Raw genomic sequence first — 72089 nt, 5'->3', positions numbered from 1 at the left:
CCAAGCACACACCAAGTGGGCCCGAAAGTGGATTTTTCTGTCATTTACTCAATTCTGTAAACCCTAGGTTACTAGTTCACTATTAATAGGATCTTTTGACATTGTATCAGTACCTCATGACACTTTACACGTTTCTCATTGTATCTTCTACGGCATGAGTCTTTGAACCCCATGGTTGGGGGTGGAGAGCTCTGCTGTGTCTTGATGGATTAATGCAATTACTACTGTTTTTCATTCAATCATGCTTGCTTCTATTCTAAGATATCACTTGTTCCTAAACCTGATGAATGTGATGATCCGTGACACTCATCATCATTCTCAACTATGAACGTGTGTCTGACAACCACCTCCGTTATACCTTAGATTGAGTAGATATCTCTTGGATTCTTTAATCGGAATCTTCGTGGTATAAGCTAGAATTGATGGCGGCATTCAAGAGAATCCGGAAGGTCTAAACCTTGTCTGTGGTATTCTGAGTAGGATTCAATGATTGAATGACTGTGATGAGCTTCAAACTCGCGATTGTGGGGCGTTAGTGACAGACGCAAAAGAATCACTGGATTCTATTCCGACATGATCGAGAACCGACAGCTGGATAGCCGTGCCGTGACAGGGTGCGTTGAACATTTCCACTGAGAGGATGGGAGGTAGCCATTGACAACGGTGAAACCCTACATACAGCTTGCCATGGAAGGAGCCTTGCGTGTTTGAAGAAGAAGACAGTAGGAAAGCAGAGGTTCAGAAGACAGAGCATCTCCAAAACCTCAACCTATTCTCCATTACTGCAAAACAAGTACTTATTTCATGTTCTTTTGCTTTTCACAATCAATCCTAATAATTTTTGATATCCTGACTAAGAGTTACAAGATAACCATAGCTTGCTTCAAGCCGACAATCTCCGTGGGATCGACCCTTACTCACGTAAGGTATTACTTGGACGACCCAGTGCACTTGCTGGTTAGTTGTGCGGGATCGCAAAAGTGTGATTACAATTTCATGCACCAACCACCTTGCTTTTTGTTTAGATTCCTATGGAGATGCTTCTACTGATTGGGTGTTTTATGGAAGGGAAGGAGGTCTCTTTCCCTAGGCTTATCAGACAGTGCATGTGGCGGGCGCATATTCGTGGCCTACTCCCATTTCCTACATTGGTCACGAGTATGGCAGCCCTAGCTGAGGTCCCATGGCTGGACGATGATGTGCGACCACCGCCCCCTGATGCTGATGACAGGGAGGTTACTATTCCCTGGGGTGGTTGGGTGCACGAGAGGCCACTTGCTAGACGCCGTTCTCGGGCTAGAGCTGTCGTGGGGACACCTTCACCATCAGCCCCTACAGCTGCCCCATCATCCTCCACAGCTGCAGCTCCTTCATCATCTACAGATCCACCACCAGTACCTGAGCCTACTTATCTCCTGGTCCAGCGTCTTTTCCGGTTCTTGGAGCGAGAGAGACGCCATGTTAGACGCCGATTAGACCGGATGGATCAGGCACTGATTTCTTTGGGTGCTAAGCTACCTCCGCTCCCCGATTCTCCAGCCTCCGATGAGCAGGATCTTCAGGAGGAGGCTGCGGAGGCACCAGTTCAGCCGGATACCCATGACACTACAGTACCACCAGAGACTCAGGAGGAGCCGGTCCCACAGCCCGAGCCAGAGCCTATCGTTGTACCTCCCACTGATCCTCCGGTTTAGCATCGAGGACGATGCTTGGTTTTAAGTGTGGGGAGGGCACCGGTAGCATTATTTGGGAACCGGTGAACTTTTCGGCCTAGTGATCTTATTTTGCACATTTTGTATATATTTTGATGCATTTCTAGTTGCTTTGGATACTTTTATTGCTTATTTTGGATTTTAGATATTTTGATGCTTTTGGATATTTTTAGATATTTTGGATGATAGATTCCACACTTTTAGTTGGATTTTTCTTTATACATTTTGTTTATCTTTGTTTTTAGTTTGTGGTTGTGATTAGAAATCATACTTTGGATTGCAAATATTTAGTCACCCTTTTTGCATGATATATTGGTTTTAAGTGAAAAAGGGAAGGGTGAACTAAGAAAATTTTTGAACTTTTCAATCACAACAATGCTTAGTCAAACATTAAGATTTTTCAAGAAAAAGTTTAAATATAGAGCATTGACCCAATTGATTGAAAGAAAATTTTTGGTACAACTTGCTTGAATTTCATACCTTGTGAAGCATGTATTGAACTAAGAACACAAGCAAGTGAGTTTTGAGCCTATTGATGTGGTTACATTTTATAACCACTTATTTTCCATTCTTGTGTGAAATTGTTCTCTTTCTATGATTGTAATCCTTGATTTGCTTGATTCTATATGTCCATTTAATTCTTGTATTTATGCATTTGTATGATTGAGGCCATTACTTCCTTAGCCACTTGCCCAAATAGCCAACCTTTTACTCTCCATTGTTAGCCAACTTTGAGCCTATGCTTAACCAACTTGTTCTCAATTTAACACATTACAAGCCCAAGGCGGAAAACTAATAAAAGTCCTTATTTGGATCTTTGATTAGCCTAGGCTAGTGAGAGTGTTTATTATTCAAAGTTGGTGAGGTTTGGGAACATTGGATGGGATAAAAGGGGTAGTACACTTTTATGTTTAGGAATTGGGCACATATTCATGTATAAATTGAATGTAGAAACCTTATGCATTGATGTTCTTGTATTTAGTTTGAAAGAAAAAAAAAAAGAGGAAAATATATAAAGAAAAAAATGATGAAAAGAAAAGAAAAAAAATGGAAAAATGATGATGGAAAAGAAAAAAAAATAATAATAATAACACAATAAAGAAGGGACAAAATGCCCCAAATTGAAGTCAATAAAAAGGAATCAATGCATAGGTGTTGTGAAATTAAAAAGGAATACATGAGTATGTGAAAAAGTGAAGAATGGATAGTTAGAGTAGTTTGAACTTGTATAGGTCATTATATAGGTTAGGTGGGAAAGTCTATGTTAATCAAAGATCCAATCCAAGTCCACTTAACCATAAATGATCCTACCTTGACCCTAACCCCATTACAATCTAAATGAAAGACCTCATGATGAATGTATGCATGCATTGAATAAGTGTTGATTGTTAGAAGAAAATCAAATTTTGGAAAACATGATTAGAAGAGAATTGAGTGAATTAACCCTTAAACACTTGAGTGAATAGAGCGGATACACATCCGGTGAGGGTTCAAAAGTTCAATCACATGTGTTCACCCATATTATCTATATTCTTGCAAGTTTGCACTCCTTTTGATAATTCAATACAATTGTAGCCTAGCTCTTGAGCTCAAACATGCTCTCTTGGGAATTGATTTGTTTGAACTAAGCATTTCCATTTGCATAGATAATTGCATTTAGATAGGACTCACGTAGTTTAGTTGCATTCAATGTCATGACCCTTAATTCCTTCTTATTTTAGCATGAGGACATGCTAAGGCTTAAGTGTGGGGAGGTTGACAAACCCCAATTTGACGGTTTGTTTTGTATTGAATTTAGAGCATATTGATAGCCTTTTGTCACATTTAGCCTAGGAATTAGCATGATTTTGTTATCCCTCCCTTATTTGTGCTTAAGTGTAAAAACATGCTTTTTAAGCCTTATTTTGATGAATTCTATTTCCTCTTTGATTCCACAAGATGCCTTGATGTGTTTGTTAGTAATCTCAGGATGAAATAGGCTAGGCATGGATCAAAGGAAGCGAGGAAGGAAGCATACAAGTGGAGAGAAGCATAAAAGTCAAAGAAGCAAAGTCAGCCATGCACGCGCACGCGCACAAGGCGCTCGCGCGCACATTGCGAAACAGGCCAGGGACGCGCACGCGTACCGTGCGCGCACGCGTCGATGATCGCACATGACCTCATTAAGGCAGCACGTGCCTGGCGATTTTAGGAAGGTTTCAGCAACCAACTTTGGCGCCAAAAATGCATATAAGAGCCAAGGATTGAAGGGGATTGATAGACATTCATACATTCATCCATAGAAAAAAAAGGGAGATCATTAGATAGATAGTTTTTAGTTAGAGTTAGTTTCTAGAGAGAGAAGCTCTCTCTTCTCTCTAGAATTAGGATTAGGTTTAAGTTTAGTTCTTAGATTTAGATTTAGATTCATCTTCTTCTACTTCTATCTTCTCAATTCCTTGTTGTTACATTCATTCCTCTTCCATTCTTTTATTGCAATTTCCTTTATGTTGATCTTATATTTTGTTGTAGATCTAGTATTGTTCCTTCTACTTTCTTCCAATTCAATAAAAGGTAATTCATAATAAATGTGTTTTTTTTATTGTTGTTGATAATTTCTTTCAATAAATGTTGTTAGACTCTATTCTTGTTGTCAAATTGATTTGCTTTTCTTTTGTGCCTTCCAAGTGTTTGATGAAATGCTTGGTTGGATTTTAGTGTAGGTTTTGTTCCTCTTGGCCTAGGTAGAGTAATTAGTGACTCTTGAGTTATCTAATTCCTTTGTTGATTGATAATTGGAGAGATTGCTAATTAATTTGAATGCCTCTAAAGCTAGTCATTCCTTTAGGAGTTGATTAGGACTTGAGGAATCAAATTGATTCATCCACTTGACTTTCCTCCATAGTTAGAGGTTAACTAAGTGGGAGCAATGGACAATTTGTTATCACAATTGAAGAGGATAACTAGGATAGGACTTCTAGTTCTCATATCTTGCCAAGAGCTTTGTTAGTTGTTAGTTTGTTTCCTTTACCATTTATAATTCCTGTCTATAATCTCAAAAACCCCAAAATAACTCACAACCAATAACAAGACACTTTATTGTAAATCCTAGGGAGAACGACCCGAGGTCCAATACTTCGGTTTATAAATTTAGGGGTTTGTTTTAGTGACAAACAACTTTTTGTATGAAAGGATTATTGTGCCTCCAAGAAGAGAAAACACTCTACCCCCTCTATTCCTTCCATCTACAAGCATTATGCTAAGAACCCATTGAATGATGAGGAAAAAGAAAACCAGCAGTTACCTTCTACCAATCCAGACAAATTCCCCAACCTATACTGTGAGCTCCGGTCTTCTAGATATCGAACCACAAAGCTAAACATTGAGAAGAAGTTACTTCTACCTAATGATGTGAGACGGTCCATTACCGGTCGGATCCTCGAGTTGGGTATTGACTTTGTTGACCGGGATTTGGGGGATATCAATGTATCTTGGGTGAAGGAATTCTACTGTAACTTCTTCCGTCCGACATTGGATTCGGTTCAGGTGAGGGGTAGGGAGATTATGATTACTGAGACTGCGATTGAGGAGGCGCTACAGTGCCGCCATGTCCCGGATGAGCTGTGTGCCCATCAGCAGGCTGAGTTGGCCATACACAGCATGACCTTTGATTATGAGGCACTCAGGAGTGTTATTGGGTTACCAGATGCCACATGGGTTATGGATGCCAACAACACCAAGCCGAAAGGGATGCTCTTTACTCATCTGACTCGTGAGGCCAAGACTTGGCAGATGATATTCGCTTGCTATGTCCTTCCCACCACCCACTTCTCTGAGATTCCTATGGAGATGCTTCTACTGATTGGGTGTGTTATGGAGGGGAAGGAGGTCTCTTTCCCTAGGCTTATCAGACAGTGCATGTGGCGGGCGCATATTCGTGGCCTACTCCCATTTCCTACATTGGTCACGAGTATGGCAGCCCTAGCTGAGGTCCCATGGCTGGACGATGATGTGCGACCACCGCCCCCTGATGCTGATGATAGGGAGGTTACTATTCCCTGGGGTGGTTGGGTGCACGAGAGGCCACTTGCTAGACGCTGTTCTCGGGCTAGAGCAGTCGTGGGGACACCTTCACCATCAGCCCCTACAGCTGCCCCATCATCCTCCACAGCTGCAGCTCCTTCATCATCTACAGATCCACCACCAGTACCTGAGCCTACTTATCTCCTGGTCCAGCGTCTTTTCCGGTTCTTGGAGCGAGAGAGACGCCATGTTAGACGCCGATTAGACCGGATGGATCAGGCACTGATTTCTTTGGGTGCTGAGCTACCTCCGCTCCCCGATTCTCCAGCCTCCGATGAGCAGGATCATCAGGAGGAGGCTGCGGAGGCACCAGTTCAGCCGGATACCCATGACACTACAGCACCACCAGAGACTCAGGAGGAGCCGGTCCCACAGCCCGAGCCAGAGCCTATCGTTGTACCTCCCACTGATCCTCCGGTTTAGCATCGAGGACGATGCTTGGTTTTAAGTGTGGGGAGGGCACCGTATTTGGGAACCGGTGAACTTTTCGGCCTAGTGATCTTATTTTGCACATTTTGTATATATTTTGATGCATTTCTAGTTGCTTTGGATACTTTTATTGCTTATTTTGGATTTTAGATATTTTGATGCTTTTGGATATTTTTAGATATTTTGGATGATAGATTCCACACTTTTAGTTGGATTTTTCTTTATACATTTTGTTTATCTTTGTTTTTAGTTTGTGGTTGTGATTAGAAATCATACTTTGGATTGCAAATATTTAGTCACCCTTTTTGCATGATATATTGGTTTTAAGTGAAAAAGGGAAGGGTGAACTAAGAAAATTTTTGAACTTTTCAATCACAACAATGCTTAGTCAAACATTAAGATTTTTCAAGAAAAAGTTTAAATATAGAGCATTGACCCAATTGATTGAAAGAAAATTTTTGGTACAACTTGCTTGAATTTCATACCTTGTGAAGCATGTATTGAACTAAGAACACAAGCAAGTGAGTTTTGAGCCTATTGATGTGGTTACATTTTATAACCACTTATTTTCCATTCTTGTGTGAAATTGTTCTCTTTCTATGATTGTAATCCTTGATTTGCTTGATTCTATATGTCCATTTAATTCTTGTATTTATGCATTTGTATGATTGAGGCCATTACTTCCTTAGCCACTTGCCCAAATAGCCAACCTTTTACTCTCCATTGTTAGCCAACTTTGAGCCTATGCTTAACCAACTTGTTCTCAATTTAGCACATTACAAGCCCAAGGCGGAAAACCAATAAAAGTCCTTATTTGGATCTTTGATTAGCCTAGGCTAGTGAGAGTGTTTATTATTCAAAGTTGGTGAGGCTTGGGAACATTGGATGGGATAAAAGGGGTAGTACACTTTTATGTTTAGGAATTGGGCACATATTCATGTATAAATTGAATGTAGAAACCTTATGCATTGATGTTCTTGTATTTAGTTTGAAAGAAAAAAAAAAGAGGAAAATATATAAAGAAAAAAATGATGAAAAGAAAAGAAAAAAAATGGAAAAATGATGATGGAAAAGAAAAAAAAATAATAATAATAACACAATAAAGAAGGGACAAAATGCCCCAAAGTGAAGTCAATAAAAAGGAATCAATGCATAGGTGTTGTGAAATTAAAAAGGAATACATGAGTATGTGAAAAAGTGAAGAATGGATAGTTAGAGTAGTTTGAACTTGTATAGGTCATTATATAGGTTAGGTGGGAAAGTCTATGTTAATCAAAGATCCAATCCAAGTCCACTTAACCATAAATGATCCTACCTTGACCCTAACCCCATTACAACCTAAATGAAAGACCTCATGATGAATGTATGCATGCATTGAATAAGTGTTGATTGTTAGAAGAAAATCAAATTTTGGAAAACATGATTAGAAGAGAATTGAGTGAATTAACCCTTAAACACTTGAGTGAATAGAGCGGATACACATCCGGTGAGGGTTCAAAAGTTCAATCACATGTGTTCACCCATATTATCTATATTCTTGCAAGTTTGCACTCCTTTTGATAATTCAATACAATTGTAGCCTAGCTCTTGAGCTCAAACATGCTCTCTTGGGAATTGATTTGTTTGAACTAAGCATTTCCATTTGCTTAGATAATTGCATTTAGATAGGACTCACGTAGTTTAGTTGCATTCAATGTCATGACCCTTAATTCCTTCTTATTTTAGCATGAGGACATGCTAAGGCTTAAGTGTGGGGAGGTTGACAAACCCCAATTTGATGGTTTGTTTTGTATTGAATTTAGAGCATATTGATAGCCTTTTGTCACATTTAGCCTAGGAATTAGCATGATTTTGTTATCCCTCCCTTATTTGTGCTTAAGTGTAAAAACATGCTTTTTAAGCCTTATTTTGATGAATTCTATTTCCTCTTTGATTCCACAAGATGCCTTGATGTGTTTGTTAGTAATCTCAGGATGAAATAGGCTAGGCATGGATCAAAGGAAGCGAGGAAGGAAGCATACAAGTGGAGAGAAGCATAAAAGTCAAAGAAGCAAAGTCAGCCATGCACGCGCACGCGCACAAGGCGCTCGCGCGCACATTGCGAAACAGGCCAGGGACGCGCACGCGTACCGTGCGCGCACGCGTCGATGATCGCACATGACCTCATTAAGGCAGCACGTGCCTGGCGATTTTAGGAAGGTTTCAACAACCAACTTTGGCGCCAAAAATGCATATAAGAGCCAAGGATTGAAGGGGATTGATAGACATTCATACATTCATCCATAGAAAAAAAAAGGGAGATCATTAGATAGATAGTTTTTAGTTAGAGTTAGTTTCTAGAGAGAGAAGCTCTCTCTTCTCTCTAGAATTAGGATTAGGTTTAAGTTTAGTTCTTAGATTTAGATTTAGATTCATCTTCTTCTACTTCTATCTTCTCAATTCCTTGTTGTTACATTCATTCCTCTTCCATTCTTTTATTGCAATTTCCTTTATGTTGATCTTATATTTTGTTGTAGATCTAGTATTGTTCCTTCTACTTTCTTCCAATTCAATAAAAGATAATTCATAATAAATGTGTTTTTTGATTGTTGTTGATAATTTCTTTCAATAAATGTTGTTAGACTCTATTCTTGTTGTCAAATTGATTTGCTTTTCTTTTGTGCCTTCCAAGTGTTTGATGAAATGCTTGATTGGATTTTAGTGTAGGTTTTGTTCCTCTTGGCCTAGGTAGAGTAATTAGTGACTCTTGAGTTATCTAATTCCTTTGTTGATTGATAATTGGAGAGATTGCTAATTGATTTGAATGCCTCTAAAGCTAGTCATTCCTTTAGGAGTTGATTAGGACTTGAGGAATCAAATTGATTCATCCACTTGACTTTCCTCCATAGTTAGAGGTTAACTAAGTGGGAGCAATGGACAATTTGTTATCACAATTGAAGAGGATAACTAGGATAGGACTTCTAGTTCTCATATCTTGCCAAGAGCTTTGTTAGTTGTTAGTTTGTTTCCTTTACCATTTATAATTCTTGTCTATAATCTCAAAAACCCCAAAATAACTCACAACCAATAACAAGACACTTTATTGTAAATCCTAGGGAGAACGACCCGAGGTTTAAATACTTCGGTTTATAGATTTTAGGGGTTTGTACTTGTGACAAACGAATTTTTGTATGAAAAGATTAGCGATTGGTTTAGAGACTATACTTGCAACGAGAATTCATTTGTGAAATTCTAAACCATCAAAAATCCGATCGTCAGTCCTACCAGTACCAAGTGACATGGATGGCTACCAAGAGGTCTTACGGCAGTAGGAGAAGTTTGGATTTGATTGGAACTCGATCCTACAAGTCATTGCTGAACCAGGAGCATCTTGGACCCATGGTCGGCTCTGAATGCGACCCAAGTGCATTGATGCACGTTCCCTCACTGTGGAAGCTAGGGCTTGGGCTCAGATCCTATCTCACTATGTCCTACCTAGCACCCACAAATCATCCTTCACGGCGGATCTCGCCTTGCTTGTTTGGCGTGTCCTCACTGGGAGACCGGTGAACATTCCGCTTCTTGTCAAGCAAGCGATGGGTCAAATCTACGACTGGGGCAATTTGCCATTTTCAGTTTTGGTATCTAATGTAGTTGCTGCTGCGGGCATCCCTTGGGAAGCCACGGACACGGAATCTATAATTCTGGCTAAGGGCGATGTGGTTCCAACCAGAAAATACTTACATCTTCCTATGAACAACCCAAGCCTTGACATAGCCACACCACCTATTGTTCCTCCCATCTCATCACCACCACTGCAGCAAAGATCCACCCATCAAGGGATAGAAGATCTACACCGGAAGATTGATAGATATGAGGGGCGCAACCAACGCCGATACACTTACATGAAGAAGCTTCTGCGTTGTGTTACCCCTAGCATGGAGGAACCCGAAATATCCACATCCACCTCTAACCCAAGTGATGGGTGCTCTGATGAAGAAGACAGTGACGGTTCTGGTTCCGACCATCCCTTGCGCATTCTTAGTAGCACGGAGAACTGTGCTAAATTCTAAGTGTGGGGAGGTCGTTCGACCAATCTACATGGGTAACACTCTCTTCCCTTCAATACCCATGGATTTATTTCTTGCTCAGTAGTTAGTACATTGCATGTGTAGTTAGTCTTGCGTGTAAATATTCCTTGCATGATAGTTAGTCTCTATAGAGTTGCTTGGTCAAATAATAACTTATTTTCCAAGAAATCGTGTTTTGGGGTATCCTACCCTACCAAAAAATTTTTATGTTGAACTTGCTTCAAGAATGTATTTTGGAACATAGTGATTGAGTTAAGAACACAAGCATGTTAGTTTTGAGCCTATTGTATGGTTACATCTTTTAACCATTAATTCCCATTCTTGTGTGCATTATTCTCTCTCTATGATTGCAATCCTTGCTTTGCCTGATTCTATATGTCCATTACTTTGTGTATGAAAGAATTTACATGATTGAGGCCATCATTTCAATAGTCACTCTTCCCAAATAGCCTTAACCCTTTTATCTACCATTGCTAACCAAATTTGAGCCTATGATAAACCCTCTTTATTCCTAAAAAGATCACATCAACAACCCTAAGTGAAAAACCATGAATGTCCCTAAATTTGGATCCTTGATTAGCTTAGGAGAATTAGGATGTGTATCATTCGATTGGGAGGGTATACTTGGGAACTTGGGTAGATATAGAGGTGTATTGCAATTGAAAACTCTGGGATTTGGAAACATACTCATGTATTAAATGATTGAACTACATGCATTGAAACTTTTGTACATGAACCCCAAGGAAAAAGGGACAAAAAAAAATGAAAGGCAATGAAAGGGGACAAAAATGCCCTAAGACAAGTAGTAAAAACAATGCATATGGGATATGAATTGAAAGGAATGCATGAGTGTGCAAAAAGTGGAACTCAAGGGTAGCTAGGTAATGTATTATAGTTGTATAGGTTGTTTTATGTGTCTAGTGGGATTCTAAGTTAATCAAGGACTCAAATTTTAAGCTCACTTGACCATATGCATCCTTACCCTCACCCTAGCCACGTTACAACCCATAAATAAGACCTCATGATACTTGTAAGCATGCATTAAGTAATTATTGATTGTTAGATGAAAGACAAATCTTGGAAAGCATGATTAGGAGAGGATTGAGTGATGAACCCTATACACTTGAGCGCATAGAGCGGATACACATCCGGTGAGGGTTCGATGCTCAACTCTTTGTTCCCGACTTTCACAAGCGTTCGTTTAGCAAGTCATATGCACTTCATAGTGATATCCAGTGTGGTAGGATTCATGAATTACATATCATTTTCACCCCATATACTCACATGTGTTCTTGGAAGATGGATTTACCCTTGACCAAGTAGATAGACGATTTTACATTAGTCGCATGCATTCGCCTAGATAGTTTGCATTTCATAAACCCTTTCTCACCATGATCTTTGGTCCTTTTATTTTAAGCATGAGGACATGCTTGGTTTAAGTGTGGGGAGATTTGATAAACCCTGATTTTGTGATTTATCTTGTGCTTATTTTGGGAGTTTTTATCAATATTTCTCACACTTATTCACAAGAAATGCATGATTTTATGTTCACTTCCCAATGTTGCTCCATTGTGGAAAACATGCTTATTTTGCCTTAGAATTGCTATATTTTGATTCTCTTTATTGCCATTCGATGCCGTGACGTATTTGTTGAGTGATTTCAGAATTAGTAGGGTAACAATGGCCTAGAAGAGAGAAGGAAAGCATGCACCAGAGGAAGGAACATGAAGATTTGGATTTTGGGAACTGCAGCATCGGCGCGCACGCGCACGTCATGCGCACGCGTGGATGAGGACAACTGGAAGCGGCGTGCAAGTATGGATGCATCCGCGCAGGCCAGAGAATTTCCACCAACGTGAACGCGAAGCTGGCGCTGATGAGGGGATAATTTATACGCTTTTGGCATTGTTTTTAGGTAGTTTTTAGTAAGTTTAAGCTACTTTTAGGGATGTTTTCATTAGTTTTTATGTTAAATTCACATTTCTGGACTTTACTATGAGTTTGTGTGTTTTTCTGTGATTTCAGGTAATTTCTGGCTGAAATTGAGGGACTTGAGCAAAACTCTGATAGGAGGCTGACAAAGGACTGCTGATGCTGTTGGAATCTGACCTCCCTGCACTCAAAATGGATTTTCTGGAGCTACAGAACTCCAAATAGCGCGCTCTCAACGGCGTTGGAAAGTAGACATCCAGAGCTTTCCAGCAATATATAATAGTCCATACTTTATTCGGAAATTGACGACGTAACTTGGCGTTGAACGCCAAGTACATGCTGCTGTCTGGAGTTAAACGCCAGAAAAACGTCATGATCCGGAGTTGAACGCCCAAAACACGTCATAACTTGGAGTTCAACTCCAAGAAAAGCCTCAGCTCGTGGATAGATCAAGCTCAGCCCAAGCATACACCAAGTGGGCCCCGGAAGTGGATTTATGCATTAATTACTTACTCATGTAAACCCTAGTAGCTAGTTTATTATAAATAGGACTTTTTACTAGTGTATTAGACATCTGGGGACGATTAGTTCTCAGATCATGGGGGCTGGCCATTTGGCCATGCCTGAACCTTTCACTTATGTAATTTCAACGGTGGAGTTTTTGCACACCATAGATTAAGCGTGTGGAGCTCTGCTGTACCTCAAGTTTCAATACAATTACTATTACTTTTTATTCAATTCTTTCTTATTCTTATTCCAAGATATACGTTGCATAACACTTTGATGAATGTGATGATCCGTGACACTCATCATCATTCTCACCTATGAACGCGCGTGATTGACAACCACTTCCGTTCTACCTTAGGCCGGGCGCATATCTCTTAGATTCCCCAACAGAATCTTCGTGGTATAAGCTAGATAGATGGCGGCATTCATGAGGATCCGGAAGGTCTAACCTTGTCTGTGGTATTCCGAGTAGGATCCTGGGAATCCGAAAAGTCTAACCTTGTCTGTGGTATTCCGAGTAGGATTCCGGTATTGAATGACTGTGACGAGCTTCAAACTCCTGAAGGCTGGGCGTGATGACAAACGCAAAAGAATCAATGGATTCTACTCCAACCTGATTGAGAACCGACAGATGATTAGCCGTGCTGTGACAGAGCATTTGGACCATTTTCACTGAGAGGATGGGATGTAGCTATCAACCAAGGGTGATGCCTCCAGACGATTAGCCGTGCAGTGACAGCGCATAGGACCATTTTCCCGAGAGGATTGAAAGTAGCCATTGATGATGGTGATGCCCTACATACAGCTTGCCATGGAAAGGAGTAAGAAGGATTGAAGGAAGAGTGAGTTGTGAAGTAGAGTTTCAAGAGGAGCATAGCATCTCCATACGCCTATCTGAAATTTCCACTATTGATTTACATAAGTATTTTTATCCCTTTTATTTTCTTTTTATTATTAATTTTTGAAACCATAAACCAATTTAATCTGCCTAACTGAGATTTACAAGGTGACCATAGCTTGCTTCATACCAACAATCTCTGTGGGATCGACCCTTACTCACGTAAGGTATTACTTGGATGACCCAGTACACTTGCTGGTTAAGTTGAACGAAGTTGTGTCCACACATAGCAGAGAGCCATAAGAATAATTCCATATAAAATAAAGAATACAATATTGTGAGTATTACAATTTCGTCCACCAAGTTTTTGGCGCCGTTGCTAGGGATTGTTCGAGTATGGACAACTGACGGTTCATCATGTGGCTCAGATTAGGTAATTTTCTTTTCAAAAATCTTTTTCAAAATTTTTCTTTTATTTTTCGTTTTTCCTCACATTATTTTCGAAAAAATTAATAATAAAAAAATTAGAAAATCATAAAAACTAAAAATATTTTGTGTTTCTTGTTTGAGTCTTGAGTCAATTTTTAAGTTTGGTGTCAATTGCATGCTTTTAAAAAATTTTTCTTGCATTTTTTTCGAAAAATCCATGCATTCATAGTGTTCTTCATGATCTTCAAGTTGTTCTTGACAAGTCTTCTTGTTTGATCTTGATGATTTCTTGTTTTGTATTGTTTGTTGTTTTTCATGTGCATCTTGGCATTCATATTTTCCATGCATTAAAAATTTCTAAGTTTGGTGTCTTGCATGTTTTCCTTGCATCAAAAATTTTTCAAAATTATGTTCTTGATGTTCATCATGATCTTCAAAGTGTTCTTGGTGTTCATCTTGACATTCATAGCATTCTTGCATGCATTCATTGTTTTGATCCAAAATTTTCATGTTTTGGGTCATGTTTGTGTTTTTCTCTCTCATAATTAAAATATTCAAAAATCAAAAAAATATCTTTTCCTTATTTTTCTCATAATTTTCGAAAATTGAATTGACTTAGTCAAAAATTTTCAAAATTAGTTATTTCTTACAAGTCAAGTCAAATTTTCAATTTTAAAAATCTTATCTTTTTAAAATCTTTTTCAAAAATCATACCTTTTTCATTTTTTTTATCATTTTCGAAAATTTTAAAAATTATATTTTCAAAATCTTTTTCTTATCTTTATATGATATTTTCAAAAATTAACTAATAATTAATGTGATTGATTCAAAAATTTGAAGTTTGTTACTTTCTTGTTAAGAAAGGTGCAATCTTTAAAGTTCTAGAATCTTATCTTGTAGTTTCTTGTTAGTGAAGTAAGTAATTTCAAATTTTTAAATTAAATCTTTTTATCTTTTATCTTATCTTTTTCAAAAAAATTTTATCTTTTTCAAAATTTGATTTTAAAATATCTTATCTAACTTCATATCTTCTTATCTTTTTAAATTTTGATTTCAAATCTTTTTCAACTAACTATTTGACTTTTTGTTTGTTTCTTATCTTTTTCAAAACCACCTAACTACTTTTCCTTCTCTAATTTTCGAAAATATCTCACCCCTTTTTCAAAAATTCTTTTTAATTAACTAATTGTTTCATGTTTTAATTTTAATTACAATTTATCTCTAATTTTCGAAAATTACTAACCGCTTTTTCAAAATTATTTTCGAAATTTCTCTTTTCTTTTCTTCTTCTATTTAATTATTTAATTACTAACGCTTCTCTTCACCTCTCTCCATCTAATTATCCGAATCCCCTCTTCTACATTCTTCTCCCCTTTCTTCTTCTACTAACATAAAGGAATCTCTATACTGTGACATAGAGGATTCCTCTTTCTTTTCTTGTTTTCTTCTCTTTCATATGAGCAGGAACAGGGAAAAAGGCACTCTTGTTGAAATTGATCCAGAACCTGAAAGGACTCTGAAGAAGAAATTAAGAGAAGCTAAATTAAATTATTCTAAAGGTAACCTTTCAGAAATTTTCGAACAAAAGAAGGAGATGGCAGCCGAAAATAATAATAATGCAAGGAGAATGCTTGGTGACTTCACAAAACCAACGTCCAAGTTTGATGGAAGAAGCATCTCCATTCCTGCCATTGGAGCCAACAACTTTGAGCTGAAACCTCAGCTAGTTGCCTTAATGCAACAAAACTGCAAGTTTTACGGACTTCCATCTGAAGATCCTTATCAGTTTCTAACTGAGTTCTTGCAGATCTGTGAGATTGTAAAGACGAATGGAGTTGATCCTGAAGTCTACAGACTCATGCTTTTCCCTTTTGCTGTAAGAGACAGAGCTAGAATATGGTTGGATTCACAACCTAAGGATAGCCTGGACTCCTGGGATAAGCTGGTCACAGCCTTCTTGAATAAATTCTTTCCTCCTCAAAAGCTGAGCAAGCTGAGAGTGGATGTTCAAACCTTCAAACAAAAAGATGGTGAATCCCTCTATGAAGCTTGGGAAAGATACAAGCAGCTGACCAAAAGATGTCCAGCTGACATGTTTTCAGAATGGACCATATTAGATATATTCTATTATGGTCTATCTGAATTTTCAAAAATGTCATTGGACCATTCTGCAGGTGGATCTATTCACCTAAAGAAAACGCCTGAAGAGGCTCAAGAACTCATTGATATGGTTGCAAACAACCAATTCATGTACACTTCTGAGAGGAATTCTGTGAATAATGGGATACCTCAAAAGAAAAGAGTTCTTGAAATTGATACTCTGAATGCCATATTGGCTCAGAACAAAGTGTTGACTCAACAGGTCAACATGATCTCTCAAAATCTGAATGGATGGCAACATGCATCCAATAGTACTAGAGAGGCAGCTTCTGAAGAAGCTTATGATTCTGAGAACCCTGCCATGGCAGAGGTTAATTACATGGGTGAACCTTATGGAAACACCTATAACTCATCATGGAGAAATCATCCAAATTTCTCATGGAAGGATCAACAAAAGCCTCAACAAGGCTTTAACAATGGTGGACGCAATAGGCTGAGCAATAGCAAGCCATATCCATCATCTTCTCAGCAACAGACAGAGAATTCTGAACAAAATACCTCTAATTTAGCCAATCTAGTCTCTGATCTGTCAAAGGCCACTTTCAGTTTCATGAGTGAAACAAGATCCTCCATTAGAAATCTGGAGGCACAAGTGGGCCAGCTGAGTAAGAAAGTCATTGAAACTCCTCCCAGTATTCTCCCAAGCAATACAGAAGAGAATCCAAAAGGAGAGTGCAAAGCCATTGACATAGTCAATATGGCCGAATGCACAAGGTGGGAGGAGGACGAAAATCCTAGTGAGGAAGACCTCCTGGGACGTCCCTCAAGCAAGAAGGAGTTTTCTATTAAGGATCCAAAGGAATCTGAGGCTCATACAGAGACCATAGAGATTCCATTAAATCTCCTTCTGCCATTCATGAGCTCTGAAGACTATTCATCCTCTGAAGAGGATGAAGATGTGACTGGAGAGGAAGTTGCTCAATATTTAGGAGCTATCATGAAGCTGAATGCCAAGTTGTTTGGTAATGAGACTTGGGAAAGTGAACCTCCCTTGCTCATTAGTGAACTGGATACCTGGATTCAGCAAATTCTACCTCAAAAGAAATAAGATCCTGGCAAGTTCTTAATACCTTGTACCATAGGCACCATGATCTTTGAAAAAGCTCTGTGTGATCTAGGGTCAGGGATAAATCTTATGCCACTCTCTGTAATGGAGAAGCTGGGGATCATTGAGGTACAACCTGCCTTGTTCTCATTATAATTGGCAGACAAGTCATTGAGACAAGCTTATGGAATAGTAGAGGACGTGTTAGTAAAGGTTGAAGGCCTTTACATCCCTGCTGATTTCATAATCTTAGACACTAGGAAGGAAGAGGATGAATGCATCATCCTTGGAAGACCTTTCCTAGCCACAGCAGGAGATGTGATAGATGTCAACAGAGGTGAATTAGTCCTTCAATTGAATGGGGACTACCTTGTGTTTAAGGCACATGGCCATCCCTCTGTGACAAAAGAGAGTAAGCATGAAGAGCTTCTCTCAGTTCAGAGTCAAGAAGAGCCCACACAGTCAAACTCTAAGTTTGGTGTTGTGAGGCCACAACCAAACTCTAAGTTTGGTGTTAAGACCCCATATCCAAACTCTAAGTTTGGTGTTGGGACTATACAACATTGACCTGATCACCTTGTGGCTCATGAGAGCCACTGTCAAGCTATTGACATTAAAGAAGCGCTTGTTGGGAGGCAACCCAATTTTATTTATCTAATTTTTATTTTGTTGTTATTTTATGTTTTATTAGGTACATGATCATGAGGAGTCACAAAAAAATCATAAAAATTAAAAACAGAATCAAAAACAGCAAAAGAAAAAAAATCACACCCTGGAGGAAGCACAGGCTGGCGTTAAACGCCAATAAGATGCATCTGGCCGGCGTTCAACGCCAGAACAGAGCACCATTCTGGCATTGAACGCCAGAAACAAGCAACATTCTGGCGCTGAACGCCAGGAATGTGCCTAGAGAAGAAAAGCTGGCGCTGAACGCCAGTAACAAGCATGAAACTGGCGTTCAACGCCAGGAACATGATTTACATGGGCGTTGAACGCCCAGAAGGTGCACCACTCGGCGTTTAAACGCCAGAATGGTGTGCAAAGGCATTTTACATGCCTATTTGGTGCAGGGATGGAATTTCTTGACACCTTAGGATCTGTGGACCCCACAGGATCACCTTAGGATCTGTGAACCTCACAGGATCCCCACCTACCTCGCCCTCTCTCTCTCCATTCATGGTCATCCCTTCTATTTTTCATTCACCACTCACTTCTATCCACTCTTCCCCATAAACCCCACCCACCTTCAAAATTCAAAACTCTTTCCCACCCAAACCCACCCATATAGCCGAATACACACATTCCTCCATCTCCTCCATATCTTCTTCTTCATCATCTTTTCTTTCTTCTCTTGCTCAAGGGCGAGCAATTTTCTAAGTTTGGTGTGGTAAAAGCATAGCTTTTTGCTTTTCCATAACCATTAATGGCACCTAAGGCCAGAGACATCCAAAAAAAAAAGGAAGAAGAGAAAAAAAAAGGGAAGACAAAAGCTTCCACCTCTGAGTCATGGGAGATGGAAAGACTCATGTAAAGGGTTTATAGCTCAGTGGTAGAACATGTGGCTGCAAATCAAGAGATCCCTGAGATACCTCAGGGGATAAATTGTCCTCCACACAAATATTGGAAGCAACTAAGGGTAGGAACACCAAAATTACTAGGAATCATTCAACAGAAGCAAGGAAGAGACATAGAGGAGCTCAAAGAGCACCATTGGACCTTCAAGAAGGCGCCACCCTCACTCAGGTGGATTCATTCCTTGTTCTTATTTCTTTCTGCTTTTCGGTTTTTATGCTGTGTTTATCTATGTTTTGTGTCTCTACTTCATGATCATTAGTAGTTAGTAACTATGTCTTAAAGTTATGAATAATTCCATGAATCCTTCACCTCTCTTAAATGAAAAATGTTTTAATTCAAAAGAACAAGAAGTACATGAATTTCGAATTTATCCTTGAATTTAATTTAATTATATTGATGTGGTGACAATACTTTTTGTTTTCTGAATGAATGCTTGAACAGTGCATATTTTTGATCTTGTTGTTTATGAATGTTAAAATTGTTGCTCTTGAAAGAATGATGAACAAAGAAAAATGTTATTGATGATCTGAAAAATCATGAAATTGATTCTTGAAGCAAGAAAAAGCAGTGAAAAAGAAAGCTTGAGAAAAAAAATGGCGAAAAAAAATAGAAAGAAAAAGAAAAAGCAAGCAGAAAAAGCCAATAGCCCTTAAAACCAAAAGGCAAGGGTAGAAAGGATCCAAGGCTTTGAGCATCAATGGATAGGAGGGCCCAAGGAAATAAAATCCAGGCCTAAGCGGCTAAACCAAGCTGTCCCTAACCATGTGCTTGTGTCATGAAGGTCCAAGTGAAAAACTTGAGACTGAGTGGTTAAAGTCGTGATCCAAAGCAAAAAAGAGTGTGCTTAAGAGCTCTGGACACCACTAACTGGGGACTCTAGCAAAGCTGAGTCACAATCTGAAAAGGTTCACCCAGTTATTTGTCTGTGGCATTTATGTATCCGGTGGTAATACTGGAAAACAAAGTGCTTAGGGCCACGGCCAAGACTCATTAGTAGCTGTGTTCAAGAATCAACATGCTTAACTAGGAAACTCAATAACACTATCCAAAATTCTAAGTTCCTAAAGAAGCCAATCATTCAGAACTTCAAAGGAAAAAGTGAGATGCCAAAACTGTTCAGAAGCAAAAAGCTACAAGTCCCGCTCATCTAATTATAATTAATATTCATTGATATTCTGGAATTTATAGTATATTCTCTTCTTTTTATCCTAATTGATTTTCAGTTGCTTGGGGACAAGCAACAATTTAAGTTTGGTGTTGTGATGAGCGGATAATTTATACGCTTTTTGGCATTGTTTTTAGGTATTAGTAAGTTTAAGCTACTTTTAGGAATGTTTTCATTAGTTTTTATGTTAAATTCACATTTCTGGACTTTACTATGAGTTTGTGTGTTTTTCTGTGATTTCAGGTAATTTCTGGCTGAAATTGAGGGACTTGAGCAAAACTCTGATAGGAGGCTGACAAAGGACTGCTGATGCTGTTGTAATCTGACCTCCCTGCACTCAAAATGGATTTTCTGGAGCTATAGAACTCCAAATAGCGCGCTCTCAACGGCGTTGGAAAGTAGACATCCAGAGCTTTCCAGCAATATATAATAGTTCATACTTTATTTGGAAATTGACGACGTAACTTGGCGTTGAACGCCAAGTACATGCTGCTGTCTGGAGTTAAACGCCAGAAAAACGTCATGATCCGGAGTTGAACGCCCAAAACACGTCATAAATAGGACTTTTTACTAATGTATTAGACATCTGGGGACGATTAGTTCTCAGATCATGGGGGCTGGCCATTCGGCCATGCCTGAACCTTTCACTTATGTAATTTCAACGGTGGAGTTTCTGCCCACCATAGATTAAGGGTGTGGAGCTCTGCTGTACCTCAAGTTTCAATACAATTACTATTACTTTTTATTCAATTCTCTCTTATTCTTATTCCAAGATATACGTTGCACAACACTTTGATGAATGTGATGATCCGTGACACTCATCATCATTCTCACCTATGAACGCGCGTGATTGACAACCACTTCCGTTCTACCTTAGGCCGGGCGCATATCTCTTAGATTCTCCAACAGAATCTTCGTGGTATAAGCTAGATAGATGGCGGCATTCATGAGGATCCGGAAGGTCTAACCTTGTCTGTGGTATTCCGAGTAGGATCCTGGGAATCCGGAAAGTCTAACCTTGTCTATGGTATTCCGAGTAGGATTCCGGTATTGAATGACTGTGACGAGCTTCAAACTCCTGAAGGCTGGTGATGAGCGGATAATTTGTACGCTTTTTGGCATTGTTTTTAGTATGTTTTCAGTAGGATTTAGTTAGTTTTTAGTATATTTTTATTAGTTTTTAGTTAAAATTCACTTTTCTGGACTTTACTATGAGTTTGTGTATTTTTCTGTGATTTCAGGTATTTTCTGGCTGAAATTGAGGGACCTGAGCAAAAATCTGATTCAGAGACTGAAAAGGACTGCAGATGCTGTTGGATTCTGACCTCCCTGCACTCGAAGTGGATTTTCTGGAGCTACAGAAGCCCATATGGCGCGCTCTCAACGGCGTTGGAAAGTAGACATTCTGGGCTTTCCAGCAATATATGATAGTCCATACTTTGCCCAAGATTTGATGGCCCAAACCGGCGTTCAAAGTCACCTTCAGAATTCCCAGCGTTAAACGCCGGAACTGGCACCAAAGTGGGAGTCAAACGCCCAAACTGGCACAAAAGCTGGCGTTTAACTCCAAGAAGAGTCTCTACACGAAAATGCTTCAATGCTCAGCCCAAGCACACACCAAGTGGGCCCGAAAGTGGATTTTTATGTCATTTACTCATTTCTGTAAACCATAGGCTACTAGTTCTTTATAAATAAGACCTTTTGCTATTGTATTTTCATCTTTGGACATCTAGTTCTTAGATCAGATCTTGGTTTTTCTGGTTCCCTCTCTGGGACCGAAGCCAATGATCACTATTGTTCTTATGTATTTTCAACGGTGGAGTTTCTACACACCATAGATTAAGGTGTGGAGCTCTGCTGTACCTCGAGTATTAATGCAATTACTATTGTTCTTCTATTCAATTCTGCTTGTTCTTATTCCAAGATATTCATTCGTACTCAAGAACATGATGAATGTGATGACAAACGCAAAAGAATCAATGGATTCTACTCCAACCTGATTGAGAACCGACAGATGATTAGCCGTGCTGTGACAGAGCATTTGGACCATTTTCACTGAGAGGATGGGATGTAGCTATCAACCAAGGGTGATGCCTCCAGACGATTAGCCGTGCAGTGACAGCGCATAGGACCATTTTCCCGAGAGGATTGAAAGTAGCCATTGATGATGGTGATGCCCTACATACAGCTTGCCATGGAAAGGAGTAAGAAGGATTGAAGGAAGAGTGAGTTGTGAAGTAGAGTTTCAAGAGGAGCATAGCATCTCCATACGCCTATCTGAAATTTCCACTATTGATTTACATAAGTATTTCTATCCCTTTTATTTTCTTTTTATTATTAATTTTCGAAACCATAAACCAATTTAATCTGCCTAACTGAGATTTACAAGGTGACCATAGCTTGCTTCATACCAACAATCTCTGTGGGATCGACCCTTACTCACGTAAGGTATTACTTGGATGACCCAGTACACTTGCTGGTTAAGTTGAACGAAGTTGTGTCCACACATAGCAGAGAGCCACAAGAATAATTCCATATAAAATAAAGAATACAATATTGTGAGTATTACAATTTCGTCCACCAGGCGCGCACGCATGGATTACAAAAGCAATCGGCGTGGGCGCACGCATGGCGCGCACGCGTGGGAAGCTGCACGTGACCTCATTAAAAGAAATCGTGCCTGGCGATTTCTGAGGCTCAACAGGCCCAATTTTAGGCTGTTTCTGCATGGAAAAGACCCAAGGATGCTAGGGAAAAAAGGGGGACCAATCATTTTACATTAAGAGACAATTTTCTAGTTTTTAGGTTTTTGTTCTTCTAGAGGAAGAAACCCTTGTTCTTCTCTAGATTTAGCTTTAATTTGATCCTTCCTTGTTGAATCTGAATTGGATTTTGTTAATTACTATCTTTGATTGCTTAATTTGAATTCCTTAGTATATTCCCACTTAGATCTTGTGTTAGTTTATGGATTTTGTCAATTGTCACTTTATACCCATTTCATGAATATTGTGAATCTTGACTTGTTGATGTTATATTGATAATTTTTATGCTTCATTGTGTTGTTTAAGCTCTTATAAGTTGATAATTGTTAGTGGGTATTTGTTGATTTCAATTCAATTGCAATTTGAACATGTCTTTTATTAATGCTTACCAAGTGTTTGATGAATTGTTTACCTTGAGTATGGAGTAGTCCTTTTTACTCTTGGCTTAGGCCAAGCAAATTGGGTAAACTTGAGTCGTTGGGTCTAATGGAATTGATGATTTGAGAGTCCTTAGTAGTCAATTTGATATCCATTAACACTAGCCTACTACTAGGTTAATTAGTAGTGAGGTTAGGCCTTATGGGTTGATGTTGACCAAACCATTTGACGTACTTCAAGTGTGGAAGTAGACTTAATGAGTTCGGCTCCTCATAATTGTCAAGATATGGTTATTATACAAGGATAGCGACCCCAATTCCCGTTCCTAACCAAGAGTTGCTTTTATTATTCATATTTGAAAATTAATTTCTCAATTGTCTTGCTTAGTTGTATTCAACATTGCTTAGAATGCGTGAAATTGTTTACACCTTGCTTGTTGTTTGAATTAGTTCCTTGCACTTTAGATTGCTTAATTGCTAAGATTCTCAATTTACTTTCTTGTTAATGAATCACAACCCCGGACTTCTAACCAATGTTGAACACATGTTTGCCCATTCTTCCTGAGACGACCCGAGGTTTGAATACTTCGGTTATTTTATTGGGGTTGAACTTGTGACAACCAATTCCATTCTAAATTTGATCCGCGAGGATTGTTGTTAGGGGAGCTATACTTGCAACGCAATTTCATTTAGAAAATCTCTTCCGACACGGTTCCCGTGCGTCCATCAAACCGCTACAAATTTCCGAATATAAGGACGAAACAGTTTGTTCATAGTAGCCTGAAATGTGAAGGGAGCATTGGTTAACCCAAAGGGTATAACGATGAACTCATAATGTTCCAAGTGCGTCCGAAAGGCTGTTTTCGAAATGTCACTTTCACGCATTCTAATTTGATGATAGCCAGAACGGAGGTCAATCTTGGAAAAGTACTCGGCACCACCTAATTTATCAAGGATCTCATCAATATTTGGGATCGGAAACTTATCCTTAATGGTAATCGCATTCAATGCGCGGTAGTCCACGCAAAAACGCCAGCTCCCATCCTTCTTGCGTACGAGTAATACTGGGCTGGAGAAAGCACTGTGACTTTCTCTAATGACCCCTGCTTGTAGTATTTCCTCCACCAATTTCTCAGTCTCTTCCTTCTGATAGTGTGGGTAACGATAGGGGCATACATTTACCAGGTCTGCTCCTTGTTGGAGGTGGATTCGGTGCTCAATTTCTCTGGGTGGAGGTAATTCGGTGGGTTCTTTGAACACCTCGTGGTACTTTTCCAATACTTACTACACTTGTTGATCTTGCTATTCTGGTGTGGCTACAAGTTCATTCGGTTCCAGCACTCTTAAATGAAGGAAGGAAGCGATGACATCGGCAGTGACCATCTTATTAAGAATTCTACCTCCAATTGCCCCTGGCTGGAACAACTGCTCCCCTTGCAGCTTTATAGTTTGTCCCCTACCACGAATTCCATTGTTAAATTCAAGTAATTCATTGTTACATCACCTAATTGCATTAGCCATTGTGCACCCAAAACAATATTAGCTCCTTTGATATCAAGAATGAAGGTTTCTAACCGGAATCCAAATCCTTGCATATGCAGCGGCACCTGATTGCATTTGGAAACACAACCAATACACTCGCCATTACCAACATACACATTCAACTGCGGTACTTGAGTGATTGGTAAGCCCACTTTCCTTGCTGTCGCTGACTTCATGAAATTATGGGTGCTTCCCCCATCCACTAATACCATTACTGGGTTCCCTTCACAGGTTCCAGCAATTCTGATAGTTTCTGGGTGGTACACCCCCACCATGGCATTGAAGCTTATCTCCACCACGCCTTCCTCTGGACTAGGTGTTCCCAAGCTGGCCGAGTCTCCTTCTGGATTAGTCATTTTGGTCTGCCACCCCTGAAGTAACTCATCCATTTCTTCGCCTCCCACAAGTAGTAGAAAGGATGATTTGCACTTATGTCCCACCGAATACTATTCATCACAATAATAGCAAAGTCCCTTCTCGCGCCGCTGTTTAATCTCGGCAGCTGTGAGTCGACGATGAGGAGTATTGCTCCCGCTTTGTGAGCCGGGGGGGTCCCTTTTCAAGTATCGGGGACTTCAATGATGCAGATGATGAGGGTGGTCGTAGCAACGGTGGCCGAACAGGGCTGAGAGTGGTAGGAGTACCTCCGGCAGTACGGTGGCTGTCTGGTCGTAGATTGAGAGAATTTGCACTATGCTTCTGCTCATGAAATTTGGCAAGGGCGACCGCTTCCACATATGTCTTAGGCTTCGCAAGCATGAGCTCGCACTTGAGTGCATCGTTCAACCCAGCCGTAAAGAGTGACACTAGCCAATCCTCCGTCAGTCCCATGACTTGGTTGGACAGATCTTCGAATTGGGACTGGTACTCTGCGACCGTGGAATGTTGTTGAAGATCTTTCAATGTTGCCTTTGGGTCATGAAAAATATTGCTGCCGAATCTAGTGCATAGCGCCTCCAAGAATCCCTCCCAAGTATACGTGATGCCATTATTTACGCACCAACGATGCCATGTATATGCTGGGCCGGTGAGGTGGAAGGACAAGAGCCGCACTCTCCACGCCTCTGGTACCGCATAAAGCTCGAAATACTCCCTGGCTCGAAAGTTCCATTCCTCCACTCCCTCGCCGTTAAAAACTGGTAGCTCGGCACGAACTCCCTTTGGCCATTGTGACAGATGGAGATTCCCCGTAAAACCTACGGAATTGAAACTCTCTCCATGTTCCGGCATCGCTTGCTTGAGCTTCAAGCTTTCCTTGAGCATCTTCTCAATGCTCTTAACCGATGTTTTCACAGATCCAAGTCGGCTTTGGGTTACCACGACCTGAGTGATGGTTTCGATCTGCCCTCTCAGAAGCGCTAAAATCTCGGACCGATGTTGTTGGTAAGCATCCTCCAAGCGAGGCAGTGGAGTTCCTAATTCCATTTCCGAATCTCTCAATGAAAGCATCAAATTGTTAGACTCAATGAATACAAAATATGAAAATGCACATGAACGAGATGAAAGGTGAATGAAAAATAGGAATTAAGCAAAATTCAGCAACCACCAGTAGTTACAATGACACTACCGCCAGCTTGGAGTCCTGGGAGAATGACTCCTTTACACACTTTGGTGATTTTGTATCCCTCTCTCTCCTTACCCATTACTTTTTATTCCTCTGAGATCTTAACTAACTGCCTATATGGATTGACTATCATGCTCTCCCTCTATTAGTTCATATGGTAATTCTTCATCCATGATGGAGCTCTTCTTTCTCTCTTACTTGTTGGGCCTTTCTCAGTTGCTAGCCCATCTGCTGCTTCAACATTCTTTTTTGGTTCCTCAATTGGGCTGCTATTGTTTTGAGTTTGCTGGCTATGTTCCTTGTTAGGCGTATCAGGTAAACACGTTTCGGATTGAATATGGCCATAATCTCGATTTAATCTGCACTAAAATTATCAGATTTGATCCAATATTCACAATTTTTAAGCTTTGATCCAATTTTATCCGGATCGGATATCGAATATATCCGCAAAATATAAAAATATTTTAAAACATTTATTTTTATTAGAAATATCAATAAAATTCTTTTTTAACTCTTTTAAACATGTTTACTCCTAAAATATTATTAAAAATATATTTTTAAATAATAAAAATAAAATAATACAATATATATGATAATTATTAATTGAAATAAAATATGAAAAGAATATTTGTTTATTTATTCATTTATTTTTTGCAGATCCTCAAATATACGGATCGGACATGCGGATACCTATCTGAAATTTACAATCCGATCCTATTAGTATACGGATCGTATCCGATCTGATCATATAGCTTTGCGGATCGAATTAATATCAACAATTTTTTATCAAATTCAAATAAACACCATGGATATACAGATCAGATCTGATCCATGAACATTCCTATCAAAATTTGCTCCCTGCATTGAGTCCACTCGTGATGTTGATCTTCTTTTAGGTTACAGCTTATCAGGCCTTGTAACGTGTTGATGTGAAGTTAGAGGAGGTGGTAAATCCAACGGAGACATCTAAGAGCAATTTAAAAGTATTTGATTGGTTAATGATAAGATATGGCTGTTTCATACAAGCAATTTGCAGTTTTTAAGTTTAATGTTACCTATTTTTGAATTTCTAATTGTGAATAAATTAGGTGAAGCCAATCCGAAACTTGTAGTTGCATCACCACTTTGTGTAGTTGCATCAGGAGCATTAGGCTCATTAGTAAAATCACCAAATTATTATGTATCAACAGTATGATCATTGTATTAATGTTGTAAATATGAGGAGTATATGAAGTTAGTTTCACATAAAAAAAGCAAGGAAGAGTGAAAAGTTTATAAGATGAGAGACTCGTTAACTTACTATCTTAAGATTTTGAGTTAGATGTGGTGTCTTCTCATCTTATGTTATCTCACTTAATTCCTCCCTAAAATTTTTTTGATGATCGAAAATTTTCTACAATAGCCCAACAATTGGATTGAATTTTTTGATTTCTTACTATAAGATGGTTTTTATCAATATCTTTTCTTCTTTTTTTTGGTCAAATTTCTTATTTTAGATGTTTGAGGTCTATTATATTAATTTTTTTTTCACAGATTCTGTCTTAGTATTGAATTTAAATTAAAGAATGTATATATGTAACTCTATATGCCTTCATAATCATTTAATAATGACAAAAATTTATAATTTTTTTAACCATAATATTCTACATACATAGTCACATGACATATCTACAATAACAAATTCTAATTAGTGATCATTTATAATATGAAATAATACGACTTCAGAATTTTAAAAATTATTTTGAGTATTAACTCCATTAATTCCCTTGTTAAACTGTACTATTCAAGTTTATAATTACAAAAAACAATAGTCACTCCTAAATGTGATATCATTAAGTTAAATAAAGATCATGTTTATATCCGATAATTTCATAATCATGTGTTTATTTCTTCATTTTCGTTACCATTCACCACCATCCATGTGATTAAACGGAACAAGGCAGGGATGGAGTCACATATAATAAAAGGGGGGCAATGGCCCCTCCCAAACTTCAAAATTTCTTTATAAATTGTGTACAAATTTTATTTTAGCCCCCTTAAAAATTTTATTTTATTTTATTTTATTTTCTATTACAAGATTAATTTTTGGCTCCTCCCTCAACTTTAATCTAGCTTCGTCCCTGAAACAAGGGATTATATATATATATATATATATATATATATATATATATATATATATATATATATATATATTGTCGAGTATGTAAACCTGGAGTATAGAATTAATTAAAGAGTATTCAAGAATATTAGTTAATAAAGTTAAAATAGGAAAATGACTTTTTTTAATTCGTTGTTAATGATCGTAATAAAAATAAAAACTATATTTTTATGTATAGTATTCTTAAGGGCATTTGTTACTTAAATTCATCTAATTATTTAACAAAGATTAAAATAACTATTTCTATAATTATTAAATTCATAAAAATTATAAAATAAAAAACTAAGAATTTAGATTCTCTAAAATAAAAAATTAATAACGTAGTAAAATAAAAAATTAATTATTATTGAATTTATAATTTCTAGTATATATAAATTTTATTATCTTAATTCAATAGTAATTAATTTTTTATTTTATTATTTTACTAATTTTTTAATTTAAAAAATCTTGATTCAAAAACTAATATCTTAAAAGTACATGTAATATGTTTTTTATCATTAAAATGGACTACATATTTAAAAAAAAAAAAAAGTTAAAAATAATTTATTAGAGACTCTACCTATAAAAACACTGTTCACATGTCTTCGTGAATAAGCTGTGATCACTTTACGAGTTAACTGTGAGAAGTTAAAACTAGAGAGTATTAATAAATAAAAAAGGAATATTAACATTTCCTCCCTACCTTTTAAGTATAATACATGTATAGAAAATGAGTGAATTTTTTCACATATTCTTACAAATATATCTTTTAAATATTTTATCATTATCTTTAACTTATTTCTTACCAAACGTAGTTTAAAGAATTCATAATATGATAGCATGATACTAAAAAAAATAATAATATTACTATATTACTAGATATGTGAATCAAAAAATAAATAAATAATTGCTGTAATAATTAAAAGATGGTGGTGTCTAACTTATTAAAAAAATAAAAATTAACATTCAATTTAAAAAATTTAAAATAAATAATTTTTAAATATTTAAAATTTATTATAAAAAATAAATTAAAAAAATTGATATTAAATAATAAAACACCATGAAATTCACCAAATATAAGTTAACTAATAGAATATATTTGACACGAGATATAGCCGTTGGGACTTGGGAGGCAACCGCTGGAACGAAAGTAGAAAATCGGTTCGTTAATAACAGTTCAAAAAGTTTTTCGACCGTTAGAGAAAACTGAGCATTACAATTCTTGCAACATTACACTTACGCACTCCCTCTCCCTCCTTCAGCAACAAGCAGCAAGCAGCAAAGCAAACACACGCTCTTTCTGTTTTCCTCTCAAAATATTTAATTAAAAAATTAGATCAAACTCAAAGCAGCAATCGAACTCAACCAGAGACACCCAAACTCGGAGGAAAGAAAAACCCTCTTTCACCTCAACTTGAGGTTGTGCTCAAATAAATTGGACATGGCAACGGCGGCGGCGGAGGAAACTGGAAGTAGTAACATCGGCGGTGGCAGCGGAACCACCATTACCATGATCGATGAGACCTACGAGTTCTCAGCGCCGAGGTTCTTTGATTTCATCAATGGGGAAACCGAGGAGGACGAGCGCAGGGCTCAGCTATGGTTCGATACTGCTCTCTCCTACGCACCTTCACGTAAGTTTTGTTTCTTTAAATTGTTGCTGAGTGAAAAGTTGGGATTTTAGGTTATAGGGTTATACACATAGGATCGAAGCAGGTTAGGGTTGGTTTAAATCCATGCTGATTTCTTAGCAGTGGTTTCTCCTCTGGCTGCTATTCTGTAAATTCTTCAATTAAACCTGTCGCATGGTTCTAAGCTCTTTGATTAAGCTATAAGTTATTTGGAATGTTGGATAATTCGCTTAATAGGAAGTTCAATTCTTTTTGCACCCAACACCTTTTAGGTTAGGGTTAGTTACATACATATTGTTCTCTCTAAACAGGCTATCAGGATAAAAAGTTCAAACTATTGTTTAGTTTGTTTTCTAATTGGTGTTTATTGTATGATTATTTACGTGATTGATCTTTACTTGGTTCTTCAAATTGTTGCAGCATTCATGCCTAAAATCAAAGCTGGTAGATCTATCACTGTAGATACCTTGTGTGATTTTAATGAAGCTGACAAAATAGACACGGTACTCTTACTTCTACATTGATGATATAATTGTTGTGCTTAAAATTTGATTGAATTATCATTACTGATCATATATTGTTTTACTAGACATCCGAAAATGCTGAGAAGACTTTTCAGGAAACAATTAAACAGCCACAGAGCATCACTACTGAAATAAAGGAAGATGATGCACCTTGCAGTGAAGTCAAAGAAGAAAACAAGACAATTACTTCTCATGTGGTAATTATTGCTGCAATCTGAGGATCCCTTTTGGAAAATTTGTTCCCTGATTATTGACTTAAGTTCTCATATAACAATTATGATCAATGGATATCAGGTTCCTGCTGATACGGAAAGAAGTGAAGATGTTTGCAAAGGAGAGAGCTCATGCTTAGGGATTTCATCATCTGGAGATGGGTCTGCTGAAGTAGGAAAAGATGCTTGCACTCCCAAGCCAACACTGCAGAAAAGATTGCCAACCACCACCTCCAAGAAGCAAGAGACAGCTAGAAAGATAGGCACTAGTAAAAAACCACAGTTACAGTCATCATCCATGAAAACCAGCACTGCTGGGACTCCCCATGTGACCCAAGAGAATCAAGCTATTAAAAAGCAAAAATTGGAAGGAGGAAAGAGTAGACAGGTAAATTTTGCCGTTGTTCTTCCGCATTTTCTATTTAAAATTTTTTTTTGTCTTATCTTAATTGTATCCCTTTTTCTTTCTTCGTCAAAACTTTTCAGATTCTGAATGTCAAACATCACAATTTGCCCCATAAGTCTAAATTGGGTTTATTAACCACTGGCAATGCCAACATCCCTTCAAGTACTAGCAAGACTAACAAAGAAGACAGAAAGGTTTGTGTTGTTCATTAATTTCATATATTAATAAAAGATCCTTTTGGTTATAATTTTAGTACTTTACTGCTGGATCATTTTATATCGAACTATCTATGTCTGTATGTGATAGGTTTATGTTCGTGGAACACCAAAAACAGCACCTGCACCATTTATATCAACAGCAGAAATACTTAAAAGATTTCAGTCCAGTACAAGAGACCTGTCATTGCCCAGTGCTCTTTCTAATGTAAGATATGGATCTGTTGTTTTCTCTCCTTTTTTATCATATGGTGCATGTTAAAACTTAAAATACATTTTTGACTAATTAGTTGGGGAAATGTTGCTTCCATGACTAGACAAAACCAAAACTAACATTGACCCGACCAAAAGAACCTGAATTTGAGACAACTCAAAGGGTTCGCCCAACTAAGGTGAAGAGTAGTGCTGAACTTGAGGAAGAGTTGATGGCTAAAATGCCAAAGTTTAAGGCTCGTCCACTGAATAAGAAGGTACTTTTTCATTCTTCTCTGGGTCGTACATGAATGTTATCGTTTATGCCTAGATTTATGAAATTTATTTATTTCCTTTTTTTTATCCATTATAGATTTTGCAGACATCAAGTTTGCCTCCGATACCAAGAAGTATACCCCATCCTCCAGAGTTTAAGGTAAACCACATCAAAATATGTTTAGCAGAAATGCCTAATGTGATACAAGTACTAACAATTATTTATTTATTATTTTCTTTAGGAGTTTCATTTGGAAACAATGGCCAGGTCCCATCAGAATGTAGATTCAGCATCAGTAGCTTCAACAGAGCTGTCTCAAAAGGTAATTTAGAGCAACAGGAGTTATATGATCCCTTTTGGATATGTCGGCTTATTCACTTCGATTCATTAGGTTGTCTCTTTTCCTTCTTTGACACAGGATAATTCATGGAAGCCTCGTCATCTTACAGAACCTAAAACACCTGTACTTCAGACATCACTGAGGGGCCGTCCGCCGAAGGTGAAGAGCTCCATGGAATTAGAGCAAGAGGAGCTTGAGAAAGCCCCCAAATTCAAGGCAAGGCCGCTAAATAAGAAGGTAATGGTGCCAAGTTCGATATTACCTATGTAAGAATTTTGTCCTATCCTTCAAGAATTTTATGGTAACCAAATGATTTCTTGTCAGATTTTTGAAAGTAAAGGGAACATTGGCATATTCTGCAATGCAAAGAAGAATGTTACCGAGCCTCAAGAATTTAACTTTGCAACAAATGAGAGGATCCCACCACCTGCTGCTGTGGCAGATTTGTTTGACAAGGTACTTTAGAGTTAAATTGTATACTTTTCTCTTAGATATTTATTATCAGTTAAGAGATTCATTTGCTTTATGGGGTTTGCAGCTTTCTTTGAAGTCATCTGAATCTGCACGTAGCCATAATGCTCTTCCAAGAAACACAACTCCAAATCCATTTCATCTCCATACTGAGGTTCATTACTTCACCTTTCATGGAAGATTAGTATAGCATGGTGAATAGTCTAGTTTTGGTAATACCAACATTCTTAATCATGTTTTAGGAAAGAGGTGCTGAAAAAGAAAAGAGACTGTTGGTAGAACTTCTAACAAAACAGTGGGAGGAGGAAAGAGCGAGGGTTCCCAAGGCTAATCCATATCCTTATACCACTGACTACCCTGTGGTAAGAAGTTTCTCAATTTCAGCGCCCCATTGATGTTTACTAATTGATAGAATATATATAGTATATATAAAATTGTTGGTGTCGTTTATAGATTCCGCAGAAACCAGAACCCAAGCAATGCACAAAACCAGAACCATTCCAACTGGAGAGTCTAGTGAGACATGAGGAAGAAATGCAGAAGGAAATGGAAGAAAGACTAAGAATGGAGAGAGAAGAGGCCGAGATGAGAACATTCAAGGCACAGCCAATCTTAAAAGAGTGAGTACCAATTCAGAAGTTTATTCTTCCTGACGTGTATGAAGAAATACGATGTTCTTAATAGTCTTTGCGGATATCATTGCAAGCAGGGACCCAATCCCAGTTCCAGAGAAGGTTCGCAAACCCCTTACCCAAGTTCAACAGTTTAATTTACATGTGGAACATCGCGCTGTGGATCGAGCACAATTTGATGAAAGGGTAAAATCTCACTCTGCTTTTTTTTTTTGGTGTGTATGTTATTATTATTGGTATTAGTATAGCTTTTTTGTGGCAGATCAAGGAGAAAGAAATGATGCACAAACGATACAGAGAAGAAAGTGAAGCAGCAAGAATGGTATAATATATTTTGTGAACTTTGGTACATTGTTATAGTCATCTAGTTACATGTTTGATTGATAGTGATAAGTTTGTGAACAATGCAGATAGAGGAAGAGAAGGCTCTGAAACAGTTGAGAAGGACAATGGTTCCTCATGCTAGGCCTATTCCTAAATTTGATAATCCATTTTGTCCCCAAAAGTATATTCTTAAACTCACTCTGTTTTTTATTGAAAAACTTTTTCTTATAATAAAAAATACAACTAATACTTCGTGCATACTAAATGTTGCGTATTTAGGTCTACCAAGGACACAACAAAACCTAAGTCACCAAATTTGCGTGTATTCCATAGAAAGGAGAGGAGGAAGGTATTCAATGGAATTGTAATTTCAAGTCCTGCCTCCAACATGAGATGATGATGGCTACATCAACTTTGTATTAACATTATTGTAGTGTTCAAGATTTCTTGAATGACACACCCCCTATGTATGTTTCATAGTTGTTTTCATAGTCAAATTCCTAATTCTTTGTAAAAAAATTTCCGAGATATTAATGTTGTTCTAATGATATGAATACCTTCATAAAAATACTACGTCACACTAGTAAATTAGTCATATTTTTGTTGTTCTAATGATATTAAAACCGGTGTACTCACCAAATCTCACTTGAAAATAATAATTGCCTGAAAAATATTTTTGTTTCATGTTGTTATTATTGGTACTAGTATTAGTATATCTTCCTTCCTTTGGCAGATCAAGTAGAAAGAAATTATGTACAAACGATACAAAAAAAAAATTCTATATTTTGTGAACTTTGCTACATTGTCATAGTCATTTATTTGTTGTTACATGTTTGATGAACAGAGATAAATTTATAAACAACGCATATAGAGGAAGAGAAGGCTCTGAAACAGTTGAGAACGACGGTGCCTCATGTTAGGCCTATTTTCAAATTTGATAATCTATTTTGTCCCCCAAAAATTTTTCCTTAAATGTTGCGAGTAACCAATACTCCCTACATAATAAATGTTGCGAGTACTCCACGGAAAGGAAAGGAGTTTAGAGGCTTGCTCATTCTTGTGCTCAGGCACTAAGATCCCCACTTTGAGTTGCTCAATCTTGGTATGTGTAGGGAGAGAGAGAGAGTGAGCTCTTTAAGGTCTTTGGCTTCTATCATACTTTTGTCAGTTGGCCCCTCATTATCAGAGGGATGCTTATCTACCTTTTTTTCATTTATCACATAAATGGCCTTATATTTCTCTCTCAAATTTGGAATTGTATCACTGAAAAATGTATTAGGAGGCTCTCAGTAACTTGCTTGCTCAACTATCCTATTTGAACTTCTAAGTTCCTAATTAAAGCTCTAGTTTTCTGTATGAAGCTGTGGCCTGTGGGTGATCTTGGAGAGTTTTGCTAAGGCTATTTCTAAGGCCAGCTTCGAAGATGATGGTTCTTGATAAGAATAGAGAGAGTATGATTCCTAATATGAATGACGAGATGATAGTTCTTGGTATGAGTAAGGAGATGATGGTTCTTGATAGATGGAATATGGAACACCGAAGTTTACTTGGTCTTGACTTTTCCAACCAAAATCCCAATAGTTCCTCCATCTACAGTAATATAAAACATTTTTTGAGTGTGAGTAGTAGCCCGTGTAATCTCTCTCTATTATTTTCCTTAGCACAAAACACAAAAGTGAATTGAACATACCATGTGGTAAAAAGTGAGAAAAAAAAAGAATAGAAAGAAATATTTTTTATTTTTTTAATTTTTTTTTTGAAATAGAAGAGAAATAGGAAAAAAGAAGAAGAATATATAATCTAGGTAATCAATTAACAGGTAGTTGTTAATCACAATTAATCCCCTGCAACAGCGCCAAAAACTTGATACAAAATTTACAATCCACAACTTACCGGTAAGTGCATCATGTCGTACCAAGTAATAAACGCAGGTGAGTAAGTATCGATCCCATGAAGATTAATGGACTAAGGCAGCAATTATTGATTTGTTGTTCTAGTTAGACAAGTTGAACTGAGAGGGTTGATTATCAAATAACATAAAAGAGAGTAAAGTAAGAAAAGAAAATAATAAAGGTTGAGAAAATGGTATGAAAATAAAGTTAAGGCTTTGGAGGTGTTTAAATATCTGGGTTAATATAAGAATGTCAACTACCTTGATCATGCAATAATTTAGTTTATGGCAAACTCCAAGTGATTAAATTCCTATTCCTAGACAATCCAATCTCCTCTAATTCAATCAACTGTTAATTCCTTGATTAATTAACATACTTCACGTTGTACGTGAGCCCATAAATGACACTCCAAGATCACACTTTCAAGTCACATATAACGTGGAACAGCCCATGTATTACATGGGTCTTGCTACCTCTTCTAGAACATCTATTCAAGACTTTATGTTCTTCAAAATTTTAACTTTTGAGGATTATTCACAATTAATGTTGACAATTATTAAAGATCATAAGCAATCAAGGAAGATATCTTCTCGGTGGAGAATAATTAGGAAATAGAGTTAATTATGTTTTAGTTTTAATTTTGTCTTAATTTGAATTTGAATTTGAATTAAGGTTAGTATTTAATACAGAGGGGGACACTTTGTTCCGCTCTCCTACTTTGCAATTTCAATTTCATACAGATTTCAAGAACAGGCATAAGCTTCTAATTCTCCTCGGTTAGGTTAGGAGTTCTGTTAGTTTTATGAATTAATGCAATAATTTTTTTGTTTCTAATTGATGCAATCGATTCCTCTTTAAGAAATGGTTTTGGTTCTTCATCTCAAAGGGTTTAAATGTGTTGGAAAATAATTCTTCTCTAACTTGAATTTTTCTTAATCTCTTGGAAAATTGATTAATTAAATTAAGTTTGAAAATTGATTCTCATAATTTGTATGTTTTGAAACTAGATTGATAAGTGACATAGAATCAACTGGGCTAAAATGTTATGAATTGTGTGGTTTTATAAATCAGAAATATTCTTCAACTCTTTTCCTGATTAAGTGACTATGAAATTAGTATTTAATTAGGTTAAAGAGAAATTGAATCACCCAGAGATTGGAGTTTAATTACTAATAATTTACCATAAAAGAATCATTGCATGATTAGCATAGAAAGTGAAAAGTGTTGATTCAGACGACTAACATCTCTGAAACCTTAACTTTCTCAATTATATAATTTTCTCAACCCATTGTCTTCTTTGTTTCTGTTTTGTTTACTTTCTGTTTATGCTTAAATCCAGTGAAAACCTTAATTTGCTAGTCTGACTAGATTAATCAATTGATTTTGCTTGCTTAATCCGTTAACCCTCATGAGATCAACCCTCACTCACCTGAGGTGATTACTTGATTTGACCCAGTGCACTTGCTGGTGTTTTGTGGATTGTAAAATCTGCATTAAGCTTTTCCAAGATTCAATAGAATTTAAGTTAGATTAGAGTTATTTCCCAATAATCACTAATTTGTAGAATGAAGAACGAAACTAATTCCTAAACATAAATCAATGCATTAATCAAGAGTAGAGGAATAAATAATTATTAATCTATCAAAGTAAACAGAGCTCCTAACCTTAACAATGGGGGTTTAGTTGCTCATGGTGTAAAAAAATCCTAGCAGGAAAAAGTGTTAAAGTACAAAATGAAAATTAGGAGAAGAGAGATCCTCGCGTCGACGGATCTCAATCCTATTTATAATCCTCATAAAAATTGATTTAAAACTTAAATAATACCCTAACAAATATTTTTTAATTAGTATTTGATTTGAAATCAAATCATATTTGCTTTCATTGATTCCTTGCAAACGTGTGGTCCCCATTATAAAACACGCTACCGGCACTAAACACCAGTGACTGGGCATTTAGTCCAACCAACAGAATGACTTGCACGCAACAAAAGGGTCTCTGTGCTAAACGCTGGTGGCTGGGTGTTTAGTGCTAGTGTCCAAAAGGCCAAGCACGAATTACGAAGCTACCTGCGCTAAATGCTGAGTTGTGGCATTTAACGCTACCTGCCCCAGTGAGGGATTATTTTATTAAGCTCTTGTAGTCGTACATTTTTCACCAATTCTTCATCTGAATGCTACCTGAAATCAATAAAAAGCCACAGAAACTCAAAGTAGCATCCAATGGGGGTATAATCCATTGAAATCCTCTAATAAATCAACGGAATACCATACAAATCACATAGAGAAGGCACTAATGATACTCACGCATCATTGGGGAGGTTGAGAATTCCCTCAAAGTTATACATTTATAGATGTCAATGGGGATTTTGATGAGATTATGATTGAAGTGTGACGGACACTATATCCCAAGAGTGTGCCGAATACTTGATATACCACAATTTTATGAGTTATTTTGGATTGAATTGAGTGGATTTTGTTAACTTTTGTCACACTTATTCTTGTAAATTGAATGTTTTTAAGATTCTTTCCTAATTTTGTGCTATGATTGAAAACATGCTTCTTAGAACTTAAAATTACTAATTTTTAATTCTCTCTTATTACCATTCGATGTCGTGATGTGTACGTTGAGTGATCTCATGGTTATAGGGCAGGAATGACATGGAGAATGAAGAGGAAGCATGCTAAAGTGGAAGAAACACAAGAAATTGAAGATTGGAGAAGATGGTCCCGATGCGTACGCCTGACTGAAGCGTGGGTGTGACCAGGAGCATCGACCACCGACGCGTACGCCTAACTGATGCGTACACGTGATCTTATGCAAAGTTCGACGACGCGTACCCGTGACTGACACGTACACGTGACAAGCGTCACATGCCTCACTTAAAGAAACACGCTGGGGGCGATTTCAGACTATTTTCTAGCCCAGTTTCAAGCCTAGTCTGCAGATTAGAGGCTGGGAGTGAAGGAGGATGAAAAATTACACATTCCATTAGCTTAGTTTTAGATAGTTTTGAATTCTAAAGAGAGAAACTCTCACTTCTCTCTAGGGTTTTAGTGTTATTCTTCATTTTCATTTGAATTATTGAATTAGATCCTTTTTAATTTCAGTTCTCATTATTTTAGTTGTAGTTTCTACTCTCTAATTCTACTTAATACTCTTGCAATTTTACTTATTTTGATTTTGATTTGGAATCTTGTTGGATTTTGACTTCTATTAATGCATTGAGCTTTCTTTCATGTCCTTTGATGTTATTTGGTTCATTATTAGCAATTATTGTTAGTGGGTAGTTTTGATTTAGATTTATTTCTCAATTTTATAATGTCTTTTTTTAGTGCACACAAGGTGTTTGTGAAAATGCCTTTTATTATTATGGAGTAGATTTCTACTCTTGGCTTTGGGGTTGAGTATTGAAAAATCTTGAATTGTTAAAGCCTATGGTTGATTGAGTGTTGGAAGTTGCTTGTTAGCTTGAACTTCACCAAAGCTAGTCTTTCACTAGGAATTGACTAGGACTTGTGAACTCAAGTTAATTGTATCCACTTGACTTTCCTTCAATTGTTAGAGGATAACTAAGTGGAAGCAATAGACAATTTCCGTCACAATTGGTAATGACAATGAGGATAGGAACTCCAATTCTCACTGTAAAACCCGGTCAAACCGTAATTAACTAAATAATAAATTAAATAGAAGCGAATATGGTTAGAAAATTTAGTAACTGAAATTTTATAATTTAAATATGATATTTGGACTCAGTGAATTTTTCTGAGTCGGAAAACATAGTTTTCTGCGTAAAAATGTGCACTAGAATTTTGACTGGCAGTACTGGCTGAGATCTGTTTGGTACTGCAGCTAAGAAAATTGATTATAAGTAAATAAGGCTACGAAATTAAGATTTATAATTAGGACAGGTAGAAATATTTAAAATGCAATTTAACGCGCTAATCTTAAAGGTTTTGGCCCAAAATTGGGCCAACGGACTAAACCAAGTGAATTGGGCCCAAGTGGACCCCAAGCCCAGCATATATAAGCCTTAACTTAAAGCCATTTAGCCACCATAACCCTCATTTAGTATGTTTGTTGCTGAAATGAAAAGAGAGAGGTGAGAACAGAGGAACCCTAACTATCTTTGATCTTCAAATCACCATAACTTGAGCTACGGAGCTCCGATTGATGAGCTGTTTGCGGCCACGTGTCGCTCTTCTCCTCTTCTTTGAGTCTATCTAAGTTTTGTGGTGAGTATCTAACTCTCCTCTGCCCAGTTTCGATTTTCCTCTTATATTTTGAATTTGGTTTGGGTTTTGAGGAAATCTTGTGTTTTTGGTTGTTTAGGAGTGCTCTAGTATGAGCCATTGGTGATATTCATCACAAAATTTTGTGGGTTAAGGTAAAGAACCCTCCAACCCTTGTGATATATCATTTTCATGAATCCTAGGTTAATGTATATATGTGAAATTGGTTATGTTAGTGTATTTGGTGATTTTTGTGCACAATTAGGAGGTTGGTGTTGCTTGTAGAGCTTTGGTGAGCTTGGAGCTAAGGGTTGGTAGAAACATCCAAGAAGAAGCTCAATTATTTTGGCTACAAGAGGTACCGTTTAAGTTTCATTTAAATACCGTGTAGTGTGATGAGAATTCCTAGGGTAGATGCCTCTAGGATTAAGTTTGGATTATGTGAATGGCTGGTGCTAATATGCATAGTTGATTTGTAATGTAAGTTAGTGATTGGGTTGAGAATTGTGTGATTTTGTATGTTTAGTGTGTTGAGAAATTGATGAATTGGATAAAGAATATTGGTTTGTGGAATATGCATTTAAATTGTGAATTTTGGGCCGGAGGCCGTGAATCTTGGGCCGAAGGCCGGAAAGAGGTAAGAAAGGTAAGTTGATGTGTGTTTTGTGTGATGACATGAGATATTGGATGGATTTTAGATATTGAATATGTGAATAATTGGTTTGATGATTGAATAATAAGGTTTGAGAAATTGAGGTGTGAAATTTGATAGTTTTGGGTGAAATTGTATAGATGAGGTATATTTGGTTTTGGTTGAGTGTAATTATGTGAATATGGTAGGTTTTGGTCATTTGGATGAGTGGAAATGAACTTGGTTTGTGAACAATGGAAAAATTGGTGATTTCTATTTTTGGGTAAAAACTGATTTTTTTACCAACTTCGGCAGTCCATAACTCGGTCCTCGGAGTTTGGAATTCTTCAAAATTAGATTTTTTATAAAAGTTCATTCAACAATCTTTCCAAGGGTTCAGAAATGGCTGAAAAAGGAATTTCGTAGAAGAATTTATGTGTGTTGGAAGTTTGGGGTTTTAAACTGTAATTCTACAGCTTTTTAATTTAGTAAATTTTTTTGTAAAACATACTCCGATGCGCACACATGGCCGACGCGCACAAGCCACTCACGATTTTCACTCCCTCATGCGTACGCCTGGTCAACGAGTACGCATCGATGTACTGATTCAGGTGCCCAGCCAAAGTTCCCGAGAGTTGTGCAGGTATTGTGATGGTTTTGTCCGAGGGGCACAAACGTACCCACGCGTACACGTGGCTGATGCGCAGGCATCACTTTACTTTTCTCTTATCCAGGCTTAAGCGTTGGCGATGCATACGCATCACTGTAACTTTTCTGCTTTCTACCCGTACGCATGGGCGACGCGCACGCGTGACCCTGTTTTCACCCCAAAGCTGATTTTAAGTTTTCAAAGCCGAATTTCAAACTTCTAAGTCTCCATTCTCACCCTTTATGTCCTAAATGCTTATAGTATGTCTAGCGATGGGAAGAGGCTAGGAGATGTGGTAACTTGTGGATGAAGTAAGGGGAGAATTAATGATGAGTTATGATTAATGATGACTATATAAGTTGCTGAGGGTGATGATGGAAGGGCAGCGTAAGCTGTGAGCCAAAGGGCTGTATTTGGTAATGATTATTAGCTGGTTATGGGTTATGTTAAGAGCCGGATGGCTATGATAAATATTGATTTATGGTGAAAATGAAAATATGGCTTTGAATGATTGTTTTATCTTGAGCTCCCTTCCTCAAAAGTGCGACCCCAGTGAGATGGAGGAAGGTGAGGATCCCCTTCCTTGTTCTTTCTGGTATTGTAAAATCGCTCCCAGCAAGATGGTGGGAGATTAGGATCCCCTACTTTGTTCCTTCTGGGCATATAAGAACGTACCTCTTGGGTAGATGCAAGGGTTGTGGTTGCGCCCCACTTGCTCCAGGTTGGTTAGTATAGAGGCTCCCCAGGTGGACACAAGGATTGTGGTTTTGCCCCACTTGCTCTGGGATGTGGTGAGATATACCTGCCTGGGTAGATGCAGTGGCATTGATTCCACTTACTTCGGGTTTGGTTTGTAACTCCTAGGGTAGATGCAGTGGTTAACCCCCACTTGCTCCCAGTCAAGGTTGATTTGAGATTTGTGGAATTATCTGAGTTTCGGATTTCCCTAGGTAGAGGCAATGGCTAGCCACCATGTTCTCCAGGTTGAGACTCGATACTTTGCTGACCCTATGTCGTAAGTGTGGCCGGACACTATGACAGTTCCGGATGAGCTCACCCCCTTGAATATACACCAGTGAGGGTGTTGGATGTGAATGATGATTATGATTGTGAATAACTCGAGTTAGGGATGCACGACAGAGGGACAATCCAATGGTTAGCTACCAGGACATGTCGGGTTGGCTTTATAACCGACAGATAAGACTCATCAGCCATAGGGCAGGCATACATCATTTGTATATGTTTGAATTGTTTGGGTTTGCCTATTTATTTTGATTGCTATATCATATATGCTATGTTACCTGACTATATGCTATCTGTTCTACTTGTACCTTAACTGTGTATTATTTGTCTGTATTGATTGTGTTTGCACAACTGAGAGGTCCCTCATGCTGGTGTTGGTTGACGCTAAGGGATGTTCTTGCTGAAATGGAATAATGATATGATTAATTTAAAATGATGATTTTTTTAATGAGGTAATTTGAACTCCCTAGGTAGACGCAGTAAAGTGATTTCACTTGTTCCAGGTAGAGAATGAGATAACTTGAGTTCCCTGGGTAGACGCAGTAAAGTGATTTCACTTGCTCCAAGTGAGGATATGAGGTATTGATATAGAATTACTGAGACAGAGTAGTTGGTGATGGTTGTGGTTATAGTTCTGATTGTGAATTGTCGGAGAGTTATAAAGTTGTGAAGCATGAGAAATATGAATTAGATTTAGCATTCCCAAATGACAGTTGCCTATTTATGGATTAGTGAGAATATAGGATGAATGTTTGGTGAAAGGAAGTTTAGGATACTTAGTGAGTTTTTATTACAATGCATTGTATTTATTTGGTACTTTTACCGTACTAAGAACCCATAGGTCGGGGGTTCTCATTCCGTATATATCTCTTCTTTTTCAAATACAGATCCAGGTGCTCAGAAGTGAGCTGTGGTTCATCTGAGAGATAGCGAAGATCTTTATATTCTCTACTTTATATTTTGCTTAGAATCTCTCTACTTTTACTTTGAAAAACTTATATTATGTATTGAACTCTTTTGGACTTGCCTATTGATGAGCGGATAATTTATACGCTTTTTGGCATTGTTTTTATATAGTTTTTAGTAAGTTTAAGGTACTTTTAGGGATGTTTTCATTAGTTTTTATGTTAAATTCACATTTCTGGACTTTACTATGAGTTTGTGTGTTTTTCTGTGATTTCAGGTAAATTCTGACTGAAATTGAGGGAATTGAGCAAAACTCTGAAAAAGGCTGACAAAAGGACTGCTGATGCTGTTGGAATCTGACCTCCCTGCACTCGAAATGGATTTTCTGGAGCTACAGAACTCTAAATGGCGCGCTCTCAACGGCGTTGGAAAGTAGACATCCAGGGCTTTCCAGCAATATATAATAGTCCATACTTTATTCGAAGAATGACGACGCAAACTGGCGTTGAACGCCAAGTACACGCTCCTTTCTGGAGTTAAACGCCAGAAAAACGTCATAATCCGGAGTTGAACGCCCAAAGCACATCACAACTCGAAATTCAACTCCAAGAGAAGCCTCTGCTCGTGGATAAATCAAGCTCAGCCCAAGCACACACCAAGTGGGCCCCGGAAGTGGATTTATGCATCAATTACTTACTCATGTAAACCCTAGGAGCTAGTTTATTATAAATAGGATGATTTACTAATGTAGTAGACATCTTTGGTCTCAGTTTTGTTTTATTCTTCATCTTAGGAGATCATTGATCACGTTTTAGGGGGCTGGCCATTCGGCCATGCCTGAACCCTTTGCTTATGTATTTTCAACGGTGGAGTTTCTGCACACCATAGATTAAGGGTGTGGAGCTCTGCTGTACCTCAAAGATTAATGAAGTTCTATTTTCTTTTATTCAATTCTCTATCTTATTCTTATTCCAAGATATTCATTCGTACCCAAGAACATGATGAATGTGATGAGCTAATAACTCTCATCATCATTCTCACTCATGAACGTGCGTGATTGACAACCACTTCCGTTCTACATGCAACAAAGCTTGAATGTGTATCTCTGAGATTCCCCAACAGAATCTTCGTGGTATAAGCTAGATAGATGGCGGCATTCATCTGGATCCGAAAAGTCCAACCTTGTCTGTGGTGTTCCGAGTAGGATCCTGGGAATCCGGAAAGTCTCACCTTGTCTGTGGTATTCCGAGTAGGATTCCGTTCATGAATGACTGTGACGTGCTTCAAACTTTAACCTGCTGGGCGTTAGTGACAAACGCAAAAGAGGGATTCTATTCCAGTAGGAGCGGGAACCAACCGGTGATTGGCCGTACTGTGACGGAGTGCGTGCATTAGCTTTCACTGCGAGGATGGGATGTAGCTATCAACCATGGGTGATGCCTCCAGACTGGTTAGCTGTGCGAGTGACAGCCGTGCAGGTTATTTCCCCGAGAGGAATGAAAGTAGCCACAGCTGATAGTGAACCCCTATACAAAGCTTGCCATGGAAAGGAGTAAGAAGGATTGGGTAGAAGGAATAGGAGAGCAGGCGTCCTAGAGCTCTACAGCATCTCCATTCCGCTTATCTGAAATTCCTACCAATGAATCTACATAAGTATCTCTATCCCTTTTATTATTCCTTTTCATTAGAACAATCCAATTATCACTATTACAAATGTTCAATCAGCCTAACTGAGATTTACAAGGTGACCATAGCTTGCTTCATACCAACAATCTCTGTGGATTCGACCCTTACTCACGTAAGGTTATTACTTGGACGACCCAGTACACTTGCTGGTTAGTTGAACGGAGTTGTGAAAATAAACAGTGCCTTAAGAGTAAAATCATACAAGACCAAAAAGTCAAATCAAATAACAAGTGATCACAATTTCGTCCACCAAGTTTTTGGCGCCGTTGCCGGGGATTGTTCGAGTATGGACAACTGACGGTTCATCTTGTTGCTCAGATTAGGTAATTTTCTTTTCAAAAACTTTTTCAAAGATTTTCTTTTCTTTTTCGTTTTTCCAAAAATGTTTTTCGAAAAAAAATTGATAAAAATACAAAAAAATTAGAAAATCATAAAATCCAAAAATATTTTGTGTTTCTTGTTTGAGTCTTGAGTCAAATTTTAAGTTTGGTGTCAATTGCATGATTTTAAAAATTTTTCTTGCATTTTTTCGAAAATCCATGCATTCATAGTGTTCTTCATGATCTTCAAGTTGTTCTTGACAAGTCCTCTTGTTTGATCTTGATGATTTCTTGTTTTGTGTTGTTTGATGTTTTTCATGTGCATTTTTGCATTCATATTTTCCATGCATTAAAAATTTCTAAGTTTGGTGTCTTGCATGTTTTCTTTGCATCAAAAATTTTTGAAAAATATGTTCTTGATGTTCATCATGATCTTCAAAGTGTTCTTGGTGTTCATCTTGACATTCATAGCATTCTTGCATGCATCTTGTGTCTTGATCCAAAATTTTCATGTTTTGGGTCATTTTTGTGTTTTTCTTTAAAAATTCAAAAATCAAAAATACCTTTTCCTTATTTCCCTCCACAATTTCGAAATTTTGGGTTGACTTGGTCAAAAGATTTTTAAAATTAGTTGTTTCTTACAAGTCAAGTCAACATTTCAATTTTAAAAATCTTATCTTTTCAAAATCTTTTTCAAAAATTATATCTTTTTCATTTTTTTTATTTATTTTCGAAAATTTCAAAAATCTTTTTCAAATTATTTTCAAAATCTTTTTCTTATCCTTATATGTAAGTTTCGAAAATTCACTAATAATTAATGTGATTGGTTCAAAAATTTGAAGTTTGTTACTTTCTTGTTAAGAAAGGTTCAATCTTTAAGTTCTAGAATCTTATCTTGTAGTTTCTTGTTAGTGAAGTAAATAATTTTTAAATTTTTAAATTAAATCTTTTTATCTTTTATTTTATCTTTTCCAAAAATTTTATCTTTTTCAAAATTTGATTTCAAAATATCTTATCCAAACCTCTTATCTTCTTATCTTTTTCAAATTTGATTTCAAATCTTTTTCAATTAACTAACTAACTTTTTGTTTGTTTCTTATCTTTTTCAAAACCACCTAACTACTTTTCCCTCTTCTATTTTCGAAAATATCTCTCTCTTTTTCAAAAAGTTCTTTTTAATTAATTAATTGTTTCATGTTTTAATTTTAATTACATTTTATCTCTAATTTTCGAAAATCACTAACTCCTTTTCAAAATTATTTTCGAATTTTCTTTTCTCTTTTCTTCTTCTTTTTAATTATTTAATTACTAACACTTCTCTTCACCTCTCTTCATCCATAAAACCGAATCCCTTCTTTATTCTTCTACCCCCTTTCTTTTTCTACTAACATAAAGGAATCTCTATACTGTGACATAGAGGATTCCTTTTTCTTTTCTTGTTGTCTTCTCTTTCATATGAGCAGGAACAAGGATAAAGGCACTCTTGTTGAAATTGATCCAGAACCTGAAAGGACTCTGAAGAGAAAATTAAGAGAAGCTAAATTACAACAATCCAAAAACAACCTTTCAGAAACATTAGCACAAGAGGTGATGACCGAAAATAATAATAATGCAAGGAGAATGCTTGGTGACTTCACAAAGCCAACATCCAAGTTTGATGGAAGAAGCATCTCCATTCCTGCCATTGGAGCCAATGATTTTGAGCTTAAGCCTCAACTAGTTGCTTTAATGCAACAAAACTGCAAGTTTTATGGACTTCCATCTGAAGATCCTTATCAGTTTTTAACTGAGTTCTTGCAGATCTGTGACACTGTAAAGACAAATGGAGTTAATCCTGAAGTCTACAGACTCTTGCTTTTCCCTTTTGCTGTAAGAGACAGAGCTAGAGTATGGTTGGATTCACAACCCAAGGATAGCCTGGACTCATGGGATAAGCTTGTCACTGCATTCTTAGACAAATTCTTTCCTCCTCAAAAGCTGAGCAAGCTGAGAGTGGATGTTCAAACCTTCAAACAAAAAGATGGTGAATCCCTCTATGAAGCTTGGGAAAGATACAAGCAGCTGACCAAGAGATGTCCATCTGACATGTTTTCAGAATGGACCATATTAGATATATTCTATTATGGTCTCTCTGAATTTTCGAAAATGTCACTGGATCATTCTGCAGGTGGATCTATTCACCTGAAGAAAACGCCTGAAGAGGCTCAAGAACTCATTGACATGGTTGCAAACAACCAGTTTATGTACACCTCTGAGAGGAATTCCGTGAACAATGGGGTACCTCAGAAGAAAGGAGTTCTTGAAATTGATGCTCTGAATGCCATATTGGCTCAGAACAAAGTGTTGACTCAACAGGTCAACATGATCTCTCAGAATCTGAATGGACTGCAACATGCATCCAATAGTACTAGAGAGGTAGCTTCTGAAGAAGCTTATGATCCTGAAAACCCTGCCATGGCAGAAGTTAATTACTTAGGTGAACCCTATGGAAACACCTATAATTCATCATGGAGAAATCATCCGAATTTCTCCTGGAAGGATCAACAAAAACCCCATCAAGGTTTTAACAATGGTGGACGTGCAAGGCTGAATAATAGTAAGCCATATCCATCATCTTCTCAGCAACAGACAGAGAACTCTGAACAAACCAATTCTAATTTAGCCAACATAGTCTCTGATCTGTCAAAGGCCACTTTCAGTTTCATGAATGAAACCAGATCTTCCATTAGAAATCTGGAAGCACAAGTGGGCCAGCTGAGTAAGAAAGTTATTGAAACTCCTCCCAGTATTCTCCCAAGCAATACAGAAGAGAATCCAAAAGGAGAATGCAAGGCCATTGATTTAATCAAAGTGACCGAATGCACTAGGGAGGAGGAGGACGAAAATCCTAAGGAGAAAGACCTCCTGGGACGTCCTTCAAGCATGAAGGAGTTTCCTATTAAGGATCCAGAGGAATCTGAGGCTCATCTAGAGACCATAGAGATCCCATTAAATCTCCTTCTGCCATTCATGAGCTCTGAAGAATATTCATCCTCTGAAGAGGATGAAGATGTGATTGGAGAGCAAGCTGCTCTATATCTAGGAGCTATCATGAAGCTGAATGCCAAGCTGTTTGGTAATGAGACTTGGGAAAGTAAACCTCCCTTGCTCATTAGTGAACTAGATACTTGGATTCAGAAAACTCTACCTCAAAAGAAACAAGATCCTGGCAAGTTCTTAATACCTTGTACCATTGGCACCATGAGCTTTGAAAAAGCTCTATGTGATCTGGGGTCAGGGATAAATCTTATGCCACTCTCTGTAATGGAGAAGATGGGGATCATTGAGGTACAACCTGCTTTGTTCTCATTACAACTGGCAGATAAGTCAGTGAGGCAAGCATATGGATTAGTAGAGGACGTGCTAGTAAAGGTTGAAGGCCTTTACATCCCTACTGATTTCATAATCCTAGATACTAGGAAGGAAGATGATGAATGCATCATCCTAGGAAGACCTTTCCTAGCCACAGCAGGAGCTGTGATAGATGTCAACAGAGGTGAGTTAGTCCTTCAGTTGAATGGGGACTACCTTGTGTTTCAAGCACATGGCCATCCCTCTATGACAAAAGAGAGTAAGCATGAAGAGCTTCTCTCAGTTCAGAGTCAAGAAGAGCCTCCACAGTCAAACTCTAAGTTTGGTGTTGTGAGGCCACAACCAAACTCTAAGTTTGGTGTTCAAACCCCATATCCAAACTCTAAGTTTGTTGTTGGGAATACCACACTTAAATTGACCTGATCACCTTGTGGTTCCATGAGAACCACTGTCAAGCTATTGACATTAAAGAAGCGCTTGTTGGGAGGCAACCCAATTTTATTTATCTAATTTTATTTTATTTTGTTTCTTTGTTATTTTTGTGTTTAATTAGGTACATGATCATGAGGAGTCACGAAAAAATCAAAAAAAATTAAAAACAGAGTCAAAAACAGAAGAAAAAAATTTTTCACCCAGGGGACGCACGGGCCGGCGCTCAACGCCCAGAAGGAGCATCTTTCTGGCGTTCAACGCCAGAACAGAGCATCTTTCTGGCGTTGAACGCCCAAAACAAGCAACAACCTGGCGTTTAACGCCAGGATGCGCACACAGAGGACAATCTGGCGCTGAACGCCAGAAACAAGCATGAAACTGGCGTTCAACGCCAGAAACATGCATAACATGGGCGTTTAACGCCCAGAACTAGCATCAATGGGCGTTTGAACGCCAGAATGATGCATCAAGGCGTGTTACATGCCTATATGGTGAAGGAATGATATTTGTTTTCACCTCAGGATCTGTGGACCCCACAGGATCCTCACCTCAGGATCTGTGGACCCCACAGGATCCCCACCTACCACATTTCTTTTAATCCTAATCACATTCTTCTAATCCAAATCTCATTCTCAATGTCACACTTCCCAAAAACCTTCACCTATCACCTCAATTCCTCTTCCCAATTACCCCATTCACCATTCACATCATCCTCCTCTTCCCCATACACCCCACCTACCCCCACTACTTTCAAATTCAATTTCCCACCCTTTCCCACCCAACATGGCCGAACCTATACCCTCCCCCCTCCCTATAAATACCCTTCTTTTCTTTTCCATTTTCACACAACACAACCCCACATTCTCCCACATAGCTGAACCCTCTCTTCTCCCTCTCTACCATATTTTCTTCTTCTTCTTATACTCTTCTTTTCTTTTTTTGCTTGGGGACAAGCAAATTTTAAGTTTGGTGTGGTAAAAAGCCTAAGCTTTTTGATTTTCATTCACCATCAATGGCACCCAAGACCGGAATTTCCTCAAGAAAAGGGAAAGGGAAAGCAAAAGCTTCCACTTCCGAGTCATGGGAGAAAGAGAGATTTATCTCCAAAAGCCATCAAGACCACTTCTATGATGTTGTGGCAAAGAAGAGGGTGATCCCTGAGGTCCCTTTCAAGCTCAAGAAAAATGAGTATCCGGAGATCCGACATGAAATTCAAAGAAGAGGTTGGGAAGTCTTAGCCAACCCCATGCAACAAGTCGGAATTCTCATGGTTCAAGAGTTCTATGCCAATGCATGGATCACTAGAAACCATGACCAAAGTATGAACCCAAGCCCAAAGAATTATCTCACAATGGTTAGGGGGAAATACTTGGATTTCAGTCCGGAAAATGTGAGGTTGGCGTTTCATTTGCCTATGATGCAAGGTGATGAACACCCCTACACAAGAAGGGTCAACTTTGATCAAAGGTTGGACCAAGTCCTTAGGGACATTTGTGTGGAAGGCGCCCAATGGAGAGTTGACTCCAAAGGCAAGCCAGTCCAACTAAGAAGACTGGACCTCAAGCCTGTAGCTAGAGGATGGTTGGAGTTCATTCAAATATCCATCATCCCCACAAGCAACCGATCTGAAGTTACTGTGGATCGGGCCATCATGGTTCATAGCATCATGATTGGTGAAGAAGTAGAGGTTCATGAAGTCATAGCCAATGAACTCTACAAAATAGCTGACAAACCTTCATACATGGCACGGCTAGCATTCCCTCACCTCATATGCCATCTATGTTATTCAGCCGGAGTTATCATAGATGGAGATGCCTCCATAGAAGAAGACAAGCCCATCACCAAGAAAAGGATGGAGCAAACAAGGGAAGTTCCTCACGGCCCTCAAGGAGAACAAGAGGAGGTTCACCATCAACAAATGCCTCAAATGCACTTTCCTCCCAACAACTATTGGGAGCAACTTAGCACCTCCTTGGAAGATTTGAGCCATAATGTGGAACAACTAAGGGTGGAACACCATGAGCACGCCCTCACTCTTCAAGAAATAAGAGAAGATCAAAGAGCAATGAGGGAGGAGCAACAAAGGCAAGGAAGGGACATAGAAGAGTTGAAGAACATCATTGGTCCTTCAAGAAGAAGACGCCACTAGAGGTGGATTCATTCCTTATTCTTTATTTCTTTCTGTTTTCGGTTTTTAATTATTATGTTTATCTATGTTTTGTGTCTTTATTTCATGATCATTAGTATGTAACCATGCCTTAAAGCTATAAATAAATTCCATTAGTCCTTCACCTCTCTTAAAAGAAAAATGTTTTAATTCAAAAAGAACAAGAAGTACATAATTTTCGAAATTATTATTGAATTTAGTTTAATTATTTTGATGTGGTGACAATGCTTTTGTTTTCTGAATGAATGAATGAACAGTGCATATGTCTTTGGATCTTGTTGTTTATGAGTGTTAAAATTGTTGGTTCTTGAAAGAATGAGGAACAAAGAGAAATGTTATTGATGATCTGAAAAAGATCATGAGATTGATTCTTGAAGCAAGAAAAAGCAGTGAAAAAGAAAGCTTGCGAAAAAAAAAAAAGAAAAAAAATGGCGAAAAAAAAAAAAAGAAGGAGCAGTAGAAAAAGCCAATAGCCCTTAAAACCAAAAGGCAAGGGTAAAAAGGATCCAAGGCTTTGAGCATCAATGGATAGGAGGGCCCAAGGAAATTAAATCCAGGCCTAAGCGGCTAAACCAAGCTGTCCCTAACCATGTGCTTGTGTCATGAAGGTCCAAGTGAAAAGCTTGAGACTGAGTGGTTAAAGTCGTGATCCAAAGCAAAAGAGTGTGCTTAAGAGCTCTGGACACCACTAACTGGGGACTTTAGCAAAGCTAAGTCACAATCTGAAAAGGTTCACCCAGTTATGTGTCTGTGGCATTTGTGTATCCGGTGGTAATACTGGAAGACAAAGTGCTTAGGGCCACAGCCAAGACTCATAAGTAGCTGTGTTCAAGAATCAACATGCTTAACTAGGAAAGTCAATAACACTATCCGAAATTCTAAGTTCCTAGAGAAGCCAATCATTCATAAACTTCAAAGGAAAAAGTGAGATGCCAAAACTGTTCAGAAGCAAAAAGCTACAAGTCCCGCTCATGCAATTAAATTAATATTCATTGATATTTTGGACTTTATAGTATATTCTCTTCTTTTTATCCTATTTGATTTTCAGTTGCTTGGGGACAAGCAACAATTTAAGTTTGGTGTTGTGATGAGCGGATAATTTATACGCTTTTTGGCATTGTTTTTATATAGTTTTTAGTAAGTTTAAGGTACTTTTAGGGATGTTTTCATTAGTTTTTATGTTAAATTCACATTTCTGGACTTTACTATGAGTTTGTGTGTTTTTCTGTGATTTCAGGTAAATTCTGACTGAAATTGAGGGAATTGAGCAAAACTCTGAAAAAGGCTGACAAAAGGACTGCTGATGCTGTTGGAATCTGACCTCCCTGCACTCGAAATGGATTTTCTGGAGCTACAGAACTCTAAATGGCGCGCTCTCAACGGCGTTGGAAAGTAGACATCCAGGGCTTTCCAGCAATATATAATAGTCCATACTTTATTCGAAGAATGACGACGCAAACTGGCGTTGAACGCCAAGTACACGCTCCTTTCTGGAGTTAAACGCCAGAAAAACGTCATAATCCGGAGTTGAACGCCCAAAGCACATCACAACTCGAAATTCAACTCCAAGAGAAGCCTCTGCTCGTGGATAAATCAAGCTCAGCCCAAGCACACACCAAGTGGGCCCCGGAAGTGGATTTATGCATCAATTACTTACTCATGTAAACCCTAGGAGCTAGTTTATTATAAATAGGATGATTTACTAATGTAGTAGACATCTTTGGTCTCAGTTTTGTTTTATTCTTCATCTTAGGAGATCATTGATCACGTTTTAGGGGGCTGGCCATTCGGCCATGCCTGAACCCTTTGCTTATGTATTTTCAACGGTGGAGTTTCTGCACACCATAGATTAAGGGTGTGGAGCTCTGCTGTACCTCAAAGATTAATGAAGTTCTATTTTCTTTTATTCAATTCTCTATCTTATTCTTATTCCAAGATATTCATTCGTACCCAAGAACATGATGAATGTGATGAGCTAATAACTCTCATCATCATTCTCACTCATGAACGTGCGTGATTGACAACCACTTCCGTTCTACATGCAACAAAGCTTGAATGTGTATCTCTGAGATTCCCCAACAGAATCTTCGTGGTATAAGCTAGATAGATGGCGGCATTCATCTGGATCCAGAAAGTCCAACCTTGTCTGTGGTGTTCCGAGTAGGATCCAGGGAATCCGGAAAGTCTCACCTTGTCTGTGGTATTCCGAGTAGGATTCCGTTCATGAATGACTGTGACGTGCTTCAAACTTTAACCTGCTGGGCGTTAGTGACAAACGCAAAAGAGGGATTCTATTCCAGTAGGAGCGGGAACCAACCGGTGATTGGCCGTACTGTGACGGAGTGCGTGCATTAGCTTTCACTGCGAGGATGGGATGTAGCTATCAACCATGGGTGATGCCTCCAGACTGGTTAGCTGTGCGAGTGACAGCCGTGCAGGTTATTTCCCCGAGAGGAATGAAAGTAGCCACAGCTGATAGTGAACCCCTATACAAAGCTTGCCATGGAAAGGAGTAAGAAGGATTGGGTAGAAGGAATAGGAGAGCAGGCGTCCTAGAGCTCTACAGCATCTCCATTCCGCTTATCTGAAATTCCTACCAATGAATCTACATAAGTATCTCTATCCCTTTTATTATTCCTTTTCATTAGAACAATCCAATTATCACTATTACAAATGTTCAATCAGCCTAACTGAGATTTACAAGGTGACCATAGCTTGCTTCATATCAACAATCTCTGTGGATTCGACCCTTACTCACGTAAGGTTATTACTTGGACGACCCAGTACACTTGCTGGTTAGTTGAACGGAGTTGTGAAAATAAACAGTGCCCTAAGAGTAAAATCATACAAGACCAAAAAGTCAAATCAAATAACAAGTGATCACAATTTCGTCCACCACCTATATATGCTTTTATGTTTTATTTGGGAGAGATTAGGAGGTACTGTTGTCATCTACTTTTATGTTGTATCCTAGCCGGCCTAAACTTTGTGGGTCGTGACTAGTGACTATCTACTTATGTTATATATTCATATACTGTACTTCTCTTACTCTTCTTTATGCCTCTATCTGTATACCATTTTGACTCCACGCTTTATCTTTTAGTTGTTGATGCGTGAGTGATTTGACTTCGCAATTTTATTTTACTTAATTTCAGGCTTTTAGCTTAATACTATCTTTCAATTCTAATTATAATTATGTATTAAAAATCCACGTGAGAGTCGTACCACCGTAATATCATTGACTTATGACTCGAGAATAAGGATTTGAATATCAGAGTGTTACACTCACCCCGAGCTAAGACCTTTATATTGATTGATTGTCATTCAAATTCACTAGCTAGTTTTGATTTCTTAGCTTTCTCACTTTAAATTCATAACTCTTATTCTTATATGCTTTTAGTTGTAGTTATCTTGATGCATGCTTGTTAGTTAGATAATGTTTTTTTGGTATTTCTAGTTATCTTACTTTAATTGTTAGTTGTTTGTTACTTTTCTATACTTGTCATTTTACTTCTTCTGTAAACAATCCAAAATCCCAAAATTTTCTAACCAACAATGTGCATTCTAATGCAAGTCCTTGGAAGAACGACTCGGGATTCTACTCCCGGTTATTGATTGGATTGCTGTGACATTCTAGTAAGCTTTGATTTGGGATACTTCGTCGATTGGGACTATATTTTGCGACATTGAATTGAGAAAAAATCTTTTGGTGAATTTCCTAACCGGAATTTATCCCACATCAATACCATATCCCGAAATGAATAGGCGAGTTGAGGTTAAGGATTTTCTCTCTCATGTTTGATTGAATTGAGATTTGGATTGATATGGTGAGGATGGTGGCTTTTTCCCGCTCACATATAGGCAAGTTGAGATTGAAGATTCTCTCGCTATGATAGACAAATTGAGGTTGAAGATTCCCTCTCTTGTTGCGATGGGCAAGAGAGATTGAGGATTCCTTCTCTTGTTACATCAGAAAATTGAATGGAGAAGGTTGAGGATTCCCTTCGATTTAATTTCTGGTTGTGGTATGAACAAGTGAGGTTGAGGATTCCTTATCATTACATCATGGTTTATCTCTAAATGGGAGGTTGAGGATTCCCTTCGTGTTGAGAGACAATATCCGGGTTAGCTATCAGATGTGTCGAGTTCTGGCTGTATAACCGACAGATAAGCTCATTGGTCATAGGGCAGACATGCATTATTTGCACTTGTTGTTATTGCTTTCTTGAGTTTGGTAGTTATAGCTTTTATAATTCATGCAATTCATGATGCTTTTCATTTAATCCTTGCAAGTGTTTGATAAAATGCTTCTTTCAATTATAGAGTAGATTTTATACTCTTGACTTGGGATTGAGGACTTAGGTGACCTTAGGTCATTGATGTCCAATATTGACTGGTGATTTAGAGTTGCTAGTTGATTTTGTTTCCACTAATGCTAGTCTTTCACTAAGCTAATTAGTGAGTTAGCTAGGATTTGTGGATTGAGATCAATTATACTTATTTGACTTACCCTCGATGTCAGGTTGACTAAGTGGGATTAACTCTTCATAATTTCCATGTTTATGGTTAATGACTATGATAGAAAACCTTGACTCTCAACCCTTGCTAAGACCCTTTTTAGCATTTAAATCTCCTTTCATTTTCTTAGTTAATTACCTTTATTGTTTCTTTATTTTCTTACAATTTAATTTCTTGTCAATTGCTATCACAACTCCCTTTTTTCTCATAGCCAATGATACACATACCTCACTGCAATTCCGTGGGAGAATGACTCGGGGCTTAAAATACCCGGTTTTTGTTGATTTGAATTGTGACAATCATTTAAACTTTGACTAGGGTCATTTATTAGTTTGGAACTATACTATTGAAAAAGCAATTTTTTTCGAGAAATTCTAAACTGATGTTTGGCCCTTGTCACGTACGCAAAAAGGTGTTTGCATATGTGATCACCCCTGTTTTTCTGAAAAAGTGAATTCTTAAGTCCTCAACCATTCTTCGAGCCTTCTAAACCTCTGTAAATCCTGTTATGAGCCTAGAGCCAGTGTAATAGAGGGTAGAGGAGTTAAGAATGAGAATCTATGAGTTGAGTTAGTGAATTGAAGAAAGATGGATTAAATGTAATGAGGGGTGATTAAGATTGATTATGATGAGAATGATTAAGATTACGAGAAATGAGGGTGATTGATTATGATTAAGTATGATGAAAATGGTGAAGAGATGAAGATTGATGGTTTAGAAGTTGTAATAAACTCTCATTGTAAGTATAATTACTAAACCAAGCAATCAACCTTTCTTACAAACGTTTTGGTTGTCACAAGTAACAAACCCTTTTTAAAATTGATAACCGAGTATTCAAACCTCGGGTCATCTTCTCAAGGAATTGGAGGGAGGTATGTTTTATTATTGGTTATGGAAAAATAGTGTTTGGGTTTGAAAAAAGGGTTTTAAGCAAGAGAAAAAGATTGCAAGAATTAATAAATTAATAACTAATAAAACTCCTGGCAAAGTATGAAAACTGGAAATCCTATCCCAGTTATCCTTATCAACTGTGATGAGAATTGGATTTTTCTCCCACTAAGTTAACCTCTAACTATGAAGGTAAGTTATGTGGACGGAATAAGTTTGGTTCCTCAAGTCCTAGTCTTTCCTTAGGAAAGACTAGAGTTAGTAGAACTCAAGTTAATTCTTGAAGAATTCCAAAATTCAGTCAACAATGAGTTTGACAATTCAAGAGTTACCAATTAATCAATTAAAGCCAAGAATATAAAAAGCTAAATGAAAATCATAGATCTGAAAATACCTCAATTGTATTTATATATAAATTTAAATCTAACATGGAAAGATTTATGAATCAAATGGGCAACATAAATAATAAACAGATAAAAGTATTAGAGTATCCAAAGTAGAAGAGAAACATAAATTAAAGAATATTAAACCTGTGATGAAAAAGTAATATTCCTAATTTCTAAAAATCCTAATCCTAAATTCCTAAGAAAGAGGAGAGAACCTCTCTCTCTAAAAACTACATCTAAAACTATGAAAAGTGAATTATGAAAGCCTCATTATGAATGGATGCATTCCCCCACTTTATAGCCTCTAATCTGTGTTCTCCGGGCCAAAAACTGGGTCAGAAACAGCCCAGAAATCGCTGATTGTGAAATCTGGTCCGTACAGGTCGCGGCAAAGTGACGCGGAGGCATCATCCACGCGTCCGCGCGGAATGAGATTCGCAGATGCGACGCATCCGCGTGGAGCGCGCATTCGCGTCGCCTATCTGTACGGCCACTATGACAAATTATATATCAAATCGAAGCTCCGGACGTTAGCTTTCCAACGAAAGTAGAACAGCATCATTTGGACCTTTGTAGATCAAGTTATGATCATTTTAGTGCGAGAGGGTCAGGCTGACAGCTTTGCAGTTCCTTCAACTTCTTGTATTCCTTCCACTTTTGCATGCTTCCTTTCCATCCTCTAAGCCATTCCTGCCCTGTAATTCTTGAAATCACTTAACACACATATCAAGGCATCTAATGGTAATAAGAGAGGATTAAATAAAAGAAAATAAAAGCCAAAGAAGCATGTTTTCAATCAAAGCACATAATTAGGAAGGCAAATATAAAACCATGCAAATAGTATGAATAAGTGGGTAAAGAGTTGATAAAAACCACTCAATTGAGCACAAGATAAACCATAAAATAGTGGTTTATCAAATGGTTATGAGAATGAGAAAATATGATGGTTGATTTTAATTGAGGATGATGAGGATGATCAAGATGATGATGAAAGATAATGATTGATATGATTGAGGACGATTTTGATAATGAGTAATCGGGAGTAAGGAGCCTGAGTTTGGTAAATTGATGACGGATTGGGGAGGTTGAGGATTCCCTTCGAGTTATATGTTTATAGATGTGAATGGGGATAATGATGAGATTATGATTAAAGTGTGATGGGCACTATATCTTAGGAGTGTAGCAGGCGATATATCTCGGAATGAATAGATGAGTTGAGGTTGAGGATTCCCTCTCTCGTGTTTGATTGAATTCAGATTTGGATTGATATGGTAAGGACGGTGGCTTTGTCCCACTCACGTATAGGCAAGTTGAGATTGAGGATTCTCTCTCTTGCTGTGATAGACAAGTTAAGGTTGAGGATTCCTTCTCTTGTTGCGGTGGGCAAGCGAGGTTGAGAATTCTCTCTCTTGTTACATCGGGGAATTGAATGGAGAAGGTTGAAGATTCCCTTTGATTCAATTTCTGGCTATAATATGAATGAGTGAGATTAAGGATTCCCTATTGTTACATCACAGTCTCTCTCTAAATGGGAGGTTGAGGATTCCTTCCTAGAAGGCTAAGGATTCCCTTCGTGTTGAGAAACGATATTCAGGTTAGCTGCCAGGTGTTTTGGATTTTGGCTGTATAACCGATAGATGAACTTATTGGCCATAGGTAAGACATGCATCATTTGCACTTAATTACTTTTGCAACGACCTAACTTCTAGTATGTCATGATCGTACCAAAAGTAAGCGTTACTAACCTAATTTCTTTATTATCTATTTTATATTAAGCCTTTACACGATAACCTGTGGACAATTTTACTAAAAAGTTAAAACTTTTCATCAAGAACAAATAACACATATTTACAAACTTAATATTAATAATATATTATAGCATTACATACAAAACCTACCCCTCTGAATAAAATTTCGACTAACAAGGCGAGGGAAAAAATAAATTCTAATAACAAGGCAATAAGCCTTTGCATCTATAGCTGAAAGGGGGTGGAAAGGGGATAAGAATTGGGGAGTTCTTAATGGGGTTGGGGTAGATAGTTATGTTTATTTTTTTCTTTGTTACACAGCAATTCCACAACAGAATACATACAATCTTTAATAGATAGCCAACAGCAACTAACAACAGGACACATTCCAACATAATAAATAAAAGAACACTGAAGTCAATCAATCATATAACACACACAATCACAGAATTACACAACACTGAGATATGCGCAAGCAAGCATGATGCATGTCTAGTCCTATGCAGGCCATGAGCTCATGTGTTGGTTTCCTACCTGCTCCCGACATTACCCAGGCACAAGTCGCAGATATGGCTTTCCAGATGAATACAGTGTGCATATAGGTCTTATTGTCAGGCCGCATACAATGTGACTTTTAAATGTATTGTAATATGCTTACAACTGGAAAATAATTTACAAAGTGTGGGTGTCCCCACTATATATTTGGCCCTAAGGCCCAAACAAGATTGCATCTGTTCTCATGTAGCAAACAGTCTTTTTATCTTTGCCCTTTGCTCTCCTGTGGCAGAGATCCCTTTAATTAATACATTCTTTTTATTTGTGCTCTGCTCTCCTGTGGCAGAGGTTTGTTAGAATCTTTCAGTCTTTACTCTCTGATTTCTTGTGATAGATCATTCTTTTAGTTAATATATTCTTTTCTTTGCTCTCATGTGGCAGAGATCTGCTCTCATGTGGTAGATATCCCTTTAATCCTTTTTTTTTTCTTCTTTTTTTCTTTTCTATTTATTATTCTTTTGCTTTTCTTATTTTAATACCACAAATCATCTTCACACTCTTCCCTCATCTCTCCTTAGATTTTTTATGAAGAGTGAATCATAAGATTCTCAGTTAAGGTTCGCCTTTCTACAACTTTTAAATAAGTTACTATTTAACTCTTCTATTATAATACAAATTACTAATACATATTATATATTAAAAATACATAGATAATAATCTTAATACCAAAGTAAGAGTAGTATTTTTTTATTACCCAAAACTTATTAACTTGAACTTTAAATAATCTTATGACTCAAAACTTATTAACTTAAGCTTTATGATGAGCGGATAATTTATACGCTTTTTGGCATTGTTTTTAGGTAGTTTTTAGTATATTTTAGTTACTTTTTAGTATATTTTTATTAATTTTTATGCAAAATTCACATTTCTAGACTTTACTATGAGTTTGTGTGTTTTTCTGTAATTTCAGGTATTTTCTGGCTGAAATTGAGGGACCTGAGCAAAAGTCTGATTCAGAGGCTGAGAAAGGACTGCAGATGTTGGATTCTGACCCTCTTGCACTCGAAGTGGATTTTTTGGATCTACAAAAGCCCAATTAGCGCACTCTCAATTGCGTTAGAAAGTAGACATCTTGGGCTTTCTAGAAATGTTTAATAGTCTATACTTTGCCCGAGATTTGATGGCCCAAATAGGCGTCCAAACGCCCACCAGAGACCCTTTTCTGGCGTAAAACACCAGAACTGGCACCAGAACTGGAGTTAAATGCCCAAACTGGCATCCAAGCTGGCGTTTAACTCCAAGAATGGCCTATGCATGTGAAAGCTTCAAAGCTCAGCCCAAACACACACCAAGTGGGTCCCGGAAGTGGATTTTTGCACTATCTGCACTTAGTTACTTATTTTCTGTAATCCCTAGTAACTAGTTTAGTATAAATAGCACTTTTTGACTATTGTATTTTATCTTTGGATCATCTTTTGATCTTTTGATCATATTTGGGAGGCTGGCCATTCGGCCATGCCTAGACCTTTTTCTCTTATGTATTTTCTAACGGTGGAGTTTCTACACCTCATAGATTAAGGTGAGGAGCTCTGCTGTTGTTCATGAGTTAATGCAAGTACTATTGTTTCTCTTTCAATTCACACTTACTTCTTCTATAAGATATATGATGAGCGGATAATTTGTATACTTTTTGGCATTGTTTTTAGTATGTTTTTGTTATGATTTAGTTAGTTTTTAGTATATTTTTATTAGTTTTTAATTAAAATTTACTTTTCTGGACTTTACTATGAGTTTGTGTGTTTTTCTGTGATTTCAGGGATTTTCTGGCTGAAATTGAAGGACCTGAGCAAAAATCTGATTCTGAGACCAAAAAGGACTGCAGATGCTGTTGGATTCTGACCTCCCTGCATTCGAAGCGGATTTTCTGGAGCTACAGAAGCCCAATTGGCGCGCTCTCAACGGCGTTGGAAAGTAGACATCCTGGGCTTTCCAGCAATATATAATAGTCCATACTTTGCCTAAGATTTGATGGCCCAAACCGGCGCTCAAAGTCACCTCAAGAAATCCCAGCGTTAAACGCTGGAACTGGCACCCAAATGGGAGTTAAACGCCCAAACTGGCACCAAAGCTGGCGTTTAACTCCAAGAAGAGTCTCTAAACGAAATTGCTTCATTGCTCAGCCCAAGCACACACCAAGTGGGCCCGAAAGAGGATTTTTATGTCATTTACTCATTTCTGTACACCCTAGGCTACTAGTTTCTTATAAGTAGGACCTTTTACTATTGTATAGAAATCTTTTGATCACTTTTAGATCTCTAGATCATCTTTGAACATTTTAGTTCTTAGATCATTGGGAGGCTGGCCATTCGGCCATGCCTAGACCTTATGCTTATGTATTTTCAACGGTGGAGTTTCTACACACCATAGATTAAGGTGTGGAGCTCTGCTGTACCTCGAGTATTAATGCAATTACTATTGTTCTTCCATTCAAATTCCGCTTGTTCTTTGTCCAAGATATCACTCGTTCTTCAACATGATGAAGGTGATGATTGATGCCCATCACCATTCTCACCCACGAACAAGGTGACTGACAACCATTCTTGTTCTACAAGCATCTGAGGCTTAGTGAATATCTCTTGGATTCCTGATTGCACGATGCATGGTTGATCGCCTGACAACCGAGTGCTCGCCTGACAAACGAGCCAACCATTCCGTGAGATCAGAGTCTTCGTGGTATAGGCAAGAACTGATGGCAGCATTCAAGAGAATCCGGAAGGTCTAACCTTGTCTGTGGTATTCTGAGTAGGATTCAATGATTGAATGACTGTGACGTGCTTCAAACCTGTAACCTACTGGGCGTTAGTGACAGACGCAAAAGAGTTATTCTATTCCGGTGGGGGAGGGAACCAAACCGGTGATTGGCAGCACTGTGACAGAGTGTGTGCATTAGCTTTCTCTGCGCAGATGGGAGGTAGCTGCTGACAACAGTGAGACCCTATACGAGCTTGCCATGGAAAGGAGTAAGAAGGGTTGGATGAAGACAGTAGGAAAGCAGAGAGACGGAAGGGAAGGCATCTTCATGCGCTTATCTGAAGTTCCTACCAATGAATTACATAAGTATCGCTATCTTTATCTTTTATGTTATTTTCGTTCATCATCATATACATTTGAGTTTGCCTGACTAAGATTTACAAGATGACCATAGCTTGCTTCAATACTAACAATCTCCGTGGGATCGACCCTTACTCACGTAAGGTTTATTACTTGGACGACCCAGTGCACTTGCTGGTTAGTTGTGCGAAGTTGTGTAATGCCATGGTATTGAGCGCACCAAGTTTTGGGAGCCATTACCAGGGATTATGAGAGTTGTGAAAAAGTATAGTTCACAATTTCGTGCACCAAGTTTTTGGCGCCGTTGCCGGGGATTGTTCTAGTTTTGAGCAAGCCTTTGGTAACATCAGTGCCAAGATCCGGCAACAACATCAAATTTTTGGTGTTATTGCCCGGGATTGTTCAGGCTGGACAACTGACGGTTCATCTTGTTGCTTAGATTAGGTATTTTTTTTTCGAAATTCTTGAAGATGAATTCTAGAGTTTCATGATGATTTGTTGAAATCTGGCTGGCTGAGAAGCCATGTCTAATCTGATTGGACCGAGGTTTCAACTTATCACCACAAGAGCTTGTTGATTTCGTATCAATCTTGCTCTTGGAGCAGTGATTTGCTAAGGCTTGGCTGACCTTTGGTCATGTCTAGTGTTTTGGACCGAAGCTTTCTTTGGAAGCTTGGCTGGCTGTGAAGCCATGTCTAATTCCTGGACCGGAGTCTTAGACTAGCATTGCACTGATTCCTGGAATTCTCATTAAGAATTTTGATACCTTTTTCCACTTAATTTTCGAAAAAACACAAAAAAAAAAATCACAAAATCATAAAATTCAAAAATGTTTCTTGTTTGAGTCTAGTGTCTCATCTTAAGTTAGGTGTCAATTGCATGCATTCATTCATGTGTCTTAAGGATCTTCAAATAATTCTTGATGATTTCTTGCTCTGATCTTTGAATTCTATTGACTTGAAGTATTTTGTGTGTCTCATATGCATTCTCATATTGTTAGTGTCAGTAGTATACAAACTGCTAAGTTTGGTGTCTTGCATGCATTGTTATTTGATTCTTGTTGCATTTTAATTATTAAAAATCCAAAATATTTTTAATTTGTGTCTTTTCAAGTCAATGATACAAGGGATTGAAGATTCAGAACACACTGCAGAGGAATTATACAGAAAAAGCTGAGCATTCAAAAATGCCCAGTGAAGAAGGCAGACTGGCGTTCAAACGCCAGCCAGGGCACCTGGTTGGGCGTTTAACGCCCAAAAAGGTAGCATTTTGGGCGTTAAACGCCAGAATGTATACCATTCTGGGCGTTTAACGCCAGGATGGTGCTAGGGGGAAGATTTTGTTTTCAAATCAATTTTTTTCAAGTTTTTCAAAATCAAATCTTTTTCATATCAAATCTTTTCATTCAAATGTTTTCAAAATTAATTTCTTTCCTTTCAAAGATACTTACTAACAATTAATGATTTGATTGAACATTTTTTTCCTTTTCTGTTAAGGAAGGTTTTATGTTTGAATCATATCTTTTCTTGTTAGGCAAGTCACTAATTTTCCAAATCAAATCTTTTAAAATAATTTTCAAAACATATCTTTTAAAATTGTTTTCAAATCATATCTTCTCAATCACATCTCTTTAAAACTAATCATATCTTCTTAATCATATCTTTTTCAAATTAGTTTTCAATCAAATCTTTTTAGTTTCTAATTTCAAAATCTTTTTCAAAAATCACTTGATTTCTCTTCCACTTTCAATCTTCGAAAATCATCAATCAAATTTTCAAAATGTTTTCAAAATCTTTTGATTGAATTTTCGAAAATCATCTTCCCTCCTTCCCACATCCTTCTATTTATGGAGTACTACTCCTTCTTAATGCACAATTCGAACCTTATCTAATTAAAGTTCGAATTCTTCTTCTCCTTCTTCTTTCTATTTCTCTTTTCCTCTGACATTTCAAGGAATCTCTATACTGTGACATAGAGGATTCCACATTTTCTTTTTCTCTTCTCTTTCACATGAGCAGGAGCAGAGACAAAGGCATTCTTGTTGAAGCTGATCCTGAACCCGAAAGGACCTTGAAGAGAAAGCTAAGAGAAGCTAAAGCACAACTCTCTTTAGAGGACCTGACCGAATTCTTCAAGGAAGAAGAACCCATGGCAGCCGAAAACAACAACAATGCCAACAATGCAAGGAAGGTGCTGGGTGACTTTACTGCACCTACTCCCGACTTCTATGGGAGAAGCATCTCTATCCCTGCCATTGGAGCAAACAACTTTGAGCTTAAGCCTCAATTAGTTTCTCTAATGCAACAGAATTGCAAGTTCCATGGACTTCCAATGGAAGATCCTCATCAGTTTTTAGCTGAATTCTTGCAAATCTGTGACACAGTCAAGACTAATGGGGTTAACCCTGAGGTCTATAGACTGATGCTATTCCCTTTTGCTGTAAGAGACAGAGCTAGGATATGGTTGGATTCTCAACCTAAAGAAAGCCTGGACTCTTGGGAAAAGCTAGTCAATGCCTTCTTGGCAAAGTTCTTTCCACCACAAAGATGGAGTAAGCTTAGAGTGGAAGTCCAAACCTTCAGACAGAAGGATGGAGAATCCCTCTATGAAGCTTGGGAAAGATACAAACAATTAATCAGAAGATGTCCTTCAGACATGCTTTCTGAATGGAGCATCATAGGTATTTTCTATGATGGTCTCTCTGAACTATCTAAGATGTCCTTGGATAGCTCTGCTGGAGGATCTCTTCATCTGAAGAAGACGCCTGCAGAAGCTCAAGAATTGATTGAAATGGTTGCAAATAACCAATTCATGTACACTTCTGAAAGGAATCCTGTGAACAATGGGACTAATCAGAAGAAAGGAGTTCTTGAGATTGACACTCTGAATGCCATATTGGCTCAGAACAAGATATTGACTCAACAAGTCAATTTAATTTTTCAGAGTCTGTCTGGAATGCAAAATGCACATGGCAGTACTAAGGAAGCTTCATCTGAGGAAGAAGCTTATGATCCTGAGAACCCTTCAATGGAAGAGGTGAATTACCTAGGAGAACCCTATGGAAACACCTATAATTCTTCATGGAGAAATCACCCAAATCTTTCATGGAAGAATCAAGAGAGACCTCAACAAGGTTTCAATAACAATAATGGTGGAAGAAACAGGTTTAGCAATGGCAAGCCTTTTCCATCATCTTCTCAGCAACAGACAGAGAGTTCTAAGCAGAATACTTCTGACTTAGCAACAATGGTCTCTGATCTAGTAAAGACCACTCAAAGTTTCATGAATGAAACAAGGTCCTCCATCAGAAATTTGGAAGGACAAGTGGGTCAGCTGAGCAAGAAAATTACTGAACTCCCTCCTAGTACTCTTCCAAGTAATACAGAAGAAAATCCAAAAGGAGAGTGCAAGGCCATCAATATGGCCGAATATGGAGAGGAAAGAGAGGAGGAGGACGCCACTGAGAAAGACCCCAGTGGGCGTGCACCACTCTCCTCTGAGTTCCTCAATGAGGAACCTTGGGAATCTGAGGCTCAAAATGAGACCATAGAGATTCCATTGGACTTACTTCTGCCATTCATGAGCTTTGATGAGTATTCTTCCTCTGAAGAGGATGAGTATGTCACTGAAGAGCAAGTTGCTAAATACCTTGGAGCAATCATGAAGCTAAATGACAAGTTATTTGGAAATGAGACTTGGGAAGATGAACCTCCCTTGCTCACCAAAGAACTGGATGACTTGTCTAGGCAGAAACTGCCTCAGAAGAGGCAGGATCCTGGAAAGTTTTCTATACCTTGTACCATAGGCACCATGACCTTCAAGAAGGCCTTGTGTGACTTAGGGTCAAGTGTGAACCTCATGCCCCTCTCTGTAATGGAGAAGCTAGGGATCTTTGAGGTACAAGCTGCAAGAATCTCACTAGAGATGGCAGACAACTCAAGAAAACAAGCATATGGACTTGTAGAGAATGTTTTGGTTAAGATTGAAGACCACTACATCCCTACTGATTTCATAGTCCTAGAGACTGGGAAGTGCATGGATGAATCCATCATCCTTGGCAGACCCTTCCTAGCCACAGCAAAGGCTGTGATTGATGTTGATAGAGGAGAGTTGATCATTCAAGTGAATGAAAAATCCTTGGTGTTTAAGGCCCAAGGATATCTCTCTGTCATCATGGAGAGGAAGCATGAAGAGCTCCTCTCAAAACAGAGCCAAACAGAGCCCCCACAGTCAAACTCTAAGTTTGGTGTTGGGAGGCTACAACCAAACTCTAAGTTTGGTGTTGAAACCCCACATTCAAACTCTAAGTTTGGTGTTGGGAGGTTTCAACACGGTTCTGAGCATTTCTGAGGCTCCATGAGAGCCCTCTGTCAAGCTAATGACATTAAAGAAGCGCTTGTTGGGAGGCAACCCAATGTTTTATAATTAATTATTTTATTTTGTTATTTTATCTTTTTTGTAGGTTGATGATCATAAGAAGTCACAAAAACAATGAAAAAAGCAAAAACAGAATGAAAAACAGGAAGAAAAACAGCACACCCTGGAGGAGAAGAAGCTGGCGTTCAAACGCCAGTGATGCTAGCTGTTGGGCGTTTAACGCCCAGTCTGGCACCATTCTGGGCGTTTAACGCCAGAAAGGGGCACCAGACTGGCGTTAAACGCCAGTAAAGGGCAAGAACCTGGCGTTAAACGCCAGGAATGGGCACCAGCCCGGCGTTTAACGCCATAAATGGCTCAAAACGTGATTTTGAGCAACAATTGGTGCAGGGATGACTTTTCCTTGACACTACAGGATCTGTGGACCCCACAGGACCCTACCATCACCCTCTCTCTTCTTCCCCCATTCACCAATCACCTCAACACCTCTTCCCCAAAAACCCCTCACCCATCAAATCCCATCTTTCTCTTCACCACTCACATCCATCCTTCATAAAACCCCACCAACCTCACCCTTCAAATTCAAACCACTTTCCCTCCCAAACCCACCCATAATGGCCGAACCTTTACCCCCCTCTCTCCTATAAATACCCTTCTTCAACTCTTCATTTTCACACAACCTAAACACCCTTCTTCCCCCTTCTTGGCCGAACACACTACCATCCCCCTCTCCCTCATTTCTTCTTCTTCTACTCTCTTCTTTCTTCTTTTGCTCGAGGACGAGCAAACATTTTAAGTTTGGTGTGGTAAAAGCGTTGCTTTTTCATAACCATTTATGGCATCCAAGGCCGGAGAACCCTCTAAAAAGAGGAAAGGGAAGGCAAAAGCTTCCACCTCCGAGTCATGGGAGATGGATAGATTCCTCTCAAGGGTGCATCAAGACCACTTCTATGAAGTTGTGGCCTTGAAGAAGGTGATCCCCGAAGTCCCCTTTTCACTCAAAAAGGGTGAATATCCGGAGATCCGCCATGAGATCCGAAGAAGAGGTTGGGAAGTTCTTACCAACCCCATTCAACAAGTCAGAATCTTGATGGTTCAAGAGTTCTATGCCAATGCATGGATCACAAAGAACCATGACCAAAGTGTGAACCCGAATCCAAAGAATTATCTCACTATGGTTCGGGGGAAATACTTGGATTTTAGTCCGGAGAGTGTGAGGGTGGCGTTCAACTTGCCTATGATGCAAGGAGATGAGCATCCTTACACTAGAAGGGTCAACTTTGATCAAAGGTTGGACCAAGTCCTCACAGTCATATGTGAAGAGGGCGCACAATGGAAGCAAGATTTAAGAGGAAAGCCGGTCCAATTGAGAAGGCATGACCTCAAGCCCGTGGCTAGAGGATAGTTAGAGTTCATACAACGCTCAATCATCCCCACTAGCAACCGGTCCGAAGTTACCATAGACCGGGCCATCATGATCCATAGTATCATGATTGGAGAAGAAATAGAAGTTCATGAGGTTATAGCCCAAGAACTCTATAAGGTGGCGGACAAGACCTCCACCTTGGCAAGGTTAGCCTTTCCTCATCTCATTTGTCACCTCTGTTATTCAGTTGGAGTTGACATAGAGGGAGACATTCCCATTGATGAGGACAAGCCCATCACCAAGAAAAGGATGGAGTACACAAGAGATCTCACTCATCATGAGATCCCTGAGATTCCTCAAGGGATGAATTTTCCTCCACAAAACTATTGGGAGCAACTAAACACCTCCCTAGGAGAACTAAGTTCCAACATGGGACAACTGAGGGTGGAGCATCAAGAACACTCCATCATCCTTCATGAAATTAGAGAAGATCAAAGAATCATGAGGGAGGAGCAACAAAGACAAGGAAGAGACATTGAGGAGCTCAAGCACTCCATAGGATCTTCAAGAGCAAGAAAGAGCCGCCATCACTAAGGTGGACCCATTCCTTGATTTCCTTGTTCTTTATTCTTCTGTTTTTCGATTTTTATGCTTTATGTTATCCATGTTTGTGTCTTGTGATCATTAGTGTCTTAGTGTCTATGCCTTAGAGTTATGAATGTCCTATGAATCCATCACCTTTCTTGAATAAAAATGTGCTTAATTGAAAAGGAAAGAATTGCATGAATTCTGAATTTTATACTAGTTTAATTATTTTGATGTGGTGGCAATATTTTTGTTCTCTGAATGTATGCTTAAACAGTGCATATGTCTTTTGAATTTGTGGTTCATGAATGTTGGCTCTTGAAAGAATGATGAAAAAGGAGACATGTTACTGAGGATCTGAAAAATCATTAAAAATGATTCTTGAAGCAAGAAAAAGAAAAAAAAAAGAGAAAAAAAAAGCAAACGAAAAAAAAAATTCGAAAAAAAAAGAAAGAAAAAGAAAGAAATAAAGTTGTGATCCAAGGCAATAAGAGTGTGCTTAAGAACCCTGGACACCTCTAATTGGGGACTTTAGCAAAGCTGAGTCACAATCTGAAAAGGTTCACCCAATTATGTGTCTGTGGCATGTATGTATCCGGTGGTAATACTGGAAGACAGAGTGCTTTGGGCCACAGCCAAGACTCAATAAATGGCTATGTTCAAGAATCATCATACTTTACTAAGAGAATCATTAACACTATCCGGATTCTAAGTTCCTAAAGAAGTCAACCATTCTGGATTTCAAAGGATAGAGTGAGATGCCAAAACTATTCAGAGGCAAAAAGATAAAAGCCCCGCTCATCTAATTAATACTGATCTTCATAGATGTTCTTGGAGTTCATTGCATATTCTCTTCTTTTTATCTTATTTGATTTTCAGTTGCTTGGGGACAAGCAACAATTTAAGTTTGGTGTTGTGATGAGCGGATAATTTGTATACTTTTTGGCATTGTTTTTAGTATGTTTTTGTTATGATTTAGTTAGTTTTTAGTATATTTTTATTAGTTTTTAATTAAAATTCACTTTTCTGGACTTTACTATGAGTTTGTGTGTTTTTCTGTGATTTCAGGGATTTTCTGGCTGAAATTGAAGGACCTGAGCAAAAATCTGATTCTGAGACCAAAAAGGACTGCAGATGCTGTTGGATTCTGACCTCCCTGCATTCGAAGCGGATTTTCTGGAGCTACAGAAGCCCAATTGGCGCGCTCTCAACGGCGTTGGAAAGTAGACATCCTGGGCTTTCCAGCAATATATAATAGTCCATACTTTGCCCAAGATTTGATGGCCCAAACCGGCGCTCAAAGTCACCTCAAGAAATCCCAGCGTTAAACGCTGGAACTGGCACCCAAATGGGAGTTAAACGCCCAAACTGGCACCAAAGCTGGCGTTTAACTCCAAGAAGAGTCTCTACACGAAATTGCTTCATTGCTCAGCCCAAGCACACACCAAGTGGGCCCGGAAGAGGATTTTTATGTCATTTACTCATTTCTGTACACCCTAGGCTACTAGTTTCTTATAAGTAGGACCTTTTACTATTGTATAGAAATCTTTTGATCACTTTTAGATCTCTAGATCATCTTTGAACATTTTAGTTCTTAGATCATTGGGAGGCTGGCCATTCGGCCATGCCTAGACCTTATGCTTATGTATTTTCAACGGTGGAGTTTCTACACACCATAGATTAAGGTGTGGAGCTCTGCTGTACCTCGAGTATTAATGCAATTACTATTGTTCTTCCATTCAAATTCCGCTTGTTCTTTGTCCAAGATATCACTCGTTCTTCAACATGATGAAGGTGATGATTGACGCCCATCACCATTCTCACCCACGAACAAGGTGACTGACAACCATTCTTGTTCTACAAGCATCTGAGGCTTAGTGAATATCTCTTGGATTCCTGATTGCACGATGCATGGTTGATCGCCTGACAACCGAGTGCTCGCCTGACAAATGAGCCAACCATTCCGTGAGATCAGAGTCTTCGTGGTATAGGCAAGAACTGATGGCAGCATTCAAGAGAATCCGGAAGGTCTAACCTTGTCTGTGGTATTCTGAGTAGGATTCAATGATTGAATGACTGTGACGTGCGTCAAACCTGTAACCTACTGGGCGTTAGTGACAGACGCAAAAGAGTTATTCTATTCCGGTAGGGGAGGGAACCAAACCGGTGATTGGCAGCACTGTGACAGAGTGTGTGCATTAGCTTTCACTGCGCGGATGGGAGGTAGCTGCTGACAACAGTGAGACCCTATACGAGCTTGCCATGGAAAGGAGTAAGAAGGGTTGGATGAAGACAGTAGGAAAGCAGAGAGACGGAAGGGAAGGCATCTTCATGCGCTTATCTGAAGTTCCTACCAATGAATTACATAAGTATCGCTATCTTTATCTTTTATGTTATTTTCGTTCATCATCATATACATTTGAGTTTGCCTGACTAAGATTTACAAGATGACCATAGCTTGCTTCAATACTAACAATCTCCGTGGGATCGACCCTTACTCACGTAAGGTTTATTACTTGGACGACCCAGTGCACTTGCTGGTTAATTGTGCGAAGTTGTGTAATGCCATGGTATTGAGCGCACCAAGTTTTGGGAGCCATTACCAGGGATTATGAGAGTTGTGAAAAAGTATAGTTCACAATTTCGCGCACCAATATACTCTCATACTTAATTCAGTTAAGTCAAAATGAAGGGGTGACCCATGACAATCACCCACTATCTTCGTTACTCGCTTAGCCAAGATCCGCGTGCCTAACAACCACAAGCGGTCTACATGATGTTCAACATAGTCATTAGACGACAGCCAGAGTATAGTCTCTTGGGTCTCTGATCCACGGATTTGACTTGCCTCTCCTGACAACAGAGCATTCGAATCCGTGAGGTTAGAACCTTCGTGGTATAGGCTAGAACCAATTGGCATCATTCCTGAGATCCGAAAAGTCTAAACCTTGTCTATGGTATTTCGAGTAGAATCAGGGATGGGATGACTGTGACGAGCTTCAAACTCACGAATGTTGGGCGCAGTGACAGTGCGCAAAAGGATAGAGAGATCCTATTTCGACACAAGTGAGAACTGAAAGATAATTAGCCGTGCGAAAACCGTACCTAGACCATTTTTACTGAGAGGACGGATGGTAGCCATTGATAACGGTGATCCACCAACATACAGCTTGCCATGGAAGGGAGCACGCATGATTGGATGAAAACAATAGAAAAGCAGAGGTTCAGAAGCAACTAAGCATCTCCAAACGCTTATCTGAAATTCCCACCAATGAATTACATAAGTATCTTTATTTTAAATTACGTTTTATTTATATTTTAATTACCAAAACTTCATAACCATTTGAATCTGCCTGACTAAGATTTACAGGATAACCATAGCTTGCTTCAAGCTGACAATCTCTGTGGGATCGACCCTTACTCGCGTAAGGTTTTATTACTTGGACGACCCAGTGCACTTGCTGGTTAGTTGTGCGGAGTTGCAAAAGTGTGATTGCAATTTCGTGCACCACTTTATTATTAGGCTTTTATAAATTATTCTGTATCTCTGAACTTTTTTAAAACATTTATATTTTTACCCCAACATAGTATAAAAGTTACTAAAATATCCTTATATATAGTATAATCACCAAAATAACCTTGCACATTTTATAAAATACCCATTTTATCCCTGAACTTCTTAATTATTATCCAAAATACCCCAAAACTTATATAATTAAAAAACTAACTTCGATTTTTACTAAATTACCATTTTCATCTCAAAAATAAATTTTTATTTTCATGATTATAGTTTTACCAA

General features: G+C 38.2%; 1 protein-coding gene and 1 non-coding gene across 3 annotated transcripts; one reads left to right on the top strand and one right to left on the bottom strand.

The window, feature by feature from the left end:
* The first annotated feature begins 29577 nt into the window (after positions 1–29577).
* Positions 29578–34066, top strand: LOC130982750 (protein TPX2-like). 2 transcript variants are annotated; one of them, XM_057906828.1, is made up of 18 exons: positions 29578–29940; positions 30358–30440; positions 30527–30658; positions 30756–31061; positions 31160–31273; positions 31386–31502; positions 31612–31764; positions 31860–31922; positions 32005–32085; positions 32182–32340; positions 32428–32559; positions 32642–32728; positions 32817–32936; positions 33028–33194; positions 33284–33392; positions 33469–33528; positions 33617–33711; positions 33810–34066. In XM_057906828.1, the coding sequence occupies exons 1-18, from the start codon at positions 29748–29750 to the stop codon at positions 33925–33927; spliced, it is 2289 nt and encodes a 762-aa protein (XP_057762811.1). In that variant the 5' UTR covers positions 29578–29747; the 3' UTR covers positions 33928–34066. The 2 variants fall into 2 exon arrangements, with proteins under 2 accessions (XP_057762811.1, XP_057762812.1); XM_057906829.1 differs by having other exon boundaries at positions 29749–29908.
* A 30449-nt stretch (positions 34067–64515) lies between these two features.
* Positions 64516–64623, bottom strand: LOC130984077 (small nucleolar RNA R71). The gene has a single exon (XR_009088035.1). It is a non-coding gene; the product is annotated as a small nucleolar RNA R71 (small nucleolar RNA).
* Positions 64624–72089: the final 7466 nt, after the last annotated feature.

The sequence above is a fragment of the Arachis stenosperma genome, chromosome 5, assembly GCF_014773155.1.
Source record: "Arachis stenosperma cultivar V10309 chromosome 5, arast.V10309.gnm1.PFL2, whole genome shotgun sequence".
NCBI lineage: Eukaryota > Viridiplantae > Streptophyta > Magnoliopsida > Fabales > Fabaceae > Arachis > Arachis stenosperma.
Note: the sequence above shows the minus strand (reverse complement) of the source record. Positions and strands in the feature narration are given on the sequence as shown.

Bases quoted from the DNA above. Each gene is read 5' to 3' on its own strand.
- LOC130982750 (XM_057906828.1), top strand. From the start codon at position 29,748: ATGGCAACGGCGGCGGCGGAGGAAACTGGAAGTAGTAACATCGGCGGT. The intron at 33,195-33,283 runs GTGAGTACCAAT...CATTGCAAGCAG, and splicing joins GCACAGCCAATCTTAAAAGA to GGACCCAATCCCAGTTCCAG. The intron at 33,529-33,616 runs GTATAATATATT...TGAACAATGCAG, and splicing joins AAAGTGAAGCAGCAAGAATG to ATAGAGGAAGAGAAGGCTCT.